The sequence below is a fragment of the Diabrotica undecimpunctata genome, chromosome 3 (genome assembly GCF_040954645.1).
Source record: "Diabrotica undecimpunctata isolate CICGRU chromosome 3, icDiaUnde3, whole genome shotgun sequence".
Taxonomy (NCBI): Eukaryota; Metazoa; Arthropoda; class Insecta; order Coleoptera; family Chrysomelidae; genus Diabrotica; species Diabrotica undecimpunctata.
Genome location: NC_092805.1, coordinates 7230116 through 7301352, shown reverse-complemented (window position 1 = coordinate 7301352; position 71237 = coordinate 7230116). Strand labels below are relative to the sequence as shown.

General features: G+C 33.5%; 1 long non-coding RNA gene across 1 annotated transcript; it reads right to left on the bottom strand.

Annotated features, from left to right (window-relative positions):
• Positions 1-10911: 10911 nt before the first annotated feature.
• On the bottom strand, positions 10912-51389 carry LOC140435468 (uncharacterized). The gene is made up of 2 exons (XR_011950163.1): positions 51229-51389; positions 10912-11160 (listed from the first exon to the last, which is right to left on the bottom strand). It is a non-coding gene; the product is annotated as an uncharacterized lncRNA (long non-coding RNA).
• Positions 51390-71237: the final 19848 nt, after the last annotated feature.

Below are 71237 nucleotides of genomic sequence, written 5' to 3'. Positions count from 1 at the left end.
CTAAAAGTTTTGGCACAAAATGCATTGGGTTTAATTTTAACAAAAACAGAATAGTAGCAAGTTGCCTTTGAGAGCAATAGTTTGTTTACTTTGTTTACTGTGATTTGTGATTAATTTATTTTGAAGTTTGTGCTTTAAGATGCCTTATAAATTAGAAATAAGATATATGATGTCCTAATCTCCCAAAAAGGGAAAGACTACGTGAATTTACTGCACAAACGTCAGACATATTGGTGAGAACAGCAAAAAAAAACAATATCACAAAACAAGGTCAATACAGATCTTCTAAGAGTACAATATCGTTAGAATTGAGAAGGAATGGTCTTAATTATCAAAAGAGACAACTTCTTCGTATGCCAAGATGCTGTCGTCGTCTGAGGCGGGACATTTTGCCAATGAACAAATTATTATTTTAGATGACGAAAAGTATTTCACTTCGAGTAATTCTAAAATGAAGGGAAACTAGATTTATACAGAGATATAGAAATGCCGTGACAATGTAAGATATAAACATAAAGTGAAATTTGCAGATAAAATCCTTGCCTGGTGCACAAGTACTAACAGGAGAGTATCCCTTTTTGTGGGAACAGAATATTATATGAACAATAGGAACCAACATATTATTTTTTTCTTAAAATCATATTTCCATTGTTTATTAACAATAAGAACTGAAAATTAAACAAATTATAAGTGAAGATCTGAATTTTTTGATCCAATTTATAGATGGCATATACAGAGAAGGGGAAAAAAGTTAAAATATTGCCAGGTTAAAGTGGAGAGGAGAAATTTCTTGGGCTCGGTTTTTTTTTAGAATGGGACTTAAAATTGAAATAATAGTAAAATTCAACTTTTTTATTGAAAAAATTAACCAATTAATTCGTCCGGGATTTTCCGATTTTTCCAGGAGGTGAAAATAGCACAGTTTTTATTATGTCATCGTGCTACCGCAATTTAAAAAAAAAATCAAACTTCTGCGTGTCATAGTAATTGAAATATTGCAAATTTTTTTCCACCTAAAAAAAGATGGAGGTCGGACTGGTGGTATTTTATGAGTACCATCACTTTAACTGGTTATCCTTTTTACTTCTTCTCGGTATATGCCATCTTCTTCTTCTTCAAGTGCCCTGTCCGTTGCGAACGTTGGCTATCAACATGGCAATTCTGATCTTGTTTGCGGCACTTCTGAATAGTTCGACCGATGTGAGCCCGAACCACTTCCGCAGATTTTGGAGACACGAGTGTCTTCTCCTGCCTGGCCCTCGCTTACTGTCTACTTTCCCTGGACAATCAATTGCAGTAGACGGTACTTATCGTGTCTCAATATGTGGCCTAGATATTCAAGCTTTCTTTGTTTGATTGTGCTCACGATTTCTTTCTCCTTTTCGATTTTTTGGAGTACCTCTATGTTGGTGACATGTTCGGTCCAGGATATACGAAGAATGCGTCGGTACACCCACATTTCGAATGCTTCTAGTTTTCTCGTGAGCGTCTCTGTCAGCGTCCAGGCCTCCATACCATACAGTAAGATCGGAAAAATGTAGCATTTAACTAGACGTAGTTTTAGGAAAAGAGACAAACCCTTGCTTGTGAGGAGCTTTTTCATATTGTTAAATGCTGCTCTAGCTCGTTCTATTCTCGCCTTAATTTCTGTGGCCTGTTCCCATTTTACATTTACGTTGGTGCCAAGGTACACATAAGACTCTACATGGTCGATTAGTATGTTACTTATCCGTAATTGTCGAGCAGGTTGTTGCTTTTTGCTTATCAGCATCCACTTTTTCTTCTTGAAGTTGATTCTCAGGCCGCCATCCCCAAAATGAATTATACAATTTAAATATTTGTTAATGTTAATAAACAATGAAAATGTGATTTTAATCTTATTCTGTCTCAGTGTGGCACCAATTCTTACACAATTGGTCGTCTTTTTTAAAACTCTGATCCGAGTTATTTTCTTCAGAAGAGCATTCACAATCGTCTTCAGAACTACTTGTAGTTGAAACACGAACTATCCTTTTCACTTTTCGGGCACCATGTTCCCTTTTTTTGCTTCTTTTTCTCCAATTTTTTGTTTTATATCTTTAATTTCCGACATTTAATTTAAATATCCTATTTTACCATGTTTTTTACCCCTTTTCTGCGTTACTTCAAATGCTCCAGTTAAAAGTAGAGGACAGTGGGTTTTTTTTGATAAACTTTCAATCAAAGAAACATTTTGTCTCCAATGTTCCGGTGGTGAGTTCTGGTCAAAACACCCTGACAGTGGGTTTTGTTCAGAATGTTCAGAATTTTCTCTATCTGTTGTTATAGACGGCAAAAATTGCCAATGCTCACAGACATTTGGATTGAACGGTTGTATTCCCTTCTTGGGAACGCATTGATTGCATTTGATGGTAGAGAACTTTTTAAATATATTCTATTAGACAGATTGGTTACTTTAAATTGTGTTACTGTTTTACCTGAATTCTGTCGCAGCCATTATTAAATCTCTTGGCCGTAGTAAGTTTAAAGTGGTCTAAAAAATCCTACGTCCAAGGGTTGACCGTGATAAAAGCAGTGAGCAGGAAAACAAAACATAAAAATACCGTTTTTCTGTTCAAACTGAAGAGCTTCAAACTTTTATGACTACCATGGGCAACGAGTAACAACAAAACTTTGTTGATTTTAGAATCTTGTATACCTTAAAAAATGTTGCAGCCACCGATAGAAACCGCCGGAAGTCAACCATTCTTTTTTTTTGAGCGAAGGCTACACTTCCAGTAGGTGCATCGATAATAAGCTCATCTTTCTTTCTCAGTCGAGGAAAAATCAAAGCAGGAGAAATATATGTTTCGATTGCATTTATTGTACATACGACCCTAATATGTAGACCAGACATTGAACAACTAAAGGCACCAACTTGTTTGCGACTTTTACTAGCATAAATTTTCTGCGATTTCTTTTCCGCAGTTGTCACACTGGACTCCATATTATAAATGTTTTTTGGCTGGAAACTAGTCTAATATATTTGCTAATGGAAGAAAATAGGCACATATATTTGGTTTATTAAAAGCTTGAGCCCTTATCAACCAAGTATTTTCTGGAGGGCGTAATGATATTCGAGGTTTTCGCTTTAAAAAGCCTCTGACCCATTTCCAGCCTGCCATCCTGGTTTTTTATCAAAATTGTGGCTAATCTTGTTTCTTTTAGCTACTTTATATACAAGTTTTCGCAAATCGTTACTGGTTAGACAAAAAAAAACGACTTCTTATAGTGATGATATGGTCAGCAACTTCTTGGTTAATAGTAGTGGGGAATATTGGTCTTTTTCATCCCAAATCACCTTTGATACTTCCTTGTTGCTTAGTAATGCGCCTTGTCAAAGTCGTTCTAGAAACGTTAAATGTTTTTACTGTCAGCTTAAACCCCACAGTTTTTTTCCTGTATGATTTTTAAAGCTTGCTGCATATTACTCTCTGTCGACTGTTGCCTTTTCTGAGGGCCCATCCCTGTAAAACATATTGTGTTAATCATTAAGTAGCAAAACTAAAGGTCCACTTTATTATTTTTTTTTCCTATGAAGGATCCCTAGTGCATGAAACAGCCACATGTCTGAAACTTTGCAAAATACTAAACTACAAACTTCATGCGAAGCGGCAACCAACACAGCGATGTATACAAGGTGGTCCTTAAGTAATTGTACAAAAAGAAACAGTAGATTCTACACTTTAAAATATTACGATTTAATTTAAATTGCTTTAATAAAATGTTGATATTAAGAAAGATACAGGGTGTTAAAGTGTAAAATTAAAATTGTATTTTTCGCTATAACTTTCATGTTTGTAAACATTTATGTATGAAAATTTACAAATAGATATTTTTAAAGATGAGTAATTATAATCTGATGCACACTTTGATGTAACTGATAGAGGGCGCCACTTATGCCACATATGTGGTATAAATTTGCACTTAACTTTTTTGCTCTTTAAGTTACCTGTATTTGGGATAAAAAATATTAAAGATACATTATTTTAACAAAAAAACGATATACTTGTTAATAATTTCAAAACTCAACAGTTTTCGAGATAATCGCATTTTAAAAATCAGCTGCATAATTCTGATCTAAGGCAATTACTCCAGGCAACGAAGAAAAAATAGACAAAAACATTAATACTTCTGAATTTTGGTATAAAATACCTTTAACTAAAGTTAATAGTTAACGAAATATTAAATAAAATAAATATATCAGCAGGATAATTAATAATAGGATTTGACAAAATAACAGAATAATAGGATTTTACATCAAACATTTTACGTTTTATGTTAAATTTAAGTCATAATCAAAACATTTTGTTTACAAACCAAATTAAGAAATAGTTAAACTAAATAACATAACTTTTTGGCAAAGTAAGTGTTCGATATCTCCACCATTTTCTTTAATTCATTTGTCAATATATTCCATAAAAGATCGTCTCATATTAAATAGCATCATTGGTTCTAAAGAAACTGCTGCAGTATTTATTTCTTCTCATAGTTGGTTGCGAATATTTATGGGATTCTTATAGACACGTTGTTTTAATGCGCTCCATACACCAAAATCAAGCGGATTAAATTCGGGGCTTCATGGTGGCTATAATGTATAATCGATGAATATATTATTTTGGATACATATCCAAATCTTATGGTATATTATGGAACTACATCTTATTTGTCGCAGAAGTTAAATAATGTATTAAAATGTGATGTATCTCGTTCATTGGTTACTTAGGTACATACGGAATAACCTATCGATGACATTACTTATTTATATGAGTACGTTACAGCTTACTAGTAACTATAATTACATCTCGAACAAATGGACTATTATGATTTACAAATAATAATAATCTTTATTAATAGCACATGGCTAGAAAAATATACATATAAATACATCAATTTATACCCTTAAAATTAAATCACAATGCTTTGCTTAACATATATCTTACATAAATTTTTAAATTGAGCTAAGTTTCCAGAAGCCTTAATGTTTTCGGTAATTCATTGTATTGCTTTAATCCCCTATAAAAAAGATTGTTCTGACCAAAATTAGTGTTGACCCTATTCAGATAAAAGTTATTTCTAGAACGTGTGTTGTGTTCATGTACATCTCGAACAAAGGTACAATTATTACACAAATGCACAGGTATCAGACCATTTAACATTTTATAAACAAAAATCATACTATTACATACAATTGTCTGTCTTACACTTAAAACATTTGCCATTGTTAGCATGTCAGTTCTACTAGTGTATACACTACATCCTAATATTATCCTTAAGGCTTTATTTTGTTTTTTCTACAGTACATTCATTTGAGAAGCATTCATTAAAAACAGCAATGTAGAGCAAAAATAGAGATGGGGAGCAATAATCGATTTATATATGGTCAACCTAGACCAGCAACTTAAATTTTTTGACATTCTTCCCAATGCATAGATTTTTTTGCTATTTTGTTTGTAACAAACTTAAAATGTTCAACAAAACTTAAATTTTCATCTATAATACATCCCAAATACTTATACTGAACCACTCTCTCCAAAGCAATATTATTAATTTTTACATCTTTTATTATGTTATTTAATTTAAAATTTTTATTCTTTATAAGCATCATTTTTGTTTTATTTACATTAAGACTTAAGGAATTATTATCGAGCCATTTTAATATATTACATATCTCTTCATTTATTATATCGATTATTTCATCTACCTTATCCCCTATTGCATATATCACAGTATCATCGACAAACAACTGTACCTTACACTTTTTAACAACATCAACAATATCATTTATATACAGTATGAAAAGAGTAGGACCTAACACAGTTCCCTGTGGCACACCATACAGAGATGTCTGAGCCGATGAAATGGCACCATATTTTGTCACTTGTGTTCTATCAGTCAAATATTCTTGAAACCACTTTATAATTTTTTCACCAAAGCCATACCTTTCCATCTTTCTCAATAGCAGTTGTCTGTTTACTAACGAACTATTATGCTAAACTAAATTGCCTGTGTGTTTACTATATTTATAACAATATCGGTTATTAGGACAACGATGATGTTTTTGTAAAAATGCTGAGTCTTTCAGGTTAGATTTGTAGCAAAAGTATTATGAAACAGGACACATATGTGTTATTCAATACCTGTGCTCTAGTTTCTATTGGTTCTAATAAAAATTGGTAAACAATTTACGTAATCAACAATAAGTATTCTTTTCGGATTTTTTATGAATTAAATAATTATATCAATATCTCACCACATTGCCAAGGAATATGACTACCACGACCAATCCAACGTTCAGAAAAGTTGTATTTAAGTATGTTCTAACTGCCTTCTCTCTAGAATGTGGTGGTGTACCATCTTGCATAAACCACATATTTTGGGTTTTTAGCATTTTACAATAGAGAAAAAGTAATACAACGCCATTATAGAAACTTAAGAAGCGATAGCAAAGGGAAATTGTAAACATGATGACGGCCAACGTCTGAATACGGACACGGCACCTAAAGAAGAAGATGAAATATCTATTCCCCAATAAGACATTTAGCACCCATAACAAAGCATTTTGTGATGTTACATTATCATCTTTGAGTTGTTTTAATAAGAATAAACTATGAATTATGTTTATCTACAGGTATTCAGTGCTTTACCGCACAAATATCAAACTAAGATTTATTTTGCAGCTGACTTATAAAATGCATTTATCTCGAAAACGGTTGAATTTTCAGGTTACTAACAAGTATACCTTTTATTTGTAAAAATTATGTATCTTTAATATTTTTTAACATAAATAGAGCTAGCTTAAAGAGTAAAAAAGTTAAGCGCAAATTTATGCCACACATGTGGTATATGTGGCGCTTTCTATTAGTTACATTAAAGTAAGTATAAAATTATAATTTATCCTACTCAAAAGCATCCAACTGTAAATTTTTGTCCAAAAATATTTACAAACGTAAAAGTTATACCGAAAAATAAAATTTTAAATTTCCACTTTAACACCCTGTATCTTTCTTAATACCAATATTTTATTAAAGCAAGTTGGCTTAAATCGTAATATTTTAAAGTGCAGAATCTACGGTTTCTGTTTGTACAATTACTTAAGGACCACCCTGTATGTAACCGCGCGCTATTTGAAGAGCTCCGTCATAGGCAGGGGTCCCATAGACACACTCCCCCCGTAGACAAAAAATGAATTTTTTCACTTTTTCTGAAAAAATAGATCTTATAGTAAATTTTGATTGTTTAAAAAAACAAAGCAAAATCAGCTAAACGTATTCTAGGATTTATCATCATCTAACCTGCATTATACCTTTTAGAACCTTCAAATACCTGTATAAGATTTTGTCAGCTTTTTTGTCTTCTTCTACTGGCCTAATTATTGAATTGCAATTATTTATGATAACTGTTAGTGTTTAAATAGATTTCTTAATTAAATAAAAACTAATAAATGTTTTGTGCCAAAACTTTAAGGACATACATAAGCTAATTTGTTTTTTTTGTTTTTTTATTTTTCTTCAATTGATGTTATAACTAGTTTGTAATCTTACTTTGATGTTCTGATGAAAGAAATAAATATTTCTAAAGTTTACAAACAAAAAAGTGCGTTTTATTTCCTAAAAAGAACCCCCCCAATTTTAACAAAAAACTAGTGTTTTTGTCAACTACTCAGAACTATTTTTTCCTGCCTTGCATTTTTGGCATATAAATATTATTTTTATGTAATTACACTTAAATTTAGGGATTGTATAAAATCACATTGTATAAAATTACTCACCAACCCGTCTAGCCAGCGTGGTGTTTTATGGCTCAAAAAACCTCCTAACAGGAATATGGCGATATCTAAAACAAAAGGAATGAGTCCTCAGGTGGGTAGACCATACAGTAATTGCAAATCCTACTCCTTTGGAAAAAAAGACATCGCTAAAAACCACACGATTAAACATCACAACTCTAAATATAAGGTCCTTAAGCAAATATGAAAAAGTCTACGAAGTCGAAGAAAACTTTAAGGACTTAAAATGGAACATAATTGGGCTAGCAGAGGTAAAAGAAAAGGGTAAGAGTGCATAACACTAGAGTCCGGTAACGTCCTATATTACAAAGGTAGAGAAGAACAAAGCCCAGATGGCAAAGGATTTCTAATTTCCAAGAAATATGCACATAAAGTAGAGCAATTCGTAGGAATATCTGAAAGAATTGCAATGATTAGGTTAAATGTAAACGAGAACATCTCCCTGAAAATTATTCAAGTATACGCTTCAACTGCAGCACATCCCGATGAAGAGATAGACGAATTTGATGAGAAAATTGCAGAAACTAGCACGAATTATCAGAGCACGTATACGATGATAATAGGAGACTTCAATGCTAATCTTGGATAACGACTTGAAAAAACCGAAAACTATATAGGACAATTCGGCTCTGAAGTTAGAAATGAGAAGGGAAAAATTTTGGTTAACTTCCTACAAGCCTACAAATACTATGCAATGAACACATTCTATAAGAAAAAACCTCAAAGAAAGTGGATGTGGCTATCTCCAGACGGAAAAACTCGGAAATAGTATACATACTGTGTAACAAAACAGATATCATACAGGACGTAACAGTAATAAATACGGCGTCAGTAAGTAGCGATTACCGAATGGTTAGAGCCAAATTAGAGATAAAACATAATAAAAATAGAAATAAATTTAGAAAAACTTGGAATATAGACACAGATAAACTAAAATCTAATACAGAACAATATAAATGCACGTTAAAACCCGTGAAAGTATTAAATCTAGATAAACTTAGCTTTAATGAAATCAATGAAGTCATAACAAAAGAACTATTAAATGCAAGCTCAGAAGTGGCAACCGCTAACAGAAATCGACAATCCAAAATAAGTGTAGAATCACAAAACATGCCAAAAAAAAAAGATCTTCTGAGATAAAACAAGAGAGACACTAGAATTTAAGGAACTTAATCGAGTAATAAGAAAACAGATAAAAGAGGACATTAAAAACATCAAGAAGACCGTATAGAACAAGTCATAAAGAAAAATGAAGTCTCAAATGCTTCTTCTTCTTCTTCCTTTGCCCTATCCGTTTCGGACGTTGGCTATTAACAAGGCTATTTTGACTTTGTTTACGGCACCTCTGAACAGTTCGGTCGATGTCAGTCCAAACCATTGTCGCAGGTTATGCATCCATGAGTGTCGTCTTCTTCCCGGTCCCCTCCTACTGTCGATTCTTCCTTGGACTATTAACTGTAGCAGCCGGTACTTAGTATGCCTCATGACATGTCCGAAGTACTCAAGCTTCCGTTTCTTTACGGTGAAGATTATTTCTTTGCTTTGGCCTATTCTCTGCATTACTTCCACGTTAGTGATGTGGTCTGTCCAGGATATCCGAAGAATACGGCGATATATCCACAGCTCAAAGGATTCTAGTTTCTTCAGGGTGGCTTCCGTTGTGGTCCATGCCTCTGCTCCATAGAACAAGACCGGGAAGACATAACACTTGACCAGTCTTAATTTTAGTTCCATTGAGATTTTGCTTGTGAACCACTTTTTCATATTGTTGAACGTGTTTCGCGCTTTTTCAATTCGTGATCTTATTTCTGTTGACTGGTCCCATTTTGTGTTGACTGTGGTTCCAAGGTATGTGTATGTCTCCACTTGTTCTATTTTTCGGTTGTTTAATGTCAATTGCATCGGAGGTTGTTGTGTTCTCAAATTCACCAAACCGAAACTAGGAAAGAAAAGCATAATAGCCATTAAAAATGAACACGGACAACTAGAAAAAAGTAAATCTGACATAGCAAACTAAGTTGAAAAGTTCTACGCCGATCTGTATAGTTCCAGAAAAATTCACCCTAATTCCTCAAAGCAGAACTGGAAAAGGCAGATAACAAATATCAACTCAGAAGTGATGTCCGAAATAAGCCACGAAAAAATACAAAGAACAGTACAAGAAATAAAAAGGAATAAAGCTCCTGGAAGCGATGGAATCCTAGCAGAAATGCTGAAGGAAGGCGGAGAAGAAGCCATTACATATCTAAAAAATACTATTTAATAAATGCATATTCGAAGGCAACATACCCGAACAATGGAATACTGCTAAAACAATACTAATACCCAAAAAGTGAGACACCACAGACCTTAAAAATTATCGACCAATTTCACTTCTTTCACAGCTTTACAAAACCTTTACAAAGATTGTTACAAACAGGTTAACAATTAAATTTGACGGACATCAACCAGTAGAACAAGCCGAATTTAGAAAAGGGTACAGCACCTGTGACCATCTATATACTTTGAAAATCCTAAGAGAAAAGACTAACGAATACAATTTCCCTGGCTTTATGTCTGGCTTTTATAGATTATGAAAAAGCTTTTGATAGCGTATAACTGTGGGCAATAGAAGAAGCATTAGTCAACAACCGGATCGACTCTAGGTACAGAATAATAATACATAATATTTACGAACAAGCTGAAATGATAGTGACGTTGGGTAATGGAATCGAAACAAGACCAGTAAAAATCAACCGAGGCGTAAGACAAGGAGACACAATATCTCCAAAATTATGTACAGCTGCCCTAGAAGATATATCTTCAATTCAATATGCTGGTAAAATAAGGGAATCTTTATTAACGGAAGACACTTGAACCACCTTAGATACGCAGATGATGTAGTACTAATAGCCGACACGTGGAATGCACTGAATACGATAATTGAGGAGCTACACACAGAATCCCTAAAAAAAGGACTGAAAATAAATTTCAGCAAAACTAAATTAATGTTAAACAAAAATGACAAACCTATTGAAATGAGAAATTATTTAACTGCTATGTCTTTATTTAATTTATAATGTCTTTAATAAAAGGTTCTTATTTTAATTTATTAAAAAGCACGATAACTTATATCAATTTATTTAACGAATAATACATAATTTATATAGGCGAACGTAACATTTAAATCGCGAGCGCGTCTTCAAAATCAACTGTCCTCTTCAATTAAAGTTCCGTTATTATATAGGAAATCCTGTTATTCGAGAACGGCGGCGATCTCCCCAGAAGCTCAGACCGGTTTTATTTCGGTCTACCTGGACACCTCGAATCGGATGATTCATCATAATTTGGGTCTAGATCCTTCGCCGAAATTTCTACAACAAAACAGAATTAGTCATAATATATTTACGGTTATTTTAGGAGATGATATTTATCGTAACACTATGATAAACTTCTAAGGGACAGAGATGGAACACATAGAGGAATATACATATCTGGGTCAAAATGTCAAGGTAAGCAAAAAAATCAGACTACAGAAATAAGCAGACGTGTAAAAATGGGATGAAGAGCATTCGAAAGACTCTCACACGTACTTAAAAATAAAAATATACCTCAAACACTGCGAACCAAAGTGTTTAATTTGTGTATCCTACCTGTACTTACATATGGAGCTTAAACCTGGACATTTACTAAAATAAACATGGAGAAGATCAGAAAATCTCAGAGAGCTATGGAACGACAGATGCTGGGTATCTCACTCAAAGACCATAAAACCAATTAAGACATTCGCAATAGAACAAATAGAACATTCGTAAAAGATGCCGTGGAAGAGGCAGCTAAACTGAAATGGAAATGGGCTGAACATAACGAACGTCTTAAGTATGGCCGATGGAATAAAGAAATCGGGAATTGGCGAATTGCGACAATTAGGAGAGGCTTATATTCGACAATCCGAAGAGAGAGAAGGCCTTAACAAAAAAATTTACAAATAAATTGCAATTGATTAATTTTAATTTATCATCATCATCATCTTGGTGCTACAGCCCTTAGAGGGCCTCGACCTTCTCAAGCTTTCTACGCCATTCTATTCTGTCCCTCATTTGCATTTACCAGTTGCCGACTCTGATCTTCTCGGCATCTTGTGTTACCCCGTCCATCCACTTCAGCTTTGGTTTACCCCGTCTTCTCATTCCCACGGGTTGCGCTGTTAGAATCTTTTTTATCATGTTTGACTCAGGGGCCCGGGCTACATGTCCTGCCCACTGCAGGCGGTTTCGCTTAATTATAGTGGTAATATCTTTACCACCAACAGTATGCTTGTAGATATTCTGAAGTTCAAAATTTTAATTTAGAAAATATATTTATCTCCGCCATTGGTAATTCAATTAACAGTTTCGTCTTACTTCAGTGGTTTTCATATCAACTCGGACAAACAGGATGAAACGAACTATAGATATATTTATTTCTTAATTATGTTGATACTATAAGTGTATTACGACGTTCAAATTACTCCATTCAGATAGAGGAGCACCACTCATCCACGTGCATAAAAATGTTTCATAGCTTACTCGTTCCTACATACTCAGTTACGTTAATTTATAAATGTAGCCAAAAATACATCTCGTGACTCAAAATTTTTCAGTTTATAGGTAGACTGTACAGAAACAGAAAATATGTTGGCACAATATTTGCTTTTTCTGTTTAACGATTTCAATTTGATTCACAATTTGTTGGTTTTTGTTACCACTTTTAGAAATTCAAACCGAAATTTTTATACAGCTCGTATAAAACGAATTACTTCTTAATATTTTGTTTTGAAGTTTGATATTTTTATGAAGTCCTTAATAAATTACTAAAACCTCGAAAGTAAATAAATAAATCATCTTTCTCCGCCGGCCCTGATGATATCCCTTACATTTTTCTTAAAAACCTACCCAACCGCTGCCTCACTTTTCTGTTAGACATATATAATTCTATCTGGTCTTCTCAAATATTTCCTACTCAATGGAACACATCCGTAATTATACCTGTCCTAAAACATGGCCAAACACCAATCTTTCCTCAGTCCTATAGACCTCTCACTTGCACCATGTGCAAATTAATGGAGAAGATGATAAACAGGCGTCTTTTATGGTTTATTGAAAAACACCAAATTTTACCTAAAGAACAATCTGGTTTTCGCCGACATCGTTCCACAAACGATAACCTGGTCCTCCTTCATACTCACATCGCCGAAGCTATTAATAACAGTCAAGAAGTGATTGTCTGCATTTTTGATATTGCAGCTGCTTTCGATAAAATACCTAGACAGATTATTCTCGATAAACTATTAGCCCAGTCTGGTTATACAAAAATCATCGATTTCACGGCAAAATGTTTCGCAGATATCTGAAGCTTCTAAGACATAGGTGACGGTTACTAGATGACGAATAGATAAAAAGATACTCCTAATTTTACCTTGCGTTTTTTTTAAACAATAATTTATGGTCAGAATTTGATTTTTTATCTATAAGTTTTTTCCCTTATAATTTAAATAAACAATATTTATACCATTTTTTTATATCAAGAATATCTTTATTTTCCCGTTTTTTTAATTAAAATTGATAAACAATTTACAGAGATATCTGCAAAAAAGCAGTTTTTTTGCACTAATTTATAAATTTTATTAATTTTTTTATTAACAAAATAAAATGGTATTAATATATTTAAACATCAAGGAATTACCATTTTTTAGATTTGTGCGAAATTTCCCACAGATCAATCAAATATTTTATAAGTTATTTAATTTGTTTATCCCTGAGGCTAATTATTTAAACTATTGAGCTTGCCCTATGCATGATGCTAGACACATTCAGCAAATTTCATAGGATTCTTTAAGACTTAGACTATCTCAGAAGTTAAATGCATATTGAGTTTTCATCAAAATTATTTACAAAATAAACGTTTGAAAAAGGGGTATGTTTTTCACTTATAAACAATTGTAATAACTTCTATATTTTTCAAGCTACAGACTTGTACGTACAACCATTAGATATCTGGTAAAAAAACTCACATTTAACAAAAAAAAATAAACCTTCTATGAACAATAGGAACGAAGGTAGCGACAATTTTTTTGTTAATTATGTCTCCATTGTTTATAAACATTAAGAAGTAAAATTTGCACAAATTTTGAATGAAAATCTAAACTCTATATTGAATTTTATAGCTATAAAATTCATCCAATTTTTCGAAACTTAAAACCTTTCGAAACGAAGTTACTTTCGAAAGATCGACATAGGAAAGTGGAGGGGAAACTGTTTTAGCTCCTCGCTGCAAAATTTAATATTATGGTTACGGATTTATCATTCAAAAGCTTCAACAGTTCTGTAGGAATTTTTCTTATTGCGTATTCTACTTCTTCTTTCAATATATCTGGCCCAGTTGCATTGATTATCTGAGTTAAGTTGTTTCTATCGTCTTCAAATAATTCATTCAGGTATTCTGTAGATCTTTTTATTTTATTCTCTAGATCTACAATAATATTTCCATCTTTGTCTTTAAGTTTACCTATTTGGCATTTCTTTATGCTTCCTGTTATCTCTTTTACTTTTTGTGCATATTGAACGTATCGTACTTTTTCTCATAGGTTTCCATTTCTTCACATTGTTCTTTAATCCACTTTTCTTTGGCTTCTTTTATTCTCTTTTTTATGTGTTTATTTATTTCTTTGTATTTGTCTAGGTAATGCTTCATCTTTCTTCTTTGTTCCATTAAGTCTAGTATATCTTGTGTCATCCACCCCTTATTCTTTGTTGTTGTTTTTGTAAGATGTTTCTTTCCTGCTGTTTGTATAGCTGTATTTATGTACTTTAATTTTTGGTTAACGTTGTTTGTATCGTTAATTTCTTGCTGCACTGAACGGAGGTTTTCATTTATTTCTTCTTCTGTTTCTTGTCGTATATTTTTGTTTCTAAGTTTATTTAAATCTAGTGCCTTTCCATGTGGTCTTCTAATCTTTTTTGGTCTCGCCTCTATCACAGTAACTACCGGGTTATGCTGTGTGCCTATATCAGCTCCTGGGTACGTCTTAGTACATTTAACAGCATTATGATACCTCCATGCTATCATAATGTAGTCTATTTGATTTCTCACTATTTTTTCTTTGGTAAGTTGTGGAGATGTCCATGTATATAACCGTCGAGGAGGTAATTTGAAAAAGTTATTTGTTATTACGAAGTCTTCACGTTGGAAAAAATGAATCAATCGATCTCCTCTGTCATTTCTGTTTCCTAGCCCATATTTTCCTACTTGTTCTCCTACCTTACCTTGACCCACCTTAGCATTAAGATCGCCCATTAATATGTTAATGTATGGAAAGACTGACTTAATAAGTGAAGACAAACAACCTGCAACAAAAGGTTCAGACCTGACAGTGAAGTCGAATAAATAAACCAAATTGTAACTTTTAAACTAATGTAAAGGAAAAAAAAACGGAGCTGAAACAGATATCCTCTCCACATTCCTATGTCGATCTTTCGAAAGTACCGTCGTTTCGAAAAATTAGATAAATTTTATAGCTATAAGTTTCAATATAAAGTTTGGATTTTCATTCAAAATTTGTGCAAATTTTACTTCTTAATCTTTATAAACAATAAAGATATGATTTTTTTTAAAAATAGTCAATAACTTCGTTCCTATTGGTCATAGAAGGTTTTTTATTTTTTAATGTGAGCTTTTTTACCAGCTATCCAATGGTTGTACGTACAAGTCTGTAGCTTGAAAAATATAGAAGTTATTACAATTGTTTATAAGTAAAAAACATACCCCTTTTTCAAACGTTTATTTTGTAAATAATTTCGATGAAAACTCAATATGCATTTAACTGCTGAGATAGTCTAAGTCTTAGAGAATCCTATGAAATTTGCTGAATATGTCTAGCATCATGCATAGGGCAAGCTCAATAGTTTAAATAATTAGCCTCAGGGATAAACAAATTAAATAACTTATAAACTATTTGACTGATCGGGGGGAAATTTCGCACAAATCTAAAAAATGGTAATTCCTTGATGTTTAAATGTATTAATACCATTTTATTTTGTTAATAAAAAAATTAATAAAATTTATAAATTAGTGCAAAAAAACTGCTTTTTTGCAGATATCTCTGTAAATTGTATATCAATTTTAATTAAAAAAACGGGAAAATAAATATATTCTTGACATAAAAAAATGACATAAATATTGTTTATTTAAAATATAAGGGAAAAAATTTATAGACAAAAAATCAAATTGTGACCATAAATTAGTGCTTAAAAAAACGCAAGGTAAAACTAGGAGTATCTTTTCATCTATTCATCATGTCTTAAAAGCTTCAGATATCTGCGAAACATTTTTCCACCTTTTTTTTTAACCATACTGGGCTATATTATTATACGGCGTCAATGGAAATATTTTTAAATTCATCAAGCACTTTCTTAGCTCTAGATCTTTCAGAGTCTCTGTAAATGGTTACCATCATCAGCCCACATCCAACAAGATGGAGTCCCTCAGGGCTCTGTATTAAGCCTTACATTGTTTATTTTATCGATTAACCAAATATGCCACAGTCTTCCCTCCCCAGTCAAATTTACTATATATGCTGATGACCTTGTAATTTATTGCCATCTTGTTGCGACCACTACCACTTGCAAACTACTCCAAATATCAGTGGACTTATTACAAAGTAGATTGACTTCCATCGGCCTGTCCCCCTCATCCACAAAATCACAACTCATTAAATTCACCAGAAAAACACTCTCCACTGCCCCTAAAATCTTAGTGAATAACCACCCTCTCCCAGTCGTCGATCACCGCAAAATTCTAGGACTAATATTCGACTCCCGACTTTCTTGGAAACAACATATTCAGGAAACTAGAGCAGAGTGCCTGAAACGTTTAAATATTATCAAAACACTTTCCCACTACCAATGGGGCGCTAGCGAATGTACACTATTAAAAGTATATAGGTCTCTTATAACTTATTAACTTATTAACTTATAACTCGATTACGGCAGCTTTATATATATGTCAGCATCCAAAACATTCTTACAAACCCTTAATTCAATACATAATACTGCCATCCGCCTCTGTTTAGGAGCTTTTCGTAGCAGTCCAGCTGAGAACCTCTACCACGAAGCCAACGAACCCCCTCTTTGGCTTAGGCGCCAATATCTCCTCCTTTCCTATGCTGCCTCTACTTCAGTTAACCTTTCTAATCCAGTGCACACACTGCTGACATTACCCAACTATACTAGTACTCACCCTCCTGCTCCACGCATACACACTATCGCCCTCCTACTTCCAACTTTAATACCACATATAAATTTATCCCTAACTAACCCTCTCCCGATCCTGCAGAATTCTCCTTGGACCAAAACTTTACCGAAATTTAATGTGTCACTTACAAAGTTTAGTAAGGCAGAAACCAACCAGGATTTGATTATAAAATCCTTACTACAAATTCTTAATTTTAAGAAATTCAATCTGGTCCTCTACACTGATGCATCAAAGAGCGAAAAGAAATATTAACACAGCCTCCAAAAAAAAGCTATATGTATTGAAAATTAGTCCAGGCTCTTCATTTCCTCATCCATTTTTCTCCGTTAGGTTTAATATTCTTCCTCTGATTTTTGCGATTACAAGAAAGTGGTCACTATCCATGTTTGGACCTCGGTAGCTTCTGACGTCCATGAGATCGGAAGAATGCCTTGCATCTATCAAGATGTAATCTATCTGGTTAACGGTTTCGTTGTCAGGGGATTTCCATGTTCCTTTGTGTATTATTTTAAGGGAAAATTTTGTTCGGGGGATTTTTGTAAGGGTTCGTAAGTTCTATGTGCAAATCCGTAAATCTTATTCCTTTGTCATTTGCTAGTTCGTCGTGAATTAAACAGTCCGGCTTTTGTTTTTTGTGCTTTCATAATAATAAGGTAGTTAACCATTTGCCAAACTCCCTAATCTTTAAAGGACCATTTCTCCTGCTCTCGTTTGCTCTGACTCTGCTTTCGGCTGTGGTTGGTTACCACAATTGGGTTGTTTAGGTTACACTAATATGATAGATATGCCAAAAAACTATAATTTAAAAATAAAAATAGACCTGTTTTGGGATTTGTCTCCAAAGTTGCCTATTCTCGAAAAAATAAATTTATTGAAGTTATACTTCTATACGCACGGTCGGCGTTGGAAATTTGTAAACCATTACATATGTAAGATAATGAGTAAGAGAGAGACAGAAGATATATTTTCTCTCTCTTCCTCTCTCGAGAATAAAAATGTTCCTTTTGTATATATATTGAATATTATATATATATAATATTGTATATATATTATATAATATTATATATAATATAATATGTATTAATATTATTATTTATGTGATATGTTTTGTATTATTTAAAATTAAACGTTTTTATTTTAGGCTTTTGTATTTCAAAATAATCAATGTTTTACCGAGAACTGTCAATTTTGAAATCCGTTAGTGTCATGTCTAATTGGCAAATCCTTTACGTGTTTGGTTCATACGCTGGTGGTTGTAAGTTCTAATCCCAATTATGAATTTCCTTTTTTATTTTTGAAATATTTAAAAACCTCACGTTAATCTTATTAAATATATGTGATATACGCAAAAAACATAAATTTTAAAATAAAATGAAAATTTACAACATAATCCGAGTTGTTGATTTTTTATTTTTATCTTCGTAAAGTAAGTTAATTTATATTGGCAGTTTTAAATACTAATGAATATTACATTTTAATTTATATTGTATTATTATATTGAATTATGTTGCAGTGTATTTATTGTATTGTAATTTTTATATCAATAACAAAATAAACAATGAATTTTACTGCAGAGTAGGTGTAAAATTTTTTTTTGCATTCAACTCCTTTTATACATATATAAAAATAAAAATACTTATATATTTTCATTAAAATATTGATACAATCCTTCATTTACTATACTCCTATTAAAGGTCAAATGTTTATATACAGCAAACTATGCACCATATACCTATATAACTAATTATTTTTCTCTTTCTGCTCTCTCTTACCTATAGCATTACATTTTTAATGATTGTGCAGATTGACTCCTATATAAATTTTTAACGGCGAACGCGTGGATAGAAGTATAAGTTCTACCGGCAGTCCCACTGGACTGCCACACCCGTTTTTTTCATAATTTAGTCCCTCACTGTGGACTCTTCGCCAATTACTATCGTGTTTTGCCTTTTTAAATCACTCCTTTCCTTCGTTTTATTTTTTTAGTGGATTTTTTATTTTCCTTTAATCTAGTTTATAGGAAGTTTTTCCATGCTCTATATTCATATGCCTAAATATTTATGTAAGTTAATCATTGGTGTGTTAATGTTTGAAAAATATTTTAAAATTATGAATATACCTAAAAAAATTAAAGATGTTAATAATCTTTCATGAATTAATTTAATTTATATATTCAATTAAAACGTTTGCATACATAAAACGGCTTTTATTAGTTTTGATTATAATACACATTCTTTTAGAACGATTCATTGTAATATAGGATGTGCCGTGGGAGGAACGAAAAAAGCGTTCGAGCTAAAACATAGACGGAGTTTTTGGTTTTCCAACACGTAAATATCTTCTTTTTTTTTGTGTAACTGGCTTTGATCATCATCTCCATTCTTTATCTTACTAATTAGTTAAATTCTACTTATTTGTCTATACTAAATAAGCATATAAATATATGAAAGAATGGAAAAGAAAAGTATTTTTAAAGTGTTTAAAAAATTTTCATTCCTAGCTGAGTGTTCGGCTAATAAAGCCATCCTCAGAGTTATGGTCAAGATTATAATGTACCACTACTAGAGAGGGATTTCATTGTTGGAATGGCAAACCAAAGAAATCAATGTTCGAAATTGGCGAAATGCTCTCCCACCTACGATTTGCGGACGATTCTAAAAATAGATAACTTAAAGGAGATTGGAACTATTCTTACTGAGTTAGATACCGCATGGAACAAAGTTGGTTTGCACATATTTTGGAAGGACAGAAAACCTGACAAAGCTTTGACCAAGCGAAAATCCAAAAGTCAATTGCAAAGAAATAGGATTAGTCCATAAAACTAAATACTTGGGTCATGAAATCCAAATTGCTTGGGACAACCAAACTGCTGAACTACAAAGAAGAATTACTTTAGCATGAGTCGCTTATGGAGCTCTATCAGACATATTTAAGAACAACATGCCAAAATATTTGAAAAAGAAGACGTTCGACCAATGTGTGCTTCCAGTCATGACTTCCGAATGACGGGAGGTGGATCTAAAAAATCACAGTGTGGAGACCACGAGCTGATATAAAAAGGAGAGGTAGACCACCTACACGATGTTAAAAGAATCGCTGGGAATTGACTGCAGGAATCTCAAGACCAACAGAACTGGGAGAAATTAGCACAGCCATTTATTGAACTCTGGAGGCAGAAGGCTGGATGATAATGATGATGAACGTTATATAGCCTCTAAATTCGCCAACTCTCATCAAAAGATACTCTAAATTTACGTCCACGTCGAAATATACATTGAAGCATTTAGATTCTGAATATGCGAATTAAAAAAATAAAACGGATAAAATAATGATTTGAACCTGCTATATCTTCGCACACTGAGCGATTTAAACGAAAATATCTTAATCTCAGCTCTAGTACGTATATGAAAACAGAAAATAAAAAAAAATAAAAAGAATTAATATAAAATTATATAATTAAGGTATATATTAAATCAATTAATGAATGTTCCATTTTGCTAGCTAAGACTACATGTAGTCAATTGAAAACATTTACAGATATGTAATTTATATTTCCATAGTATCCATAGCATTTGAATAATATAAAAATAGAACAGACGGTCTATAATATCCTGTTATTCGAAGAAACCGAGTTACGGAATTTCATAAGGTTTAGTGGGTATGTAGGTAGCTATTTTTACCACGGTTAATACTATAGAGTGTTGGCTTAGATTTGAAGCTGTCGTCAATTCCTAATTGTTTGTTTATTACTTTATATCCATCTATCATCTACCGATTGCGGAAATATTTGTATTAGAATGATTCTATTTGGTACTGGTAATTAAATCTAAGTGCGCAAAAGTTTCATTTTTGTCATGAAGTTCATCATAGTCAAAGAAGTATAAGACGATTGTGATATGTGCATGTTTAAATTTTATGTTTAATTTATATTTGACCTTACTGTATTTCTCTTTCTAGAATCCTTTTCTTTTTATAATGTTTGTTATTGCATTTAAAAGATCCATAAAATCGTTTTTTCCTTCCCCTAACTGTCAATATGTCTTGTGCCCTGAATATGCCTAATTTGGCGTACATTTCGGCTCTATCTTCATTGAAACTATTACATTCAAATATACAATGTGTAGCTGTATCATTAACTCCACAGTCCGCATGGTTACCATTCGTTGTTTTGCCTATGCTTTCGAGATAGACCTTGAACGATCCATGGCCCGTTAGAAATTGTATTAATCACACAGTTTAGATAAAATCCCAAAAATCTGATTTTTGTATCCTTTAATTTTGTTTCTCTGAACTAGTCCTCACTCGAAAATCCAAAGCCAGGCTCAGTTTGCTTCCGGAACATTTTACCTCAGGAATTGTTTGTTATATTATAAAAGATCTTTTCATTGTTATGATTTGAAAAATGGAAGTAATGGAAATTTTACCTGGTGGTATCCATCCCGTTATAACTTTTAACGGATTGCTCTTCTATCTTCTCATTATGTGTCCATACCATCTAATTATTTGTGTTTTTATTGCTCTAACAAGGATATTTTGACCCATCCATTATTGTATTTCGTGATTCATCCATTGTCTTGCATTCTCTTTGTTTTCCCTCTTTGGTCCCATTATTTTTCTGATAATCTTCCTCTCAAAAACTTTCGATTGCCCTTCTCTTGCTCTTGTTAATGTAAGTTTCTCCGTCTTACTCGTATGTTTTCTCTATCACTAAAAATATTTAAAATAGCAAAAGATAAGTCACCAAATGATAGAAGAAATTTCTGCCGACCGCACAAAAAGATTTTTTTTGTAAGAGTGGAAATCTTCTAAAGACCATACCAGGTAAATCGTACCTGGCGTGTGTTGGAGTCAGGTTAGATGGAGTACATCCCGAATGCATTTCCCCTTTCGGGTTGGGTATTGCCCGCGGATTGTACTCTGGCGAAAATTTTCATCCTTTTTCAGAGATACTTTTCTATTACGAGAGTGTATCTGTGAATGCCCAAGCTACAACATCACCAAATTTAATATTATTTTAATTATCTGTCTATACTGTACGTTTTTAATGTTTTAAATATTTTTAATGTATTATTTGCATTTTTTGTAATGTTTAATATTTATAATTTTAGTTTTTGACTTGCTGTAAACCTTGTTGTAACTTACAGTCAAATAAACTATCTATCTATCTACCAACTAAAACCACTCTTGGCTTACACACGTGGCTCGACATTCCAGACCGTTCAATTCCTTTTTTTATTTATCTGCATGTATCTATACAGCCCTTTCTGTCCAATTTTGGACATAGGCCTCCTCTTCCTTCTTCCACGTCTCTCTATTATAGGCAGTTTGTATCCACTTCGGGCCTGCGTGTTTCTTCAAGTCATCTGACCATCGCATTTGTGACAAATGCCATTTGTCTTTGCTATTTTTCTCATTCTCAAATTTCTTTCCATTTCATAATTTTTTTATTGCATTCAAAACATCCATAAAATCATTTTTCCTCTTCTCACAAACGCCATTATGTTCTAAACCCTGAATAAGCTTATTTTGGCGTACATTTCGGCTCTATCTTCATTGATCTATTACATTCAAATACACAATACTCGGCTGTATCATTAACTCCACAGTCCGTATAGTTACCATTCGGTGTTTTGCCTATTCTTTCAAGATAGGCTTCGAACGATCCATGGCCCGTTAGAAATTGTGTAAAGAAGTAGTTTGTACTCTTTAAACCACTCCTCTACATCCGCGATTTGCACTTTCGTTCACGTAGCCCTTCGTTCATTTTCCCATTTTTCTTGACACATTTTTATCGTTTTGCTTCTTTCTTCTTTCTTTGTGTGGCTATTCTCGCCATATGTTCTCAATCTTTCTTTTACCTGCAGGTGAATTGGTGGTACTCTCACTATGACATGTAGAGCTACAGTGAGGCCGTCAGGTATGCTCAGCCAACCATTAACAAAGCTCTTCTTTGTGTTTTCTCCAATATTAATTTATGTTTTTGTTTGTTTAGTACTTGATGCCATATTAGTGAAGTATATAGAATTGTCGAGTGGACAAATTCCATAAGAATTCGTCTTTTTTGCTGCATTAGGTCCTCCTATGTTGAATAAAATTATTGCTAGAGCTGCACTTCTTTGATCAGCCTTATTGGCGACATGTTTGACATATTCACCAAATATTCGCTTACAATCAAATATGAAGTCCAAATATTTCACCTTTGTTACTGGAAATGTCCTTTCTCCTTTCAGTATAAAGGAGATATGATCCCTGTCTCTTGGACCTTTAAGTATGATTGCCTGTGTCTTTTGTGAGGTTAATTTTAGATCTCTGTTTTTCAACCAAACTTTAACTCTTTCCAATGCAGTATTTGCCGAGTTCATGATCAGCGAATTATCATTGTACTCTACAAATACTACCAAGTCGTCTGCGTATGCAACGGCCTGTATCTGTTCCCCCAGTTCTTCTTGTATAATGTTGTTATATAAGATTTTCCACAGCAGCGGTTCGAGAACCAAGCCCTGTGTAACAGCCGCCGATATATCCATTAGGTTGCCATTTGCTATGCTTATTTGTTTTTTGGGAAGTATTCTTTTACTCAATTTTAAAAGTATTGAAACCTTATCATATTAGTTCTCTATTGTAATAGGTATGACGCGGTACGTTATCACGAAGATACCTAATTTTACCCTATATTAGCAGGTTTATATTGCACTTATACTCTTCAATATCTAAAACGAATTCAATTGGTTAAAAAAATAAAGAACAGGAGATAAGTCTATGGAATAGATAAATATGGTAGATAAATATAAAACTATTTTTCTTTTTATCTGTTGTAAGTTGAGTAAAATTTTTATTGATTTAAATATTGGTATCGTCAAGATAATTTTGGATAGGAATTTTTTAGACAAATACGTTTATATCATAAAAAAACAGATTTAATTTTTCTCCAATCTATCACATACATGTATGTGTTTGTTATTCCTAATAACAATTATTGTAGTAAAATTGGCAGCCCAAAATAGATCGGTAGACAATAGCACTAACTTGTCACTAAGTAATTCGTTATCAAAGAGCCACTCACTGTCACCAAGGGAGTGGGAAAGTTAATTTCGGATTGTTATTTTTTTAATTGCTACGAGTGGGTAGTTGCAAAAATGCAAAACATCATTTTTATCTGCCAATAAATTTCATGGCGAAAACCAACGTCTTAGAAATTGTGTTAAGGAATTATTGTGTAATAGACACACAAATAAATTGATATCGGACGATTCTGTTAATTGTATGTTGCGTTAAATTGATGTTACACTAAAAAATAAACGAAGTACACAAAAAATTTTCTCGGATTAACCAGACTATATTTATAAAATAGTCTTTCAAAGATAGTCATATTTTAGTAGTCATCGTTTATTCGCTATAGGAATTTTAATTTATTTAGATAAGAATGTTTAGTCCAGTCGATAAGGCTTCTATTATCCTAAAGGAAGGAAAAGACAATATCGTTTCGCAAAACTACAGGCTGATTAGCTTACTTCCAGCTATCAGCAAAAAGTGTCATACTTAACAGACTCCAAACCGAAACAGACAGGCTAAAACTAATCCCAGAAGCTCTGTTTGGATTCAGAGTAGAACATTGCAGTGAGCTACAAGTGCTCAGACTCAAAGAGTACATAGTAGCTGGTTACAGCGACCGGTAATACACATGAGCAGCCTTCTTGGACAAAACAAAGCCTTTGGCAGAGTGTGGCATAAAAGGCTGACGTACAAAATGAGAGATTATGGATACAGCAGGCCATGACAAGATTTATCTCCTTATACTTAAGCAACCGAAGGTTCAGGGTCTAGATAAAACAAGTCCTATTTGAGTACGGAACACGGAAGCCGGAATATTACAGGGGGCAGTCCTGTCGCGCTTTCCCTGTACACCATCTTCACTGCCGCCGTTCCAAACACACCCGAAAACTATAAAGCCTTTATGAAGATGACACACTAATAGAGGCTAAACACAGAAATCTGGATGTAGCTGTAAGAAATCTGCAAAAGGCACTGAATACAATAGAAGAATGGAGTATTCAATGGAAAATAGCTATAAATCTAAAAAAGACCCAAGCGATTATCTTCAAAAATAGAATAGATAACAGTGCTAGATTATCTATCAAATGACAGAACAAAACTTAATACCTAGGAGTTCTAATGGACCAAGGTTTTTACATTTACACCTCATGTTAACACGATAGTCCAGAAAACAGCAACGGCCAGAGCCGAATAGTAGGACTCACAGAATGAAAACAAAATGAAGATTGATAAAGAGTATATACCAAATAATTACATATGCATCTCTCTCATGGAGACACACAAAAAGAAGATTGTCTAAGAGAAGCAGCAAATGTGTCCAGATACGTAGCTGAACACTACATGTTCAGAGATGAGGATACTATACATGGAACAAATGAGGATACTATAGAGAGTTTCGCGTTAAGAACGAAACATTGCGTAGATAGGGCTAGATAGGGCAGAAGATTTAGCAAACATGTCACGGACAATAATGTGGAGAATACTCCATGAAATGAACTTTGTTTTTGCAAACGAGGAGAAAAGTCGACCATGATGGAATGGCATGATATTCTAAAATGAAGGCATCAGTATTTGCGTAAGATAAAAAAATTTGGTAGGGCCTGCGTAGCGTAAGCGGTAGGATGCTTGCCTCGCAAGCCAGTGGTCCGGAGTTCGAATCCCACCGCCGGCAAGAACATCTAGACATTTTAAAATGTCTATAGGCCCCAGGTCGACTCAGCCTGAATAAAAATGAGTACCTTGGGTAAAACCAGGGGTAATAATAGACAGTTGAAGCGTAGCACTGGCCATGTTACCTTCCTTGTATACCGTAGGCCCTAGATATAGCAGACTACCCTGCTATACTCCCAAAGCCGCGACAGCGGTATAAAACGGGAGACTACTACTAAAAAAATTTGGTTCCCAAGGATACACCGTCGTTTATTTGGATGAAACTTGAGTAAATGTCGGACCTCTCAGTGACTTCAACCAGGGATGCGTTTGTCAAGGGGTTGTCAATAGGCCTAAAACAGCTGACACAACGAGGCTTCCGATTTGTTATAGTATATGCGGATAGTGAATTGGGCTTTGTGGAATGTGCTGCTTTTTGGTTTTAAGGTTAAAAAACTCAGCGGACTATCATAGTGAGATGGATGGTCCTATATTTGAACAATGGTTTAAGGAAAAGTTGCTTTCTAATCTTCCAGAGTAAACTGTTGTGGTGATGGACAACGTCTCATACTATTCGAGGAGAGAAGAAGTGTTTCCGACACAGGCGTTCAATAAAAACCAAAATAAGACATGGTTGCCGGAAAAAGATATCTTTTCTAAAGAAGATTATTTAAAACCAGAGCTTATGGAACTGGTAAACATATTCAAAGATGAAAACATATAATATAAAATCGACGAGATGTGCAAAGTGGAAAATGTAGTTATTCTGAGACTACCTCCATACCATTTTGAGTTAAAACCAATTAAAAAGGTATGGAGTCAAGTCCAAAGACATATTGGCTTATACAATACAAAGTTTAAGACTGCTGTAATGGAATAATTAATAAGAAATGCATTTGGTGTAGTCACAGTGGACAACTGGAAAAACTATTGTAATTTTGCTATTAAGGAAGAGCAAAAATTTTGGGTTATTAACGGATTGATGGACAATATTGATCCTGTGGTAATAAGTGTAACGGTTGACAGTGATTGCGATGACAGTAATTGCGATGACAGTAATAGCGATGGTAAAAATAAAGCGTTAATAAATATGTAATGTTAAATAATAGTAAAATTTAACTATTGTTATCAGACCTATAATAATTACATACCTATCATCATCATTATTGATGCTACAGCCCTATAAAAAAGCCTCGACCTTCCCAAGTCTATTACGCCAGTCAGTTGTCAACTGTTGCCAGTTTGCTGCACCTATTTTTCTACCATCCTCATCTACACCATTTCTCCATCTGAGTTTTGGCCTTCCCCTACTTCTACTTCTCACAGTTTGTGACATAAGAATTCTTCTAGGAGGGTTGTTCTGCTGTGATCTAGCCAGATGTCCTGCCCATCTTAGTCTTCCTATTTTTATAAGAGATACTACGTCTTTACCACCAAATATATGTTTATATCTGTGATATATGTCGTTGTTGTACCTCCTTCTCCAAACACCATTTTCACAGATGTCACCGAATATTCTTCTCAGGATCCTTCGTTCAAATATAAGCAGGAGGTTTTCATCTGCCTTGGAAATGGTCCATGTCTCCGATCCATATGTCAACACTGGTTGTATAAGGGTTTTGTATATTGTTATTTTTGTTTTTTGGCTTAAGTTTCTGCTTCTCATATGTCTACTCAGTCCAAAATAGCATTTGTTTGCTAGGATTATTCTTCCTTGATTTCTTTCATCATGACGTTCTCCTTGGTGATCAGGGAGGCTAAGTATGTGAATTTGTCCACTACTTCAAAGGTAGAGTTATCAACCGTGAATTGGTGGCCGATGTTTCTGGCTCTATTGTTGGGTGTTGATGCCATTATCTTAGTTTTCTCCTCGTTTACTTGCAGGTCCATATTTTTGAGGCATTTGACAAGATGATATACATTTCTTCTAGCTTGTGTGTTGTGCGGGCAACTAGGTCAACATCATCTGCATATACCAAAATCTGTCTGAGAATGACTCGTATATCGGCAGTCTAGTAGCAACACGTTCCTGAGAGTTTTGGCAATACTGATCTGCATAAGCCAAACGTTCCGTTCTTAACGTGAAATAAAGTTTAGATATAATGTAAGAAATAGGTTTAGATAACCGTAGCCCTATCAAAATATAGCACTGTGCTGGCCTTAGGCATTGCAAAATATCTACTAATGATGTTTTTTCAGTTCAGTTAACCTTTAAAATAAAGCACAAAAAATACAGAAAATCGGCTTCGGTTTAAAAAAAAAATAACAAAATACTAACAAAAGGCGCAAGTCACAAAAAATACTAACCAAACCCAAGGGCCCACATCCTCGAGCACCGAGTCGCCGAACTGGGCCTAGCCAAGGTAACAAAACAAGAAAAGAAATCGACCATAATTAATAACGAAATAGAGATCATCCAAGTTCTGGCAGTCTTAAATAGATTTTATACAGGCAGTAACCATCGACCGGTAGGAACTGAAGTTAAAATATCTAAACAAGGAGAGGCACAGTTAATAAGTAATAAAATTTCCCAAACATATAAACAATCAGATGATATCAACAAGTATAACTCAAATGATCAAGATCTAAAGAAAGTTAATGAAAAATACAGTAGAACAATAAGAAAGTTGTAACGTAATTGTGGAAATGCTTCTTAAATTGGTATAACGTGTATTTTTTCACTCATGGGATTCACTCGCCTACCAGTTCATTTTTCAACTTTTCTATTTGTAAAAAAAGTACCACTTTATGCACGTATTACCTAAGTTACTACTTTGGCACTAAGTATTATATGCAAAACACTACGGGTTTAAAATATCCAAATTTGGATCAGAAAGTTAAGGAGTAAAGTTGGTACGTTGTTGGTGACGTCATTGAATTTAAGACATGCAAAACTAATTGTTTGGTATTATGCTATATTATTTTATGTGGGTATACAGCAAATTAGATTTACAAATTTAATTTTATTGCAAAAATCTAAAAAATTTGAGTAGAACATATTAAACTTTTAGTCCAAAGTAAAAAATATATAGTAAATGTTATTATAGAATGATAAATGTAGTAATACAACAATCCATTGTTTTATGTTGTCAGAAGATCAAGATAAGTCGGTACCAGTCTATTTTCAGCAGCTTTAGATAATTGGTTTTGTTAGAGAATAAAAATATCGCTAGGCAGACATTCAAAATCAAACCTGAAAACTAACTACATTCGCATAACTGTCAGGTTATTGGAACACAAACTTGTTGCCAACTCACATTTCTTATCAGTAGCGTATCAATTTGTTCGGTGATGTTGTGCGGAGTAATTGAGATTAAAATTGCATGAAAATTCATTTTAGAATAATAAAATATTACGTTCTATTCTAGGATAGTTTTTGCGCTTTTCAAGGTTTTTGCACTTACAAAAATTATTACTGGTTTTAAATCCGTTTGAACAATGTAGGCAATGTATGCGTACAATGTTCAAATATGGACAGAATTGTCGATTTAATTTGAATGTTGTTTCACGATTTAGTCTAAATGTGTAAAAGGAGTTTTTGAGTTTTAAAAACTCCAGAACCATAGCCCCCATCCGCTTCTTTAAACCAAGAATTATCCGAGAAACCATAGAAATTGAAAAAAAAAGACAAATTGTCTAAATAAAAGAGATGACGGCATACGGTTACCTTCGACATAGAGACTTCTCATAAAGAAAGTATCGTCCGTTTCACCCGCCAATCAAAATCCTGCTGTCAAAAATGTTCGCGCCAACCCCCGTGCCAATCCCCACGCTAACCCCCACGCCAACCTCCACCCAAAATACGTCACCATCGACGGTATAAATGAACCGTCCTCTGTTCCCAGTAGCTTCATTAGGCATCTTTCACTTAAGTTTCACTAGGCATCTTTCACGGCCTGCCACTCATTCGTCAGACTTATCCATTAATATGTCTCTTATCGTCTGATAACGGTAAAGGAGCGGGGTCATTTCTCCGATTCTTTTACTCCCACAGCAGGAGTACCACAGGGTTCTGTGTGGGCTCTCATAATATACATTATATACAATAGTGACTTCTCTAACCCCCGATACACAAACACAACCACTTTGCTCTACGCAGATGACACAACTCTCGTAAAGCGCAGCCAATCTATCACACCTATAATTTCCGCAAGGCACAATCTTAGACTTTGGGGAGACCGACTACAGCTCCGTGACTGGATCGAGTACCTCGATGTGGTGTTTACTCAAACACTGACCTGGAAGGCTGATCTGAACATAGCCTGTAACAAGGGCAGGAACAGACTCGGACTACTCAACGCTCTTTGTGGTAAATTCGGAAGAACACATACACGATCACTCATTCATACATATAAAACCTTTATCAGGTCGATCATTAAGCATAGATCCAATATCTAGACTATGTTGCCCGACCATTACACACAAAGATTGCTTGCGTTGGAGAGGAGAATCCTGCGTAGAGTAAACTACAAGCGACACGATTACCCTTCCGCCCTTATACATCACCTGTCGAACATCCAGCCCATCAATGAGAGGCTTCCCTCTCTGAGCAGGAGTTATACAATCAGCACTATCCGGGGCCAAAACCTCAGCGCCCAAAGCATCCTGAAAACTACCTGCTCATCCGTCGGCAATGTATTCAGAAGAAAACCCAAACTTAAAATCCCTTTTCTACCCGCTATTCTACTGGTACTTGCCAGCAACAAACTCCCTGATGAATACATTAACATATACAAGGCAACTCCCCTTTACTATCGCCGTCGCCACTAACGTTAAATGCTCACTTCGAGCTTCTTCTAGACAGGGGTGATCGGTTTTCTATGGTTTCCCGATCCCATTGCTCAACGATACCAGTATATTGCAGAGGTCTCGGCCACAGCTGCCCTCTCGCGTCGTGTTTCACATAGTTATTAATTTATCAATTTATAAATTCAAATAATTCACATATATACTAATTATATTTTTAGACTAATTTTTCATGTCTTACTTTGTCAAATGCTTTTTTAAAATCAACGTAACAAACATGCACATCAACATTCATGTCCATGTGTCTTTGTGCTAACACATTAAAAGCAAATAACGCTTCTCTGGTTCCTAGTCCGTTTCTGAACCCAAACTGACTATCTTCTATTCCTTCTTCCAGTTTTTTATTTATACGACCATGTATTATTTTCCGGAATAATTTGAGAATGTGACTTATTAGTGATATTGTTCTGTATTCACTGCAATATTTAGCGTTTGTATTTTTAGGGATAACACAAAAGGTGGAGAGTAACCCTTGTTTCGGTATGTGTCCTGTTTTATATACTGAGTTAAATAAGTCTACTATAATGTCTAAGGTTTCATCATTTATGTATTTTAAGGTTTCTATAGGGATTTGGTGTGGACCTACTGCTTTACCATTTTTGCTGTTTTTTAATGCCATTTTAATTTTCTCTTTTAATATCTTTAAAACCATATCCTCTTTTATTTCTATCTTCATCTGTTCTGTTCTATTGTCTTTGAACAGTTCATTGATGTATTCCGTTCATCTCTTTAATTTGTCTTTAGTATTCAACACAAGTATCCCATTTGTATCTTTCAGTATTCCCGGTTTTCTTGTTCTATTTTTGTGAGTTAATTCTTTAAGTTTTTTATGTGTGTTAAAACTATCATGTCTTTTCTGGTATTCTTCTATTTCTACGCATTGTTCTTTTAAGCAGCGTTCTTTTGCTTTCTTAATTCTGTATTTTATTTGGTTATCCATTTTTTTGTACATCTGATTATCGTTGTTTTTATATTGACATCTTTTTTCCATTAAATCTTACATTAAGCTTACCACAAAGGTCCTAACCAACAAAATTAATAAACTAACAACTATATCAGATGAACAACAAGGATTCAGATCCGGAAGATTCTACTTAGATGCCGTATTTATACTAAGACAAATCACAGAAAAGGCCATCGAGTACAATAAACCAGCGTATCTATGTTTTATAGACCTGACAAAGGCTTTCGATCGCATCCAAGTCGAAGACGTCTTACATCTACTGTATAAAAGAAACATATATATATATATATATATATATATATATATATATATATATATATATATATATATATAACGAGTTTATTACAGCTGCAGCCATTTCTCGCAACCTAGCTTCCAACGCTTGCGATCGTTCCAGTCATCTACTTGTAGACCCCTATCTTCCATTGCACCTTTTACTTCTTGTCTCCACGATCTTCTTGGTCTTCCCTTTTTCCTGCGATTGGTGGGGATCCACTGTAATATTCTCTTTGGCCATTGTTGATCATTCATCCTTTCTACATGGCCATACCATTTCAGCCTTTTGCATTCTATAGTTTCCAGGACGTCAATGTCTATGCCCATACGCTCTCTGATTTCAGTATTCCTTACTCTATCTCTTCTAGTGAGTTGGCAACATCTTCTCCAATAATTCATTTCCATTGCTTTTATTTTGGATGCGTCATTTTTATTTATTACCCAAAGCTCTGAACCATATGTAGCAATGCTTTCTATGATACTTTTGTATATCCTAATTTTTGTGTTTCGGGTGATGTGGTTATTCCAAAGTATACTATTCAGTTGACGTATTGCTGAATTTCCTTGACCAATTCTAGTAGCTATTTCTTTTGTATTCCGACCATTGTTTGTAATGTTTACACCGAGATATTTATAGCTATCAGTATATTTTGAATTTGTTTGCTTCCTAGTTCTAAGTGCTTTCCTTCACCTCCCACTACTACGTACTCTGTTTTTGATGGATTCATTGATAAGCCCCACTTAGTATATTCTTCATCTATTTTTCGTAACATGTAGTGGATATCATCTTGATCTTCTGCAAGTATTACTTGGTCATCAGCAAAATGCAAGCTGTACAGTGTATGGTCTCCAATTTTAACACCCATAGGTTCACATTTTCTTTTCCAAATATCCAAAACCCCCTCCAAATAAATCTTAAAGAGTGTAGGTGCAATGCAGCAGCCTTGGCGAAATCCTTTGGTCACTTTTATCTTTTTTGTCACTTTTTGTCCAATCTTTATTACACTCGTCATATCATCGTACAACTCCCTTACAGCATTATTGTAAATCGGTGGAATATTCTTGTCTTCTAGCACCTGCCATAGCTTGGCTAATGGGACACGGTCATACGCTTTTTGAAGATCAATAAATACCATGTGTGTCTCCATATTATGTTCCAAACGCTTTTCTATTGTTTGTTTTAGGCAGAACACATTGTCTATACAAGAACGACCAGCACGTAAGCCACTCTGATCTTCAGCGTCTTCCCAGCAATCTTCAATTCGGCTCAATAAAAGAAACATACCAATCAATATTATACAAACCATCGAAAACATCTGCTTCCATATTCTAATACAGGCAAAGATAAATGAAAAACTAACACAGTGTATACAAGTACAAAGCGGAGTCAGACAGGGTGACTTGTTAAGCCCACTTTTCTTTAATATAATAATGAACTAAATAAAACAAGCAGTACGTAAAGGTCATGGTTACAGAATGAGAAACAAAGAAATCTAAATATTATGTTACGCAGACGACTCCACATTAATCGCCAAGACAGAAGACGAGCTCCAAAGAGTAACACAGATCTTCAATACAACAGCCAAGAAATACAATATGATAATATCAGCAGAAAAAAACAAATGTATAACAACATCTACCCACTACGATGTAAAATCGAAATTGATGGGAACATAATAAAGCAGGAAGCAAGGTTTAGATATCTGGGAATAGATATAACTAGTTACGGAGTACAATCTAGAAGAACAAACACCTAAGACAAGACACAAAAATAAGAAGATATAAAGCAGCAATTAGACCTATATTAACATACACGGCGGAGACAAGACCTGACACATTTAAATCGAGACGACTACTAGAAACAACAGAGATAAAAATACTTCGACGAATATCAGGGAAAAGTCTGTTGGATAGGGAGAGAAGCGTAAACATAAGAAGAGCATGTAATGAAGAAGACATAAATGGATAGGTGACAAAACGGAAACAGGAGTGGAACGAACACATTAGTAGAATGGCAGAGGATAGGATAGTACTAATAGCACGAGATATGTCGCCAAATGGACGAAGAAGTATTAGCAGACCAAGAAAAAGATGGTGCGATAATTTAAACAATTAGGAGGCTAATATTGAAGAAGAAACAGGCTTTAAAGCCAACATACAAGAAGGAAAAGAAGAAGTAATTTTCTAGTTATCTAACTAAGTATAACTAATAGAACACTATATTTTACGTGCGTGAATGTATTGCATAATTTATGATCCTATAAATATCAAATTAACGACTATGATTGTTACTAAATCACATAATTTAATAACAAAGTCAGTTTTGAAGGAAAGTATTCTTGAAAACTTAAATTTTATTATGCCCTAATATTTTTGTTAACTTAATTATAATTATACCAAAGAAATTGTAGCAAAATATGTTTCACCACAATCCCTTTATTTATATAGATGGCCTCGGTCGCCTCCGCTACTGAAATTCTTTTTTAAATTTAGATAAATGTATTTTGGTTATTTTGCAAGGTAGGTGATTTATGCCTTTATTATTCACGCCGATACCGTTTTATAAGTTTTTTTGTAAATCGCAATTTTTACAAATACTAATTATGCACGAAATATTTAGTAAAATTTAGTTTTAAGTAACTTGTATTGTAAAATATTTGACTTAATTTTATAATTCTGGTTCAATATAAATAGAACCTCGAAAAATAAGTACAATCAATCGCTTCCTAAGCAATGCTACAGTCAGCGTGTAGTAGATGCTGAATCATATACTCCTTATACAGTGCTAGCCAAAAGTCCTCTACCCCCTCCTATCTTTTGAACGGTTACATACTCTGTACTTAGTATATAATAGTGAAATTTGGAGGGAGAAAATAAACTTCATAATCATAACAGGTGACGTAATAGTAGTAGATGAGGTTATAGAGCCACTGTGACCAATAATTTTAAATGGAACCTTATTGCAAGTGATAACTTTGAAAGGTATTGAAAATACCTATTCAATCATATTAATTTGGTTTGAGTTTAAGCTGATTTTGATGAATTTCGCACTTATACCGACTGATATAGACTGATCTATTAAAAACCATTAAAACTTTACGAAGCAAACAGACGATAAATTAACTGACGGGGAATAACTGATTTCTATTACTTAAGTAATATTGCATAAGTAAATGAAGAATACAAAAGCCAGTTAAGATTTAATTAGTATATATATATATATATATATATATATATATATATATATTGACCATAAACGCAAAATGGCGTGAAAAATTGACCATAAGCAAATGAAACTCGAGTTTACTTCAGAGTTAATGCCAAGAATTAAAAGTAGTTGCTTCGTTCACATCCTAATCGTAAAAAATTTTTAAGGCACTAAACACCTTGTATACGGCCTTAGGTACACATTTGGTATTTTAAGGACTACCAACAGAGATATAAAAAATCTTCAGCGAAAATACGAACACACCTCATAAAGGCAGAAAAACATCAAGCTCGTAATACAGTACAAAAAACAACATTACCGTGGTATTTAGGGGGAGGGAACATTCGATTTTTCACCACCCTTATGAAGAGGAATAATAATGGTTGTCTTTAGGCACTCTGGAAATATACCTTTTTCAAAGGAATCATTAATTAGTAAGGCCAGGACTTTCAACAGATTTGACGGGAGAATTACGAAAATTTTTATCGATAGTCCATCAGTACTACATGAAGATTTGCTGTTGATACTACTGATTGTTTGGATCAATTGAAATTTATCAACTGGTGTTATAAAGAATAAATTTGAGACCTTTTTTGAATTGGGGAGATAGGAAATAGGATCTTGTTGTGGCAACAGGCAAGGCAGGTGGAGATGATGAAATTGAACCGGAAATGGTAAAATATATGGGAGAAGAAGGAATAAACTGGCTATGGAAAATATATAAAGAGGCGTGGGAAAAACAAACAAGCCCTAAAGACTGGCAGAACAATATCATCGTGCCAATATACAAAAAAGGAGAACATGTAAACTGCGACAACTATAGAGCAATATGTCTGTCATTGGTATGCTTTAAAATATATACGAAAATAATAGAGAAGAGACTGAGACAAGAAGTAGATATGGTATTGGGAGAAGAACAAACGGCATTTAGACCGGGAAGGCAGACAAATGACAACATATATATCATTAGAAACCTAATAGAAAGAAGCACAGATACGGGGGAAAAACTAGTATTAGCATTCATAGACCTAAGAGCAGCATTTGACACGATAGAAAGACATATTATAGGGAAATGCTTGAGGAAAATAAACGTACCTAATGCATTGATAAAAATTATAGAAAGTACTTACAAAGAGGTAAAAGAAAGGGTACAAATAACAGGGGAAAGATCGGAAGCATTTAATTGGAAGAGAGGTATTAAACAAGGAGATAGTCTCAGCCCTTTGCTATTCATAATAGTAATGAACGAATTGATAAGAAACACTAGAGTCAGAACTAATCAACTACAGACAATAATAGGTTACCGCAGATTACAACCGGTAACAATAGAGTCCTTAATGTATGCAGACGACATAGTACTAATAGCAGATTCCGAGAATAAAATGCAGAAACTAATGGATATATGGGTAGAACAAATAGAAGAACTTAAAATGGAGATAAACGAGGAAAAAAGTAAGATAATGATAATCAGCGGCAAAGGAGATAAGGAAAATAATCAAATAAAGATAAAATGTAAAAACTCAGAATTGGAAATAGTAACAACTTACGAATACCTGGGAAGTATAATAACTAATGACGGAAAAATAGACTGGGAAATAACAAATAGAGCAACGAAATCAAACAAGTTATATTATGCGTTAGCCCCAATAATGGGAAAAAGAGAACTTGCACTAGAAACAAGAATAAAAATATATAACACAATAGTGATACCGATTGTGCTCTATGCAAGTGAAAACTGGACAATTCTGGAAAAACATAAGAGCAGGATAAACGCAATGGAGATGAGACGTCTAAGAAGGATAGTTGGAAAGACAAAATGGGATAGATTTAGTAACGAGACTATTAGGAGAATGGCTAACCAGGAACCGATAATGAACAAAATAGCAGAGAGACAAATGAACTGGTATGGGCATCTGATGAGGATGCAATCCAATAGAATAACAAGAAAAATTTATGAGGCAAAAAACATCGGAAAAAGAAAAAGGAAAACTTAAACAAAAATATCTCGAGGAATTGAAAATAATGGCAGGAAACAGAAAAGAATGGAAGAGGTGGGTAAATGGAAATTAAAATAGCTAGCCCAAATCCGACACCCTGAAAGGGTAAAAGGAAGGGGAGAAAGAAAGAAAGTTGTGGCAAAATAGTTGATGTTATATTTTTACTCACATTAACGAAGTACTTATTCATGTAGATTTTCAGGGTTTGGCAGAGCAAATGTTTCAGCTGTGTTAGTTTTATTTCGAAGATCGTTTATTATGGACCAAGTTTTTTTGCAACATTTTTAGAGCTTTCCTGATGATTTTGATACATTTTTAGGTGTTTTGATAAGTTTTAGATAGGTTTCTCTGTACTTGGTGATATATTCAATGATAAAAACGTTGGTAGTAATTTTTTTTATAATTTGATAATCTGAAAATAATCTGATGTGCAGACCATGCAACACTAATCTCTCAAACTGAAGTTGATTTACAACGTATGCTTCACCGATTCACTATAACCGTCAGAAAATTTAACAGGATAATTTCACCAAACAAGTCAAATTCCTTGGTTAGAACAGAACGTCTACTAAGTTAAAAATTGGAGCTGGAAAGACACATAATAGAACAAAAGATTTAATTGTCGTTTTTGGTTCATTTGCAACAAGCGAGAATTCCACCTGATGACATCCAAGATCTCAAAGGCCTCAAAGATATGTTGAAATCTACTAATAACCTTATCGCTCTTACTATCACAGCTCGACGACACGCTAGCAAGTATTCAAAGAAAAGGAAAGAGGAGCATTTGATTAAAATCAAAACCTACTGGCAGAGAAGTAAAACAGTCATTGGAAAGATGAAAAAATGTTCGTGGTTTTTAGTACCAACATAAGAAAAACTGCATATAAGTACATGTAAAATATGGGTGATTCATTAATAAGAGCCGGTTGTTCGAACGCTAATCAAAACTCAAATATTTAATTAAAATCAAATACGTCACATTTTGAGGCTATGTTGACTGATTTATTTTATTCAATTTTACTATTTTGCGTTTTAATTTAAAATAAACCATAATTAAACTCTTTTTGACGTTAATTTCATGTTTTTATTTACAAATCAATAATAATAAGCAATTTTTAATAATTTTACAGCAGCTAATAACAGCTGCTGTGACGTATTTGCTTGTAACTAAATATTTGATTACAAGATTACAATCAAGTTTTGATTAGCTTTCGATCAACCGGCCCTTAAGAGGTACTTTTTTGGTGGGGATTTGATTGGAGATCGTGCGTTAATACTGTCAAACTGACATTTCGCTTTTGTTCGGTATTGTTTGACATTTCATGATGGAAAGACTTAGCCCGGCACAGCGTCTAGAAATTATTAAGCTGTATTTTGAAAATGGGAGTTCTGTGAGGAATGTTTGAAACCCAGTTTTCATTATTGGATAACACGCGACCAAATAGACCACATTCAGTACGTACTGAAGAAAATATAGCGGCGGAAACGAATAGTGTACTCGAAAATAATGAAGAATCGATTCGTCGCCGTTCTCAACAGCTTGGCTTGTCATATGCAACAACTTGGCGTATTTTACGTAAGGATTTTGGTTTAAAAGCATACAAAATTCAATTAGTGCAAGAGCTAAAGCCGACCATCCTTCCGAGTCGTCACTGTTTCAGTCGATGGGCTCTTGATAAGCTTTCAGAAGATCCACTGTTTTCGAGAAAAATTTTGTTTTCAGATGAGGCCCATTTTTGGCTTAATGGGTACGTTAATAAACAAAATGCCCGTATTTGGGGTGATGAACAACCCAAAGAGGTTCAAGAGTTGCCATTACACCCTGAAAAAACAACTGTTTGGTGTGGTTTATAAGCTGGTGGAATCGTTGGTCCATATTTCTTTAAAACAGAGGCTGGCCAGAATGTTACTGTGAATGGAAACCGTTATCGTGCCATGATAACGGACTATTTAGTACCTGAAATGGAAGCTCGTGGTCTCGGCGACATTTGGTTCCAACAAGATGGCGCCACTTGCCATACAGCCCGTGAAAGCATGGCTTTACTGCGAGAACGATTCGGTGAACAAATTATTTCACGCTTTGGACCAGTGAATTGGCCGCCTAGATCCCGTGACATCTCACCTCTAGACTCTTTCTTTTTGGGCCACCTTAAAGTCCAAAGTCTACATGAATAAACCAGATACGATTGTGGCATTGCAGGCCAATATTACTCGGGTCATTGGTGAAATACCAATCGAAATGCTGGAACGAGTCATCGAGAATTGGAACTTCAGAATGAACCAACTTAATCGTAGTCATAGTCAACATTTAAAAGAAATTATCTTTAAAGAATGGTTCTTTTGTATGATAATAAATATTTTTAAATGAAATTAATTTTTTTCATTGTTTTTTCTTGTTGAAAAAAGTACCTCTACTCTAAATGAATCACCCTTTACTTGAAATTAAAAAAAAATACCCAATTTATTTTAAGGCTTGTTTATTACAAAGGAAATATAACAACAAACTTTTAAATCACAGTATTTTAAACCACCATGATATATTTTTCATAAGAAAAAAAACACAGTTACAGCTTTTGCAACACTGTAGATGTAGTAATATTAAGTAGTAAAATTATTTTAGATCATTGTCCATAATTTTCTAAGTATAAACATATTACTTAAAAAGAATTCCTTAGCATTAAACTGTGATATAAATAGGTTACACCTTCTAAAGCCACGTTCGTTTTTTATTGGTTTACTGTCGTATCAAATAATATTTCAGCTTTACTTATGTACCGGCAAAAAACAATCCATTAAGCAGCTATTTGTTAGTGGTATGTACCAGTAACACATAGTCGTACCCAAAATTATTGATTCGCCAATAACAATGTAAGAACTTCAAACTAGTTTTACTGATAAGGCGAATAAAAAACCTGTCCCAAATGTATTTGAGTGTAATCGATTTATAACTGGAAGTGATTTAGACGAATTACATTGGCAGTTACTTATTTTGGAATAGTTGTATTTTAAATAGGAAATTAGAAGTTTTTATTAATAAAGAGGGTCAATGTTATATTAAAAGAAAACAAAAAAATATAATGTTGAAGTAGTTAAGTGAAGAAAATATTTAAATGTAAATATTAGTAACTACATACTCTACATAGTCCGAAGCTCGTTGCGTCTGCTGTTCAACATACGCCTCCCCTTAAACCTTTTTTATTAAACTGTTTATTTACAATCTACTCACATCTTAGTTACATTGTAAGTATTAAATAAATTTTGATAATGATAGCTTGTGGTTGTTGCCGGCATGTGTCGGTTCAGCTTCATTCATCTAACCAGGTCTTCTGGTATTGGTACAAGAATGCTATTTAGGATGACAGTAAATAAAATTAAGTTAACTATGATGGTAACGAACGTTCTGACAGGACACGGTACATAAAGAAGAATAAGATCTGGCCACAAAATCGGAAGAATCGATATAGGCGAGCAATTTGAAAAATGGATTGCTAATTTAAGAACTATACATCGCGCGATTTGTACAGTAGATGACAAAACACCACTTAAACTGAGAAAACCAGAAATGTGCATAAACCACCTTTCTATAGAAGAAATAATGAACACCTGAATGGGTAGACCTCTGCATAAGTAACATCCCAATCAAGTCAGCCAAGACAGCCTATGTCTTCAATATGGCGTCGAACTATTGGTTGACATCAGGAAAGGTGTTTCCCGACAAAGAGAATTTACTACTTGCCATTCAGGATCAAATTATTCTAACCTGTGAAGGACCCTCAAATCCAAAAGAATAAATATTGATATAGATGTCAACTCCAAGATTACATCCAGCATCTTACCGCTCTGGCTGCAACTAAATATAAGAAACGGCTTGACTCAGCAGAAAAGATTCTTCATCAAGAGATAACTAATATATATTAAAGTGGGATTCATTTAAACCAACCATCTCCCATATTATCAATACGTCTCTGGGAGTATGTTTCAGAATAACAACTACAATCTATGCTGGAACCGCACTGTGTTTGAAGACCCACCAGTGGCATATTTTTTAAGCCCTTCTCCAGCTCCAGCGCATTTTCGGTCTTCATCGTGGTCTTTTGGTTTCATATGGCCCCCTATTCCGAATTTCTTTATTCCATCGGCCATCCTTAAGACGTTCGTTATGTCCAGTCCATTTCTATTTCAATTTAGCTGCCTGTTTGACAGCATCTTTTACTTTTGTTCTATTTCGAATGTCTTCATTGGTTTTATGGTCTTTGAGTAAGATACCCAGCATCTGTCGTTCCATAGCTCTCTGAGTTTTTCTGATCTTCTCCATGTTTATTTTAGTGAATGTCCAGGTTTGAGCTCCATATGTAAGTACAGGTAGGATACAGGAATTAAACACTTTTGTTCGCAGTCTTTGAGGTATATTTTTATTTTTAAGTACGTGTGAGAGTCTTTCGAATGCTCTTCATCCCATTTTTACACGTCTGCTTATTTCTGTATTCTGATTTTCTTTGCTTACCTTGACATTCTGACCCAGATATGTATATTTATCTACGTGTTCTATCTCTGTCCCTTGGATGTTTATCATAGATTTGTCGTCTTTGTTTGACATTATATAAAAAAAAAACATAAGTTGGTATTATATTTCTTTAGCGAAACCCCCAAAAAAAAATTTCGTACGCCACTGAACGCTTCCATAATATTTCTATCGAAAGTTTTGATACTATGAAGTACTATTTGATACTACTTTGAAGATAATTAACCCTGTCGTTTTTGACATTTTTCAATAATCGCGCTGTATCTCGCTACCGTGATGAGCTATTGATGATTTGATTGGGCAATCATTACTTTAATGAAAAAAGAAGTCATGTCATATTACCAGCGGTGGCCGGCCAGGTGAAGTAGGTGAAGGTGAGGTTCACCAAAAAAATATAATTAAATTGAGACAAATAAATAAAAAATGAAAGCAACATTATTATATCTAAATTCTGAAATCAATTATTTATTCTCTTTTAATTAATAAAAAAATTAAAAAAGCCAACTAGCTTTATTAGCGGTACGTACTTGACGGTCAAGTCCTGACCTGTGTCACTAGCCGTGTACTGAATCTTAGTATTCAGGAATAGGTGAATATAATTTTTGAAATGCAAAATGCATCTGCATGAGCGTTCACGGTTGCCATGGCAACGTGACGTCAGCCTATCCTTAGTGATAGCTGAGAAAACTGGTGAGTGCAGTTCCGTCTATAAATATATTATTCGTCTTCACCCACTGTTGGATGTGTATTTGGTATTCCTATTTTTCGGAAATTTCTCTCAGTGACAATATTTTGAAATTTAGTCTATTATATAGATATTTTTTATGAATATAGTATAGTGTAGAGTATAGTATTTATTAGTTTAGTTTAGTCACAGTATTAATTTTATTTGTTTAGTGCACTTTATTAATACATTTCTCTGTGGTTTGTTTCGGATTTCGGATATAAAGTGTTCTCGTGGATTTCGTTTGGACAAAAATAATTTTATTTTAGACAGACATAAATCCAATTAATGACTTCTTCTTCTCCTTCCTATGCCGTCTCCATTAATGGAGGTTGGCAACCACATTTCTAAAAGTTTCTCTGTCTTTTGCAACGTGGAATAATTCGTCTACAGTCATGTTTGTCCAGCCTCGAATATTTCGCAGCCATTATTTCCTCTTTCTACCTATTCCCTTTTTGCCATCGACTCTACCCTGCATGATGACCTGCAGAAGACTACATTAAATGGTGGCTAAATTAATGACTTGGTGTGTAATATATTAGAGACTCCGTTTAGGCATTGGAAAAATGAAGATAAAAGGGATGTTCTTTTACATGGTCGACCAACCAGTATTTTAAACATCTGCGTCTGATCCAGAGTGGTCGGCTGCAATCAGCATCTGACTTAGAGTGGGCGGCTGAATCGAAACTCACCAACCCGTTTTAGCAGGCGTGGTGTTTTAATCGCCAAAAAACCCTCAATGAAATGTCCAGGTTCAGAAATAAAATAACCCAGGCAAGCAGAACTAATCGTATCTAGTACAAGTGCCCTAAAAAACTGTTTTCAAGTTATTAGGGCCCTAAACTCTATACATTTCTTTAACGAATTTTTAATGAGATTTGGGCGCGAAGTAGGTACCAAAACTCCTTTTGGCTCCGGCAAGCTTTCCTCATCTTCACTACTTTTTTAGGCCACGAGCCGCCGCTGCATATTACCTACTTTTTTTCTATCTCCTCTAGTTTTCGGTATACCCTGCAAAACATACCAATTTGGGACACCCTGTACACAATGTGTTTTGGTTTGAATTACATTAAATTTAGTAGAGATGTACCCTGTTTTGCAACTTAAGATTTACATGGACAAAGTAACGCTGTATTATGAGTTCAACAATGACTTAATCAGATTTCGAAATAAATGTAACGTGGGTTTTGCAACTATATGACTGTTAAGGTTGCTTTTAATTTAGAGCAATTGGAGCATAACATAGAAAATTTGAAATGCCAACCATTAATTTTAAATATAGAGATAGTAAAAGAATAATTAAATTATGACAAGATAATAATGGATGCCTATTTAAAAACAATAAATAACTGAAAAAGTAGCAACAAAATCGCTTATAAATACAGCATAATTCATAAATTGAGCACTTATGTCTAGCAGTCATATTCACATATTTAATTATAAACAGTTTCCCTCAATGTTAAAATCCCTGATATTGTTTCTTGTAAAACGTAGTTTTCCAGTCTAGATTCCGTTTTTAAAACTTAGTCCTGAAAATTTGGAGGTCGCTGACTCACCCGCGATATATTTATAGAAACATATAATATTGTATTTATTCTCTAACATTCTTATGCGTTCTTCACTGTACAGTGTTAAGGATTATTTTTCTCTTGTAAAACTGTCTTATTTTTAAGACAGATTTAAATAAATTTCGATATCCATGGCAAGGATTAATTACAGGAAAAAGCTCAAAATGTAAAAAGTACTAACAACGGTTATTAAAATGGTTTCTAAACAAGTATTTCAATCTAGAAAACGAAGATTACAAATATCTGAGTTTTATACCATTGAGATAATTGCAAGAAACCGTACTTTTACAATATTTATAAATAGTAATAACTTTTGAAATAATGACCGTAAGTAACACCTTCTCATTTTTTGAACCCTTGTCGGGGCGTGCTGACACTCATATCATTAGCTGTCTCCATTGGCTGCGATCATGTGCCAGATGGACGGCTTCATGTACGGATTTTCCCACCAGAGTCTTCATTTAGTCTGCTCATCGCGTTGGAGATCTTCCTCTTGGTGTTTGGTCTTTTATTTTCCTTCTAGTATCAAAAGATATTTTATAACTGATTTTTCTGCCTCCTAAAGTGGTTCCTCCATCCCATTCACCTAATACTTTTCTTATTATATATTCAGAATATATCTTGTATAATAATAGTGATAGAATGCAACTCTGTCTCTTTTTTTTATTATTATTAACGCATTCCGTGGACTTTAACTTTGCCTGTGTTTTTATCATTTTTTTATTAGGTAACTTAGGTGGTTAGGCACTCACATATTTCCCATCATTCTCCCATTTTACTGAATTCAAAGCCTTTGTATAATTAACGAAACAGAGTAGCTTTGGTATATTGTATTCCTTCTATTTTACTATCTACCAGGTGTTTAATATCTACGCTCACGCGTTCCTTTCCCTGGTACGAATCCGCATTGTTTTTTGGCTACATCTGAAAGTAGAAATTTCTTTAGCTATTCATTTATTATATATGTAGCAGTACTTTGCTGCATGAGGAATAAGGGCAAGGTTCTATAATTCCTGAATACGGTTAGTGGTCCTTTTTAGATGAAGGTTGATTCTGACCACCCATCAGTCAATTCACCTGTAATATATATCATGTTGCACATATCCAGTATTACATATATGTTAAACTCGCCTATTGCTTTTAGAGTCTTTGCTGGTATGACATCTATTTCTGTAGTTTTTTTGCTTCTTGGTTGAGAGTCTTCTCTAATTCTGCTCAAAATAATTGGTTCTACCTCTTTTATTGCATGTCTACCTTTTTGATTGTATTTTATCAAAACTTTTTGGGGCTACCTATGCCTACGGCAACCAAAACAACATTGCGTTCTACCACATCTGTAAGGGTCGAATGTCCAGGCACCTCATTGTTCCTCTTAGCACCACAAAAAATCACTTTTTCAACAACTTATTTAACCCTTTCGACTCTGACAGGACGTATGTATCTCAGACATAAAATCATTAAGTCTGTTGGACTAAATCTGAACTGTGTTACATGAATTTTTATCGTAACCGACTTTTTAAGAACTTAATAACAATTTTAAAAAATAATTTGTTTTAGCGGCAACATTGCAGAATGTGTTTATGTAGTTTTGTTGATGGGGGACACGGGGACAGTTGTGCGCTGTTACTGTTGTTGCGAAAAAAACATAAATATATTTAATAAAAATAGTTTTGTTTTATGGGTGCAATATGCCCCAACAGACATTTATGGTGTGTTATATGTGTCTCAACAGTCTTGTTTTGTTCTAGATGAGTAGAAAGATATTGAGGCAGAAAGAGCTAGAGGAGGAGGCAGCAGTCATTTTTGCCAGCGATACAGAATCAGAAGTCGATCCTTTTGAGACTAGTAGCTCCTCTGAAGACTACAATCTATCAGGATGCAAAGGAGAAGTAGAACGAGAGCGTCACGAAATATATTTACGTTCCGAGGTCAATAAGATGGAAGAAGAGAATCAGATGATAAGTGACTAAAGTGAAGAAGAAAGCAGTAGTGACTTTGACTAGCAAATGATGAAGAAGGCGAAGGCCAACCAGGTATTTGGTTTCATAACGATAGAACTTTTTTACCACATTTTTCGGTTCCATAAGAAAACAAGTCGATTGTACTCTTCCTCACACCATGGCCGAAATAGAAATATTTCTTAAAGTCTTTCCCAGAAGCCCCATTCGATATAATGCACATTGTACGAACTTACGTTTAGAGAAATTTGGAAATGACTCCAAGAAAAAAAGAATTCTTACCGACGAACATGAAATTATGATTGTATTAGGTGTCATATCATGGCATACAATCGAGTTCCATCTTTCAATGATTATTGGTCACAAAATGGTTCTTTTAGAAATTTAACAATAAAAAGGGCGATTTCTCGAGACTGCTGTAAACTGATTTTGCCAAAATGTATTTCGCTGATATTGTAAAGCCTGACAATGCGAGAAAATTATATTGCATCGAGGATGTCGCTTATTGTCTAATACTAACATTTTCAAAATATCGAACAGAGGCGGCTCTTTAAAGCATTGGTGAGTCAATAGCGAAATTTAAATGAAGGTCTTCCCTAACTAAAACAGTTCCTACCCATGAAACCCATCAAACGGGGAATAAAAACGATATGTAAATAATATATACGAGGAAAAGAAACAGGAAATGATACTAGTTGTTTATTATTGGGAGAAAGAGCAGTGACCAAATTAGTTAGTACTATAAAAGGAACTGATTTGGTAGATTTTTCTCATCTATTAGACTATTTCATACTCTATCTTATCCAGCGATAGGAACAATAATTGAAACGAAAGTAAATGTACCTAAATTTCTTGGGAAGTTGAATCGTGGTGACTCAGAATTAGGATTAAATAACCACGACAACATAGTTTGCAGATGGCAAGATACTGAAGACTTGCTAGCAGTAAGTAATTCCTTTGGAGATAAGCAGCAAGTATAAGTGAAATGAAAAATGAAGAATGGCTCTGGAATATCTTTATAGATTTTTTTTTTTTTTTTTTTTTTATTAAATTTGTAAATTTACAATCTGCTATTACAAGCTATTAGTAAATGTGAGTATTGCAAATACATGAGAGGAGAAATTATCCACTGGTAACACTCCCAATACTAACACTAACAAATAAAATCAGTGTAGGATTATAATTTGAAACTAGAATTGAAATGGAAATTAAAATTAAAGTTAAAATTAGTGAATAAAGTCTGTTGGCCACTGTCTCTTCAATCTTCGTCTGACTTCTGGTTGTAGGTGTAGTTGTCTTGCTTCCTCGTTGGGGTGGGCTGGCAGATGTTCTAAATAATTTCTTGTTAGTCTGCTGATTTCGTCTTCAACGAACGGTATTCCAGAGTCATCATGTAGTGTTTTATTACTAACGTACCACGGCGCATTGAAAATCATTCTGAGTATTTTGGATTGGATCCTCTGAATGATTTTGGTATTAGAAGGCTTTGCACAGCCCCATAGTTGCACCCCATATGTCCATATAGGCTTTATTATGCACTTATACAAGAGAAGTTTATTATCTGTGGATAACTGTGATTTTCGGCCTATTAACCAATTCATTTGACGTATTTTCATGTTGATTTGGATTTTTTTTGCCAAGATGTGTGCTTTCCAAGTGAGCTTTTGATCAAGTGTCATTCCCAGGTATTTGACTTCTGTTTTTACTGGTAGTAATGTGTTGTTCAGTCTAATTCTTGGACATATGATGTTCCTGTTGGTGAATGTAATTTGATTAGACTTAGTATGGTTAACTTTGATTTTCCATCTATTCATCCAGTCTTGTAGTAGGTTCATGTGTATTTGAAGGTTTCCTGATGCTACTTGGGGGTCATCATCGATGGATATTATGGCGGTGTCATCTGCGAACATGGCTACTGTGGTCGTATTTGTTGTTGGAATATCAGCAGTGTATATGAGGCACAGGAGGGGACCCAGGACACTTCCTTGAGGGACACCGGATTTTATGGGATAGTAATGAGAGGTTTCTGTAAGGAATCTGACTTGAAAGTGACGTTCTGTGAGGTATGATTTTAAGAGTAGATAGTGAGGAGTGGGAAAGGATGACTTAAGTTTATACAGGAGACCATCATGCCAAACACGGTCGAAGGCTTGTTCTATATCCAGGAAGGCAGCAGTGCAAATTTTTTTCTCTTCGAGGCATACATTAATGTTTTTAACAATCCTATGACACTGTTGTAGAGTTGAATGGGCTTCGCGAAAACCAAACTGGTGTGTGGGGATCACTGAATTAATTCCGATGTCTTCTGAGAATCTTTGGAGCAGAAGTCTTTCTAAGATTTTTGACATTATTGGAAGTAAGCTGATTGGTCTATATGAAGTAGTAATATTTGGTGGTTTATTTGGTTTACTAATCATAATTATTTGTGCGAACTTCCAATTAATCGGGTAGTAGGCTAATCTTATGATACTATTATATATCATTGTTAGTAGGACAATTGCTTTTCTCGGTAATTTTTTTAATATTAGCCCAGTGATCATGTCAAAGCCTGGTGCTTTGTAGTTATTGCATCTAGAAATTTGTTCTTTGACATTATTAGGAGTAAAGTATTTGATTGGTAGCATCATTGGGCATGGAGCGTCTAAGAAGTTTTTAACTTGTTCTTCGTTATTATTGTTATTAAGTTCAGGTGCACCAAAAACGTGTGAGAGATGTTCAGCAAATATTGATGCCTTTTCTTGTTCAGTTTTTCCCCAGCTTCCATCGGCTTTCCTTAGAGGTGGTATGTGCTGTATAGGTCTCTTGAATGATTTCGTTGCTTTCCAGATGCTGTGGTCTTCTTTTGACAGGCTGTTGATGAATAGTTCAAATGTATCATTCCTCGCGTCTTGTAGAGCAGTTTTAAGTTGCCGTGTTAATCTATTGTATTCATTTTTATCTATAGGATTGCGACTTCTTTGCCATATGCGCCTGGCTCTTCTTTTTTGTGCAACAAGACGTTTTATATATACGGGTATGTTGGTGTCACTTGGTTCTTTGTCATTCTGAGGGGGTGTAGCTATTTCAGCGGCTGCATGTATAGTTTGGGTGAGAAGAAGCACAGCATTATCGATATCGTCTGGTTGCTTTAATCTTATATTTAAATTTAAATTTTCATTTATGTAAGACTCGAATATATTCCAGTTGGTTTTTGATGTTGTCAACTTAGGGATATTCGGACGTTTTATAATTTGCGTAGATAGTGTCACAATTATGGGAGTATGGTCGGTGGACAGATCCCAGGATGCTTGTATGTCAAAATAATTTAAGGCCATGTTATGGAGGATAAAGAAGTCGAGTAGATCTGGGATTTTGTTTGGATCTGATGGCCAGTAAGTGGGTTGCCCTGTAGATAAGTAAGAGCTGTTTGTGTTAGCTATGGCTTGTCTGAGATTTTTTCCCTTTGTTGTACATAGTCCTTATCCCCAGTCTGTATGCTTGGCATTCCAGTCACCTCCAATTACGAATTTGTTTGATAGATGTTTGAAGAAGTCTTCATATTCTGCTGTGGTGATATTATGCCTTGGAGGGCTGTACATTGCCGCAATGTCAAAAGACCATGATTGAGAACTGATACAGATTATTGCAGCTTGTATTTTTTCCGTCTGATACATTATTTCCTCATAGTGTGGTATAGTGTTACGTACAATAATAGCAGCGCCACCGTGTGCTGTTCCATCAGGATGGTTGGTGTTGTAAATAGAATAATGAGGGATCTTGAACATCGTTCTGTCAGTGAAATGGGTTTCCGATATGAGTAGAACATCAATTTTGTTATGTTTAAGAAAGTTAGTAACTTCTGTGTTATGGTTGCCTAGGCCGTTGGCATTCCATTGTGCAATTCGTAGTGACTTAAGTTCCATTACTAATTTTATTTATTACTGTGGAAAGCATGTTTAAGATCACGCTATTTTGATTAATTAGTTGTGAAAACATAGCTTTGAATTCGTTAAGGAAACTCTTCATCATCTCTCCAATGTCACTGTTTGTATTACTTACATGTGTTCCACTTGTTATTTGAGCGTAAGTTGCATGATTCTGGTTGTATGAGTTCGTATTTTTATGGACATTATTTACATTTATTCCACCCGTTGCTTGTGTGTAAGTCGCGTGATTTTGATTGTTTAAGTGCGGATTATTCTGTACTGTATTTCTGTTATATTGTAGTTGATTGTTCGCTGGAGTGTGCGATGATACTCCTCTTGCTCTGTTTCTACTGCTAATTAACTCTTTATATACCATGCATCCTTTGTAATTTGCGGTGTGTGCTCCATTGCAGAGAGCACATATGGCGGGTGTGTCTCTAGGTTTTTTACAATCAGCTGACATATGGTTGCCTCCACATTTGACACAGTGATAAGGTCTATTACAGTATGTCTTAGAGTGTCCATACAATTGGCATCTGGTACACTGGACAATGTTATTCTTTTTATACGGTGGCTCAATAACTATTTTCGCATTGTTTATAAATTGAATTTCATATATTTTTTTATTATTTTGATTAGGTTCTATATCGACGTAGAACATCATTAGAGGGTCCTTACTTACTCTGTGTTTTATATTTACAATATTGCGTACTAAATGCCCATGTTTTTCTATTTCGCTTTTTATTATATTAATGGGCACTGTATGATGTAGATTACGAATTACAACTCTGTATGCTCTATCCTCTTTCATTTGGTACGTATGATGCACAATTTTTTTTGCTGTTTAAATGTCTTACCAGTTTTCGGTATGTTTCTGAGTCACGGGAATTTATTTTTATTGTGTTGTTCTTTAATGCTGTACAATAGAATGTCTCTGTTTGTGTTACTTCCGATAGGCTATTAACCATTTTATTGTATTCAGTAACACCATATATAAAAATTGGTGGGGGTTTAGAGGTTGCTGGAGTTTCGTTGGTATTTTCTGTACTGTTATTGTTGTCGTTTTCGTTTTGATTTTGTAGAATCTGAAATTTATTGCTAGTTACTACTGTGTCTTCGTTTTCTGTTGGTGTCGGAGGATTAATTTTGCGTTTTTTGTTACTATGTTGTATAGTTTGCCATTCGTGGATGTCCGATGACTCAATGTCGCTGATTTCCCCTGAAGATTCTTCACTTTGTAATGTACGTGTCATCTCAATCGAATCGTAAGCTCCATTTTGAGGTGAAGATAATGTGGGATTTATTTTAGGATTGTATTGACAGTTTGAGGAAGATTGTGATAGTACTTGGTTAGGAACATAATATATTGTTGTTGGTGGGTTATTTAAAATTTGTGCTGAATTTGGTTGTAAATTTTGTGGAAAAAGGACATTTGGGCATTCTGGTTGAATTTGCTGTTGCTGATATTGAGTATTTATTATTTGACCATTAACAGTAGCAGTATAAAAAGGAACACTCACCGATAAATCTGGTGGAGCACTCATTTTAATTGTTAAAACTGTATATTTTAATTTTTAAATAGTTTATAAATAGTATATCCACTTGAACGATAATGACGGTAAAAACGCGGCCGGAGCCCGTTTTTAATCACCACTATAAACTTTCGCCTAATTCGTATCGATGTTTACAGGTCGAAAGTCAAATGAATACTGGAATGAATTCTCGTATATTTTTTTGTTTTTTGAAAACTTTTTATGATCTTTTTCCTGTCGATAGAGTCCAGTATGTGTTTATTTGATATTCAACATTTCGTCTTTATTTTAGTATATTCTGGTTGTTCATTTCTTATTTCTTTTTATACTTTTCTTAATATTAATATTAGTTTACCTAGATATGTTATATATACATCTATGTGTAAATATTATGAAGTAACCACTAAATGTTTCCAAAATTTAAATTGCATGGTAATAAAACCACCTGGGATTATCAACCAACATGTAAATAAGGAAGCTAGATCATGTATTTACGCCTGAATTTTATGATTAACTTATGAATCAAGTATTCATCAGAAGTATCTAGAAATAACCAAAAATTCGTGGTGATTCACGTAGGTTAAGTGCAAATTGTATTTTATGATTAAATCGGATTATGACTTGCCAAATAACAAACTTATAAAGTAGGTACGTTTTATATGTTTTCATAAATAAAACGGACTTACACAAGTTAGTTTCAAGGACACTTAATTTTAGGATTAAACTGAGAATATGCCAGATACGTTCTAATGAATATTGGTTATCATTGGTGACTATTTCGCCTTATTACATGAATCTGGAAGGTAATGGAAGGTAAACTGAAGATTAGTAGTTACTTCAGTTCTTTTTTACTTGAGTGTTGTCCAGTTCACTTCAATATTACATTAATGTTATGATTAATGAATATTTATCTATCTACAGCGAGTTTGTTACAGTCCAAGCAGTTTCTTGCTCCCTTTACACCAGCGATTCCTAGCAATCCTGTCATTTTGACCTAATTTCCTCGCTGCTATTGCTTCCTGGACCTCAACATTTCAAGGCTCATTGGCCGTCCTTGCTTCTTCATTCCAACGGGAGTCTACTGCCATACTATTTTTATTTACTTTCTTCTATTCTCTAGAGATGTACATAAGCTTCTACAACCTCTTCTCTACTAATCCATCTCCGTAAAATTATTCTCTTTTCCTCTTAGGTCCATACTTTAAATCTATCTATGTGTAAGTACACTTTATATTATTGTCTTTAAGATCTGAGTTTTAGTGTCTGTAACTTTATCATTCCATAATACGAAGCTCCATTTCCTCTTATAGCTCTCTTACCTTGGGCTATTTTATTATTAACATCTACATCAGAGCTCTACTTCCTGTATTCAAAAGTCCTGTATCCAGAGGTTTCTGTATTAGAGAATGTGACACCTAGATATTTAAAATTCTCACCCATACCCATCACCATATGCTCTGTTTTCCCTAGATTAATTTCCAGGCCATATTCGGTTAATTCTTCTTGTAATTTCCGCATCATATAGAATGCGTTATCTAGATCAGCTGCTAAGATAACCTGATTGTCAGCAAATAGAAGAATATAAAGTGTCGTGTCTCCTATTCCCATCGCGCCGCATATTCCTTTCCGGCTTCCGGTATAAAATGGTCAAATGTTTCAGTTGTCCATACCACATTTTCTTTGATAAATGGTAGAATCTGTTCTGTCGTTAAATAAATTTTTTAGTATTTTATTTGAGCAATTTTTAATATTTGGATAATTGGTAGTTTATAGCTCTATTAATTGCATTTACATTTAAAAAATAGTTCTTTTTTCAATGCCATTAATTTAAAGAAAAAAATGTCTGCAGAAGATAAAAATTCATCAGATTGTGATCCCTATTTCGATAGTGGTTCAGAATATAAACCGGAAGGTGAAGAAAGTTCTTCTAATGATGGTAAGTATTTGTTAATTAAATTCTAACCTCAAAATTGTATGTAATTCGAATTTATATTGAATTGAAATTTAATATAGATTTAACGTTCTTGCAGATTCTTCTCAAGAAAATGTAACAAACCAAAAGACGTTGCAAAGGATTTAAAAATATTGAAGAAAATTGTCAAAATACTGTTCGAGGAAGAAAGCGTAAGAGAAATGAAAATGAATCGAAAAGGACAGTTAATAAATCTCAACGAAGTTGTGGCACACAGTGTACAAATAGAAATGGCAATATTGTGAGTGCCAAATAACCTAACCTAACCTATATAGTCAACAAATAACGAGACTTGTTCTAGATGAGTGGAAAGGAGGCATTTCAGTAAGTGGAGTCAAGGTGTCAAATCTTCCCTTTGCCGAACAGCAGATAGGAAAAGAATCCATGCATTTGAGATGTGGTGTTGGAGAAGAAGGCTTTGAATTTCTTGGACAGTCAGAAGAACAAATACATCTGTTCTTGCGAAGATTAACAATCTACAAAGCTTCTCCAGTTCCATATATTCTAAAATATTAACATTCTTTGAACAAATAACACGTTCCGATAATATGGAGAGATTAATAGTCTAATATACAAGCAGAACTACTTAAACTAATGGACAACGGATTAATAGCAATAGTCACAAAGATAGTCAACAGCATATACAACTCTGGAGAAATACCAACAGAATGGCTGAAAACTGAGTTTTTTGCATGTCCAAAAAAACCAGGCGCCAAAAAATGCGAAGATTACCCTACTATAAGCCTCATGAGTCATCTCCTAAAATTGTTCCGAAAGATAATTCATAAGAGAATCTACAAGCTGTGTGAAAGTCAAATTTCCCCCAAACAGTTCGGGTTCATAAATACTGTTGATACTAGAGAGGCTTTGTTCTCAGTACAAGTCTTCGTAAAAATTTGATTGAATTTTGACAATGTGCCAGTTTCTTGTATAGAATTTCCAATCTCCGAAAATTTTGAGTAACGCTGGGCCCATAACGGTTTCTTATTATTGTTCTGAAGCTATTTTCTTGTGGCATTTTAAAGTAATTACTATTTAAATGGAAATAAGCCACAATTAAAGGTTAAAGTACGTTTATTGACGTTTCAATTTCCACTTCGGAAATCGTTCTCAAAATTTTGGGAACGATTTCCGAAGTGGAAATTGAAACGTCAATAAACGTACTTTAACCTTTAATTGTAGCTTATTCCCATTTAAATAGTAATTACTTTAAAATGTTACAAGAAAATAGCTTCAGAACAGTACAAGTCTTATTTCAGAGATACAGAGATGTCAACTGCGACGTATACCCATGTCTGGTTGATTACGAGAAAGCGTTTGATCGAGTACAGCACGCCAAAATAATGCAAATACTAAAAGAAGCAATAATTAACAACCAAGATCTAAAAATAATTAGAAATCTTTACTGGAATCAGACAGCAAATCTCAGAGTTTAGGGTGAACACACTGACTATGTGAAAATCATGCCTGAAGTGAGGCAAGGCTGTATTTTGTCTCCTCTACTCTTCAATCTGTACTCTGAAAGAATATTTATCGAAGCTTTGCTCAAAACTGAAAAAGGTATTCTACCAAATGGTTACCGGCTAAACAACATCAGATATGCCGATGACACCATAGTATTTGGGGACAACTTAGAAGACCTACAAGTTCTTATGAACAAAATCACATATTACAGTCAACAATATGGACTTAATATAAACGTTAAGAAGACAAAGCTTATGATAATAAGCAAGACAAGGATAACAGAAGGTCAACTTTACATCAATCAATCCCCTGTAGAAAGAGTGACGCACTAAAACTATCTCGACACCATAATAAATGAAGAATTGACCAGCAACCAGGAGATTAGAGCACGCATCGGAAAAGCTAGATCCACCTTTAATCGGATGGGGGCTTTCTTAAAGAGACACAACCTCTCTCTTGATACAAAAGTAAGAATGCTGCGATGCTACGTCTTCTCTGTCCTTTTTTATGGTGTTGAATCGTGGACCTTGAACGAAGATATGTGCAGAAAACTGAAAGCATTTGGGATGTGCCTATATCGGAGAATACTTAAGATCCCGTAGACTGACCGAGTTATAAATGAGGAGGTCATCACAAGAATGAATAAGAACTGAGAGGTACTGACCACCATCAAATCTCGAAAGTTACAATTCTTCGGACATATTACCCGAAATGAATCCAGATATGCTCTCCTTTAAGCCATCCTGCAAGGAAAAATATTTTGAAGGTGAGGTCCAGGAAGGAGAACAACATCTTGGTTAAAGAACCTCAGAATCTGGTTCAATACAACATCTGTGCAGCTTTTCCGCGCTGCTGCAGATAAGATAAAGATTGCCATGATGATCGCCAACATTCGTAACGTATAGGCACATCAAGAAGAAGAAGAAATAGTCTAAAAGATGCCATACACGCTACGATAAATCGTTACGATTTAACTGTACCGTTCAAATTACACCGAGAATCGCTACGTGTATGGGGTAAAACTGCACAGTTTTTTACGATTTTTAAAAACGGTACCGTCGAATGGAACAGTACAAAAATTTCAATAGATTTATTAGAATCGGAGGAATTGCGCAATTTTATCGATACGTGTATGTTCGTATAATAGCATTTCTTCTCATAACAGTATCTTTCTTTTCGATAATTGGCGCTAGCATAGACAGCAGATGTATCATAATATAATACATTATATAAGTAAGTATTATTATCCATTCTTGGAAAATTATGCCAATCTTTTGGAAACATTTGTAATTCTTTTAACAAATGCATATGAAAATAAACTTCATTTTTCATCAGCCAGTCTTTACACCAGATACTACAATTTTTCCGCTGTTCTATCCTTTTCAAGGCGAACATTAATCCCACGACCGCTAACATGTCGAAGACACCGCGAACAATGAAAATTTCACATGAAAATTTTTGATTATTGATAAGAAGAGAACTGTACAGGGTTTCTCATTATATTTTGACCCCCCACTTATTTTCCTTAATTTCGGGGATACAAAAAAAAGTTTCAAATAAAAGTTGTATTATTTTATCTGTACCGACCAACAGTGAAGCAACAGACCAAATTTTGTATACAGTGAGTGCCCAATAAAATGCATCTTCAATATTTCAAATGGAACACCCTGTGTTTTTTTATAGTTTTGAGTAGCCCTGCATTTCCTGATTACAAATATATAACCTAATGTAGTATTAGTTTTGTTCTATAGCGGCGTATGGTACTACTATACTATACTAAGATAAGAAATAAAGATATTTAGAAACTCAACAAAATTAATGACTTACAATGCTACATTTAAGATACAATACTACATTTAAGATTACAATAGATGCTCAAAGTGTCCTCCATTGTTATCAATGCACAAGTAATATCTTCGTCTCAAATTTTCTAATGCGTCAGATATTGTGTTATTATAACCATTTAAATTTTCAATTTTCGCGCGAACTTTTGCCGTGATAGTGTTAATATTTGTATTTGAATCAAAATACACTTTTTCTTTTAAAAACTCCCATAAAAAGCTATCACATGGTATTAGGTCGGGACTATTTGGTGGCCATGTAATGATACCCTTATTGCCGATCCACGCATTAACTTGATTATTTAAATGTTCTTGAACGGCTACGACATTATGTGGCGATGCTCCATCTTGTTGCCATATCCTACTATTTAATTGATTTTGTGTATAATTTTGATTTAATAACTCATCCACTTCTATAATGACTGTGTCCAAATATGATTCTCCAATTAATTTATAATCATAAAACAATGGTCAAACTATTTTGATTTGAAATATTCCGCACCACACATTTATTGATTTTCTTTCTGACTTTTTTATTTGCTTAATTTTTCTTTTTCTATTATTTTTCTGTTCCCACGAATACCTATTTCTTCTATTAAAAATCCCTGAAGTTGAAAAATTTGATTCATCTGTTATAAAAATAATTAGGATCATTGTTCAAATTTGTAAGCATGTCTTGACAGAACTGTAAACGCTTTCTCTTATGAACATCGGTAAGTTCTTGTACCGGTAATATTTTGTACGGCTTATTGTTGTGCTTTTTTAAAACTCTATGTATCGTCGCACGGCTTTTCTCTAATGCATTAGTAGCATTGTTAAGACAAGTTTCGGAATTTTCTAAAATAAAAATGTTATTATGGATTTAATCTATTATTTAGGTATTCATTTTTACCTTCAAAGTAAAGCAAAGTATTAAGATCTTCATCATCATTTCCTACGATAGTACGTTTCTTCCGTTTAAACATTTTTTCATTTATGACATGACGATAATTATATAAAAATGTATTTGGAGAAGGAATCTGTCGATCTGGATAAATCAGCCTATATTCTCTTCTTGTCGCTTGCTTGTTTTTATTATTTTTTACATAAATTGAGAGTATATCTACTTTTTCATCTGCATTATAACCCATTTCGGTACGAGGACTGACAGTTTATAATAAATTAATAATTGTTTCATTTTGAAATCTCAGTTGCATAGCCACATATGGTTACCCTTTTGTGGTACCATATGCCATTATAGAACAAAACTAATGCTACACAATGTTATATATTGGTAATCAGGAAATACAGGGCTATTTAAAACTATAAAAAAAGGGTGTCCCATTTGAAATATTGAAGATGCATTTTATCGGGCACTTCCTGTATAACAAAATTTGGTCTGTTGCTACATTGTTGGTCAGTACAGATAAAATAATACAACTTTTATTTGAAACTTTTTTTGTATTCCCGAAATTAATGAAAATAAATGGGGGTCAAAATATAATGAGAAACCCGGTGCAGTTTTAACGGTATAGTTAAATCGTTTTATTGATTTATTGTAGCGTGTATGGCAACCTTAAGAAAAACCGGAGGAAAGAAGTCGAGGGCTATCACCAACCTGATTGACTGATACAGTCGAAAAGGTATTATTAAACACAAATTTGTTAATGTGGTATATGCGACTAAAAATAGGGATAAAATGAGAATACTCCAGTTACTGTGGCATTTTCCCTTTAAATTTTTTATAACTGCACCGATTTATCTGAAATTTTTACAGTGGGTAGTAAATTACTCAAAAAACATAAGTTATATGGTGCCGATGTGTGCTTCTATCCCTGGAGTGGTTGGCACCCCATCTAGGGGGTTGAACTTTTTACACTCAAAAGAACCCCGGGAATTTATAGAGAATCAAATTTTAAACAAAAAATGTCATATAATTTTTTTTTTTCGCTAAATCAATACTTTTTGAGTTATAGGCACTTGAAAAAGTTAACTTTTCGCAAAAAAAACATGTTTTTTAATGTTTTTGTACGAATAACTGAAAAACAAAGCGTTTTATTGAAAAATCTATAATTAACAAAAATAAAGCTTATAAAAAAACAAAGAGATTGTTTTTTTATTAAGTTTTATAAGTACAATACTAAGCGATTTATGATTGTTTGAAGATGACTTTTTATTTTTGGGATACTATACTCGATGCATTTAACATCAAATATCGGAAAATGGACCTCTTTTTTGATAAAAACTTATGCAACACTTTTTAAAGAGCTAGAAAAAACCTTTAAAATGAGCAATGTTAAAAGCCATTTCGATTAAAACAAAGCGAAATACGAAGGAAACAATTTGAATTACTCTAGCGTTTAAAAAAAAACGAGCAGTATAAGTAACACTATTTCGATCAGAATTGAAATTAAACGTATATCTTCTACAATTCATTTTTTTTTTTTTTAGTGTTATTTATAAGTTTTAAAAGTTTAGCCTGGTTAAAATGCGTATTTTTTGAAAAAATCATGTTTAAATTAAAAAATCTTTTTTTTAATTACCAAAAATTTACATTTTTTCAAAATAAATCTAAAACTGTAAGAGATACGTGAAAAATGGTTCTATACCAAAATGTAGTTTTTTTCGTAACAAAAATTTTATTTTTTTATTTTTGTTGTAGCCCGAAAAATAATAGAGATATAACCAATTGAAGTTTGAGATACAGCGGCTGACACACCTGTAATCAGCACTTTGGCCCTTTACTATTTAAAAAGAAAGAATTTTAACATATTTTAATCTACTTAGTCTTGTAGCTTTTACAGTTACCTTCAAAATATTTTTTTAATGGACACTGTACCTTAAAAATTAACGGAGTTATTCTAAAAAAAATTTGGAGCATGTTATTTATATTTTGGAGCATCAAGTTATTTTCTGTATATATAAATGCTTTATTCAAGTATATTCGAAAAACTGGTAACAGACACACTAACACTCACACAAATATGTATGTAATAAATACATACATACATATATATATATATATATATATATATATATATATATATATATATATATATATATATATATATATTAATAAGATCCCCAAATTTGTAGATAAAATTAAAATTAGAAAGACCATTAAAAAATTCGAGAACACCCTGTATATAGAAATAGTTTAGTTGTACATGAGTGGTTTCCGAATAAGTGAATAAGTGATTTGGACAGTTTTCTCCAATAAAAAAGACAATACGGTTTGGACATAAGCAGTTAGATTTAGTACACAACTATTTGAAATTTGCAGTTATAATAGATTAGAAAGTAATAAGTAAGGATTATTGGTTATTGAGTTTTCTCCTTTATAAAAGTTAAAAAAGAATTCAAGGTCCTTTGAAAGAAAGTATTTTAACGTCAAGTAATTTTTGGAAAAACAAAAAAAAAATTTATGAACTAAGAATCCGATGATGCGTTGGATGACAGGGAACTGTCAAGAGAACTGTCAAAATAACTGTCAAACTGGAATGCGAATTTTGGAGATGCTCCTAAAAAATATTAATTTTTAGTGGTTTTCTGATATTGTAGAAAAGATATTGTAATTGAGAATTTATAAGAAGTAGTGTTTAGTGTTTTGTGTGGAAAATTAAGTAGCCATTGTGGTAAGCAGAGACGAATGCCAGTAGAAATAGAGGCATTACTGTGTAAGTACACACAGATATATTTTCGTTGTGTCTGAGAGGAAGCAGTTTGTTTATCTTGGAGTTTGGAGATTGTGGTAAAATCCAAGCAAAGGAACCAATAATTCTTATATTAATTAAATTAATAATTAAAATTTTTATATTAAGAGATAGTTGATTTAGAAATATGTGTAGTTAAACTTTATTGATTATTAAGGGATGTGTGATTTGATGGGTGATTGATTATATTTTTTTTATTATTCTATTTATAGTGTATGGTGTAAGATTTATCCTCAACGGAATTTTCAATTAATTTGATATATTTTAAAATAAAGGACAATTGTTATAATATCAGAATTGATTGTCTAGTATTTCTTTTTTCTTTTTGTTTATCTTTCTTAAATGGAACTAGCAGAAGATACTTTGAAGCCACGTTTTAATAAAAAAATTATATATAATAATTATTTTCAGCCCTGAGATATTTTTTGATTTTGATTTGTTTGATAAAGATAAACTTATTACTTTTCAGACTATATAAGTAGATTTACAATTATAAGCAAATCACAACAATTGGCGCCCAGAACGTGAGGGCTGATAAAAAAGTATTACTAGTTACATTTGGAAAGAGATACAATTTGAAAAATAAAAACAACAGGTAGTTATAGTTTTTTTTGGTCAAGTGAATAATAATTTGGTACATTTTTTTATGACATTTAAAATTTTATCTAAATTTATATTTTCTAACAATTTATTTTTAATTTTTTTTTTGATTGACGTTTGATAACATTTGAAAATTTTTGACAAATATTTATATTTGGGTGAACGGAGGATTTGCCGTATTTGCAACAAATCGAGGAAATTTAAAGTTGGCATTTGGCGGGGACAATATTTCAAGAGATAAACAAATGGCTGCAACGAGAAGCAAAAGTAAAGAAAACAAAAAACAAGAAGAACATTTAGAACAAGAAGAACATTTAGAACAAGAAGACATTTTCGAAACAACAATTATGGAGAGAGAGAGTCAGGAATTATCAGGATTAGAGAAAATATTACAACTGATGCAAATACAATCACAAAAAATGGATAGAAATCAACAAGAAACCTCAAAGAAAATAGAGGAATCACAACAACAAATGAAACAAACAATGGAAGAAACAAAACAAACAATAAATAAAAATCAACAGGAAACAAAACAAGCCATAGAGGAGAACAACAAAAAAATGGAGGAACGCATAGAAAAATATGAAAAGGAAATAAAAGGATGTTTGACAATGATGAAGAACGAAATGGGACAGCAAGAAATGAGAATTAAAGATCAAATGAAAGAACAAGAAACAAAAATTCAAAATACAATGAAGGAGATAAAGAACGATCATAAAAAGGAGCTAGAGAAATTGGAAATCAAATTTAAAAATGCGTTACAAGAAGACAAGCGAGAAATAGAAGAACAAGTTAAGCAGAACGAAAGACAAATTGCGGAAATCAAGACGCAACAAAATTTTGGAGAAAGAAGGGAAATGCTTATCCATAGTACAGATGATGTGAAAATAAGGTTTGGCGGGGACGTAAAAAAATTACACCCAGTAATTTTCATAAATAATTTAAAGAAGAAAGTGCGGTACATCGGTAACTTCGAAACAGCCAAAGAAACGATAAGGAACCATCTTAAAGATGAGGCGAGTTTATGGTTTGACAGTAAAGAAGAGGAATTTACCAATTGGGAAAACTTTGAGAAAAGATTTTTGAACTATTTCTGGGGAAAAATACAGCAATTGGAGATCAACAAAGAACTGCAGAACGGGAAATATAACGAAAATTTGGGAGTATCAGAAAAAGTATATGCTTTACAAATCTACAACAACGCCAAACATTTAGAGTACAATTATTCATCGGAACAATTGGTAGAATTGATTGCCAGACAGTTTGAGGAAACATTAGAAGACCACATTACTTTGCAAAATTACAAAGACATTGATAGTCTCTGTCAATTTTTACAAATAAGAGAATCACATTTACGAGACAGAAAAACTAGAAGACCACAAGAAATGCAGGAAAACAGAGATAGGAGACAAAATTATCGTCAAGACCGACCTAAAAGAGAATTTATTCCGAGAAGAGAATACGAAAATAGAGAAAACAGGAGAGAGAGATACGAATCCAGGAACCAGCAAGGAAACCGAGACAGATACAGAGAAAACCACAATAGAAATACATACACAGACTATAAAGAAAATAACAATTACAGGAGGACAAATGAACAAGGATATAGGGACAACAGATACGAATCCGAAAGGCCAGGAGGAGTGAGAAGAGAGGTAAATAACACACAAATAGAAGAATACGGGGAAGAGAGACAATGCGAGGACAGAAGAAGTACAGAAAGACAACAGGAGGATTTTCGCGAAGGCGCTCACTAAAAACAAAGAAAAACACCGGAATTTTTTGTCACCCAAAGGAATTTATAAAACTCGCAGTACATAAGGACAAAGAAAATGGATCAAATTTAAAATATATAAACGGATTTATAAATGAGACACCCATAAAAATTTTGATAGATTCGGGTTCTGAAATTTCGCTGGTAAATAGAAAGTTGATAGAAGAAGTTAATTTGACAAATTTAATTTATAAAATACCTAGGGTAAATTTAGTGGGCGCGAATAAACGAACGTTAGCAACGATAAATGAAGGGATACGAATTAGGATACGATTGGGAAAGAAATTTTTTTCACTACAATGTGTGATAATGCCAAATATGTCGCATGATATGATAGTAGGAGTAGACGAATTATCGGAAAAGCATATAGTGTTGGATTTTAATAAGAAAACCATGAACATCGAGAATGAACTGATAGAATTGGAAGAAAAATTAGATAAGGACAAGGACAATGAAACAAGGAATATAGATGAAGCGGATAAAAAAAGAATAGTAGAAATGAATTTGGCAACGAAACAAGGACAAAGAAACATGAGAAGATACAAGCAGAGAAGTATAAAAGAAGTTAATGCCTGGAATTCCTCAAAAGAGACGAGTCCAGAAGAAGAAGAAAAGGAAAAGATAGAAGAATTTAAAGAATGGCATTCCTCATATGAGACGAGCCCAGAAAAGGAAAGGATAGAAGAAATTAAAGAATGGATTTCCGCAAAAGAGAGAAGTTTAGAAGAAGAAAAAGAAAAGAGAAAGGAAGAAAAGGAAAGAAAGTTAAAAGAAGACAGTCATACATGGGATGTATGGAATCCAGGGAGCATAAACGAAAAGCAAGATGATAAGTTAGAAACAACTGTATTTGAAGAAGAAGTGTATGCAAACGAGGACACCGAATACGCAGTAAATATATGTAAACAAGATAAGGAGAACGAAGGAGAACTAATTTGCGGAGAAGGACAAGAAAAGGAGATGCGTTTGATGTTAAAAAACTACGAAAATTTAATAAACGAAGAAAATAGAGTGGCCAGAAATTACGAGCATACATTTGAGGTGAAAAATTTGGGAAGTTTTCGTTCAAAAACATACCCCATCCCGTATAAATATCGGCAAGACGTGAAAAGAGAAATCGAGAAAATGTTGGAAGATCAGATTATAGAGAGATGTGATTCACCCTATGTCAATCCAATAGTGATAGTGAAGAAAAGCAGTGGAGATTTAAGGCTATGTTTAGATGCGAGAAACATCAACCAGCATACAGTATCCCAATATGAATCACCATTAAATATTGAGGCTATTTTTGGAAGAATAACTGGGTCACATATTTTTTCCAAAATTGATTTAAAACATAGTTTTTGGTTGATTCCATTAGCAGAAAAATGCCGAAATTATACAGCTTTTTCAATTGATGGGATAGTATATCGTTTCAAGGTAGTTCCTTTTGGATTGCAAAGTGCATGCGCAGCACTGGTGAGAGCTCTGCACACCATTCTCAACCGTCATGAAGATTTTATTGTCCACTATATAGACGATTTATTGATTTTTTCTCCGGATACGCAAAGTCATTTGAAACACATTAAATTGGTGCTGGAAGAATTGGATCAGGCTGGTTTGAAACTAAACATAGAAAAATGCCAATTTTTTCAAAAGGAAGTAGTGTATTTGGGGTTTAAACTGGACACGAGCGGAATTACTTTAGCGGAAGACCGAGTAAATTTAATAAATGATTATCCGAGACCGAAAAATTTGAAAACTTTGAGAGGTTTTCTCGGAATGGTGAATTACTTTAAAAAACTAATCCCAGATATAAGCGAGAAACAAATACCGCTAATAAAATTACTAAAAAAAGGAGTTAGATGGAATTGGAAGGAAGAACAAGAAAAAGCTTTCTTAAGATTAAAAGAAGAGTTCTCAAAAGAAATCAAGGTGTATCATCCTATTTACCACCAACCATTTATTCTGAGAACCGATGCTTCAATTCAAAAATTTGCTGGGGTTTTATCACAAATACAGAATGAACAGGAAGTTCCGATATGTTTTATTTCTCGAGTAACGAAAACGCATGAAAGAAAATATAGCGTTACTGAACTCGAATTCGCGAGTGTACTATTTTGTGTTAAGAAGCTACGATTCTACCTATTGGGAGCGAAATTTACAATCGAGACGGATCATGCCGCTTTAGTCCACATCATGAAGAATCGATTAGTAAATAACAGAATACATCGAGGAATTTTGTTACTACAAGAGTACGATTTTGAATTCAAGTACATCAGAGGAAAGGACAATATCATAGCCGATGCTTTAACCCGGGATGAAGAAACAGGAAAAAAGGATACGATTGAATTGCATGTAGGTTTAAACCGATTGGCACAAGAAGACGGTATTTTCTCGCTTAATGAAATAAGAAGGAATCAAGAAGGTTTGGAGGAAAAGGATAAAAGAAGAGCAGAAAGAAAAGACGATATTTTCTTTAAAAGAATTGAAGGAAAAGAATTATATTTGGTGACACCAACACTGGCCGAGAAACTTATGGAAAACCTACATGTAAATAACGGACATATTGGAGCCCGGAAAGTATGGTTAGTTTTCCGTGAAAATTATATTTGTCGACAAGATTATTGTATAGCTAAGAAGATGACCCAAAAGTGCAGTAAATGTCAAAGATATAAAAGTAAGAATTACAAAAATGAAAATGTCGCCAAAAACATCGTATCCCGAAATAAATTGGACATCGTAGCAATCGATATGTTGAGTGATTTAATCATAACAAATCAACGAAATAAACACATCCTGGTAATGGTAGATGTATTTTCAAAATATGTGAAATTGTATAGTTGTCGCACGACAAAAGGAGTCGAAATATTGAGAAAAATTGACGATTTCATAGATTCCGTAGGAACGCCAAGGAGGATTGTATTGGACAACGCGACGTATTTTGGAAACGATCGTTTAAAAGGACAGCTGAGGGAAAGAGGAATAAAGACAAATTTTGTCAGCATTCGTCACCCTCAGAGCAATCCGTCGGAAAGATTTATCCAAGAGGTAACAAAATTTCTTCGTATTGCTACAGATGGACAACATAATCGATGGGACAGAAAAATAACAGAAATAGAAAAATATTTAAATACGATCCCGAGCACGGTGACAAAAGAAACCCCGGAATATGTTATGAAAGGAATAATGCCAGAGAGGCCGTGGGAAGATACAAACATCCGAGAATATCAACAAGTTTTGGAATTGGTGCGGAGAAGACTGCAAAGAAGTAATGAGAAATACGTCCAAAGACAGGACCGCAACAGAAAAAGAAGGCCTGTCACTTTTCAGGTTGGCGAAAAGGTGCTGGTGAGAGCTCTGAGAGTATCCAACATCACCAACAATGTTTGTGCTAAGCTAATGCCGGTGTTTGAGGGTCCATATATCGTAAATAATGAAAACGGTGTAAATAGTTATGTCCTGAGACATATGGATTCTGAAAGAATCAGAGGAATTTTCAATATTCACGATGTATACAAATATCATGAATAGAAAACGAAAAGGTTTTTTTTTTTTAAGTAGAAATAAAATTTTTGATTTAAGGAATTTGGGTAATCTCATTAGTTTGAAATTAAGTGTTGACGCGAGAAAATTTGTTGCATATGCGGAAAATTTTCATCTTTTCACCAGGCGGGGAGTTAATAAGATCCCCAAATTTGTAGATAAAATTAAAATTAGAAAGACCATTAAAAAATTCGAGAACACCCTGTATATAGAAATAGTTTAGTTGTACATGAGTGGTTTCCGAATAAGTGAATAAGTGATTTGGACAGTTTTCTCCAATAAAAAAGACAATACGGTTTGGACATAAGCAGTTAGATTTAGTACACAACTATTTGAAATTTGCAGTTATAATAGATTAGAAAGTAATAAGTAAGGATTATTGGTTATTGAGTTTTCTCCTTTATAAAAGTTAAAAAAGAATTCAAGGTCCTTTGAAAGAAAGTATTTTAACGTCAAGTAATTTTTGGAAAAACAAAAAAAAAATTTATGAACTAAGAATCCGATGATGCGTTGGATGACAGGGAACTGTCAAGAGAACTGTCAAAATAACTGTCAAACTGGAATGCGAATTTTGGAGATGCTCCTAAAAAATATTAATTTTTAGTGGTTTTCTGATATTGTAGAAAAGATATTGTAATTGAGAATTTATAAGAAGTAGTGTTTAGTGTTTTGTGTGGAAAATTAAGTAGCCATTGTGGTAAGCAGAGACGAATGCCAGTAGAAATAGAGGCATTACTGTGTAAGTACACACAGATATATTTTCGTTGTGTCTGAGAGGAAGCAGTTTGTTTATCTTGGAGTTTGGAGATTGTGGTAAAATCCAAGCAAAGGAACCAATAATTCTTATATTAATTAAATTAATAATTAAAATTTTTATATTAAGAGATAGTTGATTTAGAAATATGTGTAGTTAAACTTTATTGATTATTAAGGGATGTGTGATTTGATGGGTGATTGATTATATTTTTTTTATTATTCTATTTATAGTGTATGGTGTAAGATTTATCCTCAACGGAATTTTCAATTAATTTGATATATTTTAAAATAAAGGACAATTGTTATAATATCAGAATTGATTGTCTAGTATTTCTTTTTTCTTTTTGTTTATCTTTCTTAAATGGAACTAGCAGAAGATACTTTGAAGCCACGTTTTAATAAAAAAATTATATATAATAATTATTTTCAGCCCTGAGATATTTTTTGATTTTGATTTGTTTGATAAAGATAAACTTATTACTTTTCAGACTATATAAGTAGATTTACAATTATAAGCAAATCACAACAATATATATATATATATATATATATATATATATATATATATATATATATATATATATATATATATATATATATATATATATATATATGTTATGTATATAATATAGGCACCTCTAAACTGAACATCTGCTTCAGAGAACTAACGAACACAGAGAAGCGACACTCCTTTGAAGTTGCGTGGGCAAGCCGCCAATGAGTACCAAAGACAGGAGTACTTCAGATCTCGAAGACATTTTAGAAGCTGGGAGATACTGTACAATTTTGCTGTATGGCCTTGCCAAAGACACCCACATGAACAAAATGAATAAGGTCGAAGATCATCCATCATTACTTGAACAAATGCGATACGAATCCTTTATTAAAGCCACAACTAAAAATAGTGCAGTTAAATTATCATCTCTTGTACCAACTGTAAGTGCCCTGGATGAGCATATCAAAAGAGTTCATTTGCAAACTCAGATATAGCTTGGAAACAAAGAGATTAATATAACGGATTGGGGATGGTTCAAGAGTGATGATATTTTACAATCAATAAAAATGAAAAATTCACCTGCACCAGAAGAACTATTGAAAATGATTTTTTGCAATTGCAAAAAGGGTTGCGGCTCAGCGTGTAGCTGTCGTAGACTAGGTCTATTTTGCAATGTACGTGTGGAACATGCTCTGGGGACAATTGTCAAAACTGTCCTGCAATAGACGAAGAGGTGGAGTTAGAACACGACGGGAATGACGTTTCAGACAATGAATAATTTGATATATTGTAAATAATTTTTATTTTTGTAAATATATTTTGTATACTTTCTAATGTAAAGTATTTTCATGCATAATTTTTTACAATAAAAACATCATGAATATACTTAATTTTTTTATTTAGACATTTACCAAAGGGGAATTTGTCTCGTGAGCATAGAGGTGGTTTTTAAGGGTTGAAAATAAGCAACCAATTAAAAAATATTTTATTGATAAGAAAGGAATTTTTGAATATAAATGTACATTAAAAACTTTTGAAGTTGTTTAAAAAGCTTTTTTTATATATTTTGACATAGGGGGTAGTTTTTAAGGGTTGAAGTGTTGCAATCAACCAAAATTATTTTATATAAGCAGAGAATTACATTGTAGATGATATAAATGCACTACAAAAGCGTTTGAACCTGTTAAACGATTTTTTACAATTATTTTTATTAAAAGGGGTGGTTTTTAAGATTATTTAAGGGTTGAGAATGTACACAATATCCATTATTATAATTGACAATATTTTAATTACCTAATTTAACACGATTTAAATCCATAAAATGCTTTAATATAATTTTTTTTTCATTATTTTCAATAAGGGGTGATTTCACCCCTTAAAAATAAAAAGTTCACCTAGCGCATATATAACTTTTGAAAAAGGGAGGTAAGATAAGCCTAATTCCAAATTTTTTATCAAAATCGATTCAGTTATAAAAAATTTAGAGATATTGACTTCTTTTCCTCCACAGTGACTGGAGTAGAAACAATGTAAAAAGAACAATACAATCTCTAGAAAAAAACGCAACATAATATGTAAAGATTGGAAGAAGGTGCATTTAATAATTTTCAAAAGCAATATACTACATAAATATACATTATTTATCGGAATTCTTAAAAGCCCAAGATTTATTTCGTAAAAAAATCTGAGAAGAATAAATGTAAAACTTAATAGCTTCCGCTTTCCTCTAATTGTAATAGCGGAGAATATAAGATCAATGCGATATACAACTCTTATTTTATAGTGCAAGATCTCGTGAGCTGGAAATAGAATGGATAATTTTAGAATAAAATATATTAACTTGTTTGACGTAACCAACAAGATCTACCTTAGATTCGCGTTTAAAAATGCGATACCGATATTTTTCAGAATTGTTTGAAAGGAATTAGACTCATGCAATATCCAAATACTATTTCTACATATTTACCAAAATAAACAGTACTGAAAATAAGATGGCCGTGAAATTTTTCATGTAATATATATTTGTCATATTTGGCTCATTTATATGATAGCAATATTGCTCTATAAAATATAATAGTGCTATAATACGATAAATATATATAAACATAAAATACACTATAGATAATAACTGAAATGTACTATACGTACAGTACTAAAAAAACAAATGAGCATTAAATCTGAGATATTTCTCGTTAATTAATACTAATCGCAATCCATATCTAAATCGTCCTCATCCTCTGAGTCATCTTCTATATTAATTATCACCGGTTCAATATCTTCCTGCAAATTGTCCTTCGCAAACCTTTTTAAGCCGCTTCTTTTATCAACCGTTCTACCATTGTTTTGTTAAAATTGACATTGTTTGAAGCCACATACCTTTTCACTTGACTCCACACCATCTTAATCGGCTTCAGCCCGCAATGGTAAGGCGGCAGTCTCAAAATCTTCTTAACGCCATATTTTTCCGCAATTGTTTCAATTTGTACTCGTCGTACTCGTCTCTAAATGCGACCGCAGTATCCAGTAATTCACTTTTTACTTCTTCCTCGAAGAAAATGTTCTTTTCGATTAGCCAATCCTTACGTTTTCTTTGTCTTTCGGCAAGTTTGGAATTAACGTCTTTTCAAACCATTCTTCACATAGATCACCATCCATTTCGTCGTGGTAATCAGGGGTTCCCTTCTTGTCCAAGAAAGTTCATTCGGCCCATGCCACAAAACCAGTTTCGCTTTCAGCATGAAGAAGAACAAACCGAGGACTTTTTTGAGTTAGAGCTTTCAATCCAGTAGAATCTCGTGTAATTTTGATCATTGTGTACCTCCATTCCTTTTTGACTAAAGCACCGACGTTAATCTAAGACTCATCGGCATAAACAAGGTTTACATTATCCTTCTTCCTCAATGTTTTTTCTGAGGTACTTTTGTCTCCAGGATATGATATATTTTCTTGAATCTCTACCTATTTTACCATATTCAAAACCAATGTCATTTAGTAGCCTACGAAATGTGGTTTTTAAAAAGCTGGTAGGTCCTCATCATCCTTCACTCTGTTCATTATGTTGCGACGGTTGGTGGTATGTTTTAAAAATATGGACAATTTTCCTTATTCAAGATTTTACTCCCTCATCGTATGTATTCTCACGTGAATTGGACTAGAAGCTGTTCTTCTTCCTTTTTTGTAGCGGTTTTGGTTTGCCTTGTTGGGCCTCTTCGCGGATGTCATAAATTTTGAGAACACTCATACCGCACATTTTTGAAACTTCTTTCACATTAATAGCTGTTACCATTTTTTAAGTTCATCTGATAGTTCAATACATTTCATACCACACGTTTTACTTGCAGACTAAGAGTCATAGTCTGTTTGAAATTTAAGACAGATACTGGTAAAGTATAATATTATAAAAAAAAATAAAAACATTTATTGCCCTAATAATATATACTTACATTTTACACTTAAAGCTAACTTAATATATTATAGTCTTCTTTCTTTACGTCCAGCTGTTGCACCGCCTGGTATTGATTTTTCTTCTTCTCGGTTGCTGATTTTCTGTCGTTGACTTCATAGCTTCTTCTTCTGCAGGCACTTATTTCTGGCATCGTACCTACTTTCCTAATTGATTGTCTTCAGCAACCACCCGGCTAGACTCTGACTTAGTTTAGTTTGTCTAAACATCCTCTGGACCCGATTTTTCGCGAGGATGTCCCTGGTCTTTAGGAGTCTTCTTATGGCTTAGTGGAAGAAGTATCTGGTCCTTTTCTCAGCCACCTCCCTCAGTGGTGTATACTGGAGCCTTTTTTTGATGATTTCAGTGGATATTCTTTCTTCCCATGCTGATCCGTCGATAATCCTGTGGCTTCAAGTCTCCTCCAGTTGCTCT